The sequence below is a fragment of the Marmota flaviventris genome, unplaced genomic scaffold (genome assembly GCF_047511675.1).
Source record: "Marmota flaviventris isolate mMarFla1 unplaced genomic scaffold, mMarFla1.hap1 Scaffold_45, whole genome shotgun sequence".
Lineage (NCBI taxonomy): Eukaryota > Metazoa > Chordata > Mammalia > Rodentia > Sciuridae > Marmota > Marmota flaviventris.
The window spans coordinates 257500-329588 of NW_027288277.1; the positions used below are offsets into that span (position 1 = coordinate 257500).

Genomic DNA, 72089 nt, shown 5'->3' on the forward strand with positions numbered 1-72089 from the left:
TATATATATATATATATATATATATATATACAAAATATATTTAGCATTGAAAACAAATATATATAATATATAATAATAAATTCAAATATATATATATATATATATATATATATATATATATATATATATATATATTAGCATTGTTTTCAATTGTTTTTATATATAACATATTTAATATATTGCAAATAATGTAGAGGTAAGTATGGCCAAAACAATGCTGAAGAGACTATAAAAATGGGTACGTTATATTTAATGGATACTAAAATAATGTATATTTTATGAGATAGTTAATATAGGGGTGTGCTTAAGCAAGCAGGAAATCACTCAATAAAAGAGAGAAAAAAACCAAAAAGGAATATTTCTGAGTATTCCTTGAGTTTTAAAACATAAAAAAAGAAATGTAACATGGTATTATTTTATTTATATATTTATCTACTTATTTATTTCTTACATACATGACAATAGTGGAATTCATTGCATTCATATTTATCCATTCACAGAACAATTTTTCATAACTCTGTATATAAAGTATGTTCATGCCAAATTATGCCATTATACTTGAGCTCTCTTTTTTTGCATTACAATTCTGAATACACCTTTATAACACAAATTGTCATATCTCTGTTTATATATAAGATATATTGACACAAAATTCACATCTTCATACATGTATTTTGTATAATGATGTCTGTCTCCTTCCACCATGTTATTCCCCTTCTTGGCAGCTGGAATAAGAACCTTAATACCAATATTTGAGAATACAGAGGTTTCTTAGACCTGGAAAGGAAAAGAAGGCAAAGTGAGGCTTCCTTCTGACAGCCCAGGAAAGTAAAAGAAAAGCAGCATGGGGCAAGGGGAGCTCATCTTCCCCTCTACAGTCAAGTCTTTATAAGACAAAACAACAAGGAAGGCAAAGGCTTGGCTTCCTCTTCATAGCAAAGCTAAGGGCAAAGACAGGAACAATGAGACAAATTTAGCTTCCCAATGACAGCCATCTCAAGGCAATGCATGGCAAAATGCAGACAGGCCAGGCTTGTTTCCCCCTCAGTAGCCAAGCCATAGCAATGCAAGAAAAGAAAGGTAAGGTGAGGAAGAAAAACAAGCAAGGGTTGGCTTTCCTGATACAGAAGGCAAGGTCAGGCCAGGCAAAGCCTGGCCTCCCTCATGACCAAGCCATGAAAGTTTGGGCCAGACCAGGGAAAATTTGGCTTTTCTTAGATAGCTCAATCACAGCAAGGGATATCAAAGGAAAAAGAAATAATAAGGCAAGGCAAGTCTGGTTTTCCCCTTCATAGCTAAAGCATGGTCGGTCAAAGAAGCAAGCCATCAATTCAAGTTAGGGCAAGCTTTGGCTTCCCCTGATGAACAAGCCATGACAAGGCTGGAAGGACAAGTCAAGGTCATGCTAGGCAAGGCCAAGCAAGTCTTAACTTCTCAGCAGCCATGCCATGCAGAGGCAAGGCAAGGCCAGATAAGGCAAGGCCAGGCAAGAGTTAGCTTTCCTACAATAATCAAATCATGGTAAGAAAGTCAAGGGAAGACCAGACAATGCAAGTGTCAATTAAAAAAAAAAATCAGACTATATCTCACAACCGATTCCTCAGCTGGGTCTGTCAGTGAGATCACCTAATATGACTCATAGGTATGGTCTCAGCTACCTTCAGCATGTGGTATTTATGTAGCCAGACTTTTTTTTTTATATGATGGCTTGGGGTATCTCAGTATATAAGGCAGAGGTGTGTCTATTGTCTCATTTGATTTATTCTTGGAAGTCACGAAGCTTCTTTAACACTGATGCAATTGGTCATGGTCCTGCCCATATTCAATACAGAAACCACATTACCTAATTCTTAGTGGGCTGGTAAGAAGTGGTCAAACAGACTGCTCACTCTGCTTAAAGTTATTTTATCAGTCCAAAAAGCCCTGTGACTCCACTCTTCATTACATTTTGATGTCTTCAACTATCACTATAATGTGTAAGTCACTGTGTATTCTAAAAGAACCAAGTTATACATGATCCTCTAATGGCCTTAAAATATCTTGGAATAAGATGCAAAATTTGTACTTTATGTATCTGCCAGAATACTTAGTTGCAGGACTTAAACATTTATTGAACAGCATTAGGTAGCTTAAAGATTTTCTAAAGGGGTCTGAGAATCAGGGTTGGAACTATATGGTTGGGAGAAACCATAAAGTTATATTGCATAATGATTAGGGAAGTTCCTGATGCCACTGATACTGAGCAGACATTGCCTCTCACCCAGCACAATGTTCCAGAACCTCTGGCCATTGCAATCTCTGAAATCTCAGGTTCCATTTCCTAGCCAGGGTGGATCTGTGCAGAACCTTCCTCTGAACGTCATTTGCTTCCCAAGAGATGTCTTATGCATATGTACTCAAATGGCTGATGTTAGCACTTTTTCTTTGTGTGAGCTGCAGCCATGGGAAGTGGACTTCTACTGTCTGTTCTGTGGATACACGGATTAATAGTGTCAAAAATCCTCTTTCATATGAATGGTGATTACATGGTGTTGACAAGGCAAAGTATAAAAAAATACTAGGTGAATATGTGTGTATGTGTGATTTTTGTAAATAACATGTTTCCAAGTAGCATGTTTGTAGTTTTTTGTTTTTTTTTTTTGGATACCCAAAGAGCACCCTAATCACCATATATTAAGAATCATTGCCTACCCTAAAAATAATCTCTATCATGTGAACTCCCTGTATAAGCCCAAATGTGTGTGTTTACTAGCTTTGATTATATGAGTCAATTATAATTTTCCAGAATTTAGAATTGTTGAGAAGCAATGATCTTTAATAATGTAATCAATTATTTTTTAAAAACTTGATGAATTTTGAAGAAGCACTTTTTTGAAATGGTTCTTTCTTTCTTTCTTTTCTTTGCATTACTATATCTCTGTTTTGTGTTTCTTTTTGGGATAATGATGAAGTGCAGTGTTCAATAAATCTTTGATCCACAAGGGAGCTTATTTTAATAAATTTTGCATGTTTGAATTTTACAAACATACATACAGTGACAAAATCTAAAGAAAATGAAAGTCATAGAAAGTTCTCATTAAGGATTTAGTTTAAAATTACATCTTAAGGAATGGCTTAAGGTAAGAACACATCAGCTCAACTTTCTATAATTTGTAATACTTGGTCTATAATCAGATTCTTTGGAAAATCGGCAAATGTTAAATTTCCAAAATTAACCAATTTTTGTCACTATTTATTGGGAGGAATGGTAGAATAAAAAATTTGGGAGTCTCTACATAAAAGATTGAAACATGAACCTCAAATCTAAAGCACTGTGAAGGTGTTTTGTGCAAGATCAGCCAGCTCAAGACAGAATTGGAATTGAGGGCTGCTAAGTTTCAACCAAGTGTCTTTTCTTTTAAAACCCTCTCAGACATACCTGCAACCCAGATTTATATCAGTTAGTTACTACTATGTAATAAACCACCCAAAAATGTTAGTGGCTCAAGAAAAAAAAAAAAATATATATATATATATATATATATATATATATATAAATGTTTTTTGTATATATGTAAATGTTTTTTGTATATATGTAAATGTTTTTTGTATATATGTAAATGTTTTTTGTATATATGTAAATGTTTTTTGTATATATGTTAATGTTGAGGACAGTTTTGCTCACTCCTGTACCCATGGTTAGCTGCTTCTTGACTAGGTACCTAACTGAATCTTGGGTGAGCTCTACTAAACATCTGGCTCTGCAGCTGGGCAAATGTGGTCAATTCTTCTTCACAAGTTTTCTCACCCTCTATCAGGGCTTTCCTCATGTTGCTGTCAAGGCTGCAAGAGATAGAAGACAAAATTTAGGTACTTAAATAATCATTAAGACCAACACCTTAATGATGGGTGTTGGCCTTAGGCCAGCAGAGGGCGCCAACAGACAAGCCTACATGCACACAAGTCATGTAAGTGTTATAGCAGTTCTACAAGGTTACTGAGAACAAAAAAGGGAGAGAAATTGTGTCCCATCGTCCCAGATGTGCAACACCTATAGAAACCTAAATACAGTATATGACATTTAATTATGTGATATGTAATGGTTATAAGACTATAAGTACATTAAAATAAATATAATATTGATTAACAGCAACATGATAATATATAAGCTCTCAATGATAAGTTCAAACCTATTTCAATGTACCTGTATCAATTTCATTGAAATAGTCATAGAATTGAGTTCTTGGGAATTTAATGGGTTAAGTCTGAAAATCTACTCCAGGTCGGGAAGAGATGCATAAGGTTTTACTAGACAGAACAGAGCAGTAGGGCATTCATTTAAAAGTCATTACAGAGAGGTAGAAGGCCAAGAGAGGTCAAGAGCAAGTATTCCAGCATATAGTAAAGGCCTTTGCACTGAAATTATGCAGAATATGTGTATAGTGATGGTCAAGATATGCAGTTAGTATAGTTTTTTTTTCATTCACTAGTGTACTTTTCTCCCTTTACAAATCATATTTTCCTTTTAACTATTTGAAGGTAGTGTGTGCCATGACCAATAAACATGCATTACTGATTTTGTTACAAGAAACAATTCCAGGTACTCAAGAGTCACTAGCATAAAGGTTCAGATAAACAGGCCTTAGTTCTAAGTAAGTCTTTATAGATTTTTAGTTCCAGTTTTTGTTGCACGACCTGACCTTGGAACTACATGGAGGGATGCTTATCTTGCTCATTGTTCAGCAGGGAAGTCCTAACATAGAATACTATGTTTGGGGACAAATTTTTGTCAGAACACTGTCAAGTGCAACTTCCTTGTTCCTTTGACAAGGAGTTATTCCCCTTGTTGGTGCAAGGTCAGCCTACATATCAGTTTCTAGACTCTTGATGTCTGGACACCCATAAGATGCTATGTTGTGAATCACCTCTGGCATATCATGACTGTTATATGTAAATTGGCACATACTCACTCAATATAGATTTAAGAAGCTATATTCTCTGTGCAATAATGCATATGCTGTTCTCTGAAACAATCTCTGGAGAGGTTTCTCCATGCTCTCAAGCTCCCACAGTAGATGTTGGAAGGGCAGGCCCTTCAACATACTGGTTCTCAAACATTGGATAATCAGGTGATCTTGCTTGAGGGATCCCTGGCTATAAGGAAATGCAAAGCTCAAAACATAAGTGGTCAGGGCAAAGGGTAATTTACCTGGTTAACATAAACATGCTCATCTACTAATTACTCAACAGCATTTAAACGCCCAGGATATAAAAGTAAAGTATGAGGAATTAGATACTTTTTGGCAAGAATTTTTATCTACAAATTCATGGTTTCCTTTGGAAGGAATATTCAATACCAACATCTGGCAACCAACTGGCTCTGAAAAATGCTCCTCAACAGGAGTTGCAAACATATAAACAAGCCTCTAACTTCTTTTAAGTTATTTTGTTCGCTGTTATTGTCTCACTCCGGGTGGAGAAGAGATCGCAGCAGTGGCCCACTGTTGTTTGGGAGAAACAGCTATCGCAAGAGAAGATCAGAAAGAAAACAGGGAAAGCTAACAAGAACAAAAAATAGTGAGCAAGAGGAGGGTAACACAGATGTAGAAGAAAAGGGGTATCTGATGTGAGATGTTGAGATTTAAGTAGAAATGGAGAAAGAACAGGAGAAAGAATGTAGAAAGAGCAAGGAATCTCCTCTTTGGCTATAAGCTCTTATATCCTTCTATCTCACAGATGTTGCAACAGTGCCATCTAGAGGAGTCGACACCTTCTGCATATATTAAATCAAGCTGTATGATGTCAGAGATGGCAATTTTAGGCTTAAAATAAGGCATGAAAACCAGTTCTATTATTTGTCAAAATTATATATTCCAGGCATTGGAGCCTTTCTTCAAGGTACCAGGCCTCATGATTATACATTTTATGGATGACATTATTTTAGCTCACCCCTTTGCACAAGGTCTAGACTCCATCTTTCAACAAGTCCAATTAACACTTAAAGAAATTAATTTAAATAGAGCTCTAGGAAATGTTCAAAAATTAGCCCATTTTCACTTTTTGTGAATCATTTATTAACTCTTGCAGAGATCTTAGTACAGGCTCCCAAAATTTACATAAAATCTCCCATTACTTTAAATGATTTACAAAAGGTTTTAGGAAACAGAAATTTGCCTACATTTCAACAGGTTCTTTGAAGGGCTCTACCTCCTCTGTTCCAATGTTTGGGGAATGATCTATACTCTTTGTCTTTAAGAAGATTAACTCCTGAAGCTTATAAAGCCTTATAAAAGGTTAATAATCAGCTTGCTGATTTGCATCTTAGCCAATGGCCTGATTTGCATCTTAGCCATGACCTGACAAGGACATTATTTCTATAGTTTATACACTTCTGCTGCTTTTTTTTCTTTTCAAAATTACCACCAAATTAGTATGTTTTGTCTAATGGTATTACAACTACACACTAGGACTCTTCAATTCTTTGGGCTAAAACCTGATAAATTAGTCTTGCCATTAATTAAACTGAAAGTAAACCTCCATTTGAAAAATAATATCTTGTTTCAGGATTCAATTATGACTTTTCCATTGGTTTACCTCATTGCAAACCTATCCAAGATTTAATTGATAAAACAGTTTATTTTTTAAAGATAATTTGTGATAAATAAATTCCTGGAGCTGACCTTATGTTTACTGATGCCAGTTATTCTGGTGGCCTATTAATTCTTATTTGTAATCTTACCATGGATGAATACAAAACCTGAACTTACAAGGATCTACCTGCCTCAACCCAATTATTAGAGTTACAGGCAACGACTTGGGTCTTTGAAGCTAAGTCATTATATATATATATATATATATATATATATATATATATATATATATATATATATATATATATTTACTGATAGTGTTTATTGTGCCTAACTTATAGCCAGGTTTCCCTGTTCCATTATTAAAGGGAAAGCAAAATCAGCTTTGGATATACTCCTTTTTTCTTCTCAAAGAGTGCTCCAAAAATGTACTAACTCACTGTTCATCACTCATATCAGAGCTCATATGTTGAACCCAGAATGCAACGCAAAGACCACTGACTCTAATTCTAAACCAAATTAAAACAAGCTTATATTGTGTTCACAAAAGAGCTTATCAGAGAACTGCCTCACCCAAGAGTAGGACCAGAGGATAGTGCCTGGTCTAAGAGCAGGGAAGTTTTTATAACATAAAAAGTTACAAAGATAGATGTCTAGGCAGCTTACAGCTGACAGTGTCCTGGGAAGCATAATACAAAGGCAGATAGCAGGTTAATGATCCACATGTCTTAACATCTCAAGGTAGGGAGTAAACTCAGATTTCACCATCAGTATTAATGAGGAACAGCTGAGATTTTTAGGAAGGGTTGTTATCTGGTCAGGGAGAGCCAGGCATAAGTAAGTTCAAAGCTTGGGCAGGAGTTCAAGGAAGTTTAAAACACCAAAGTGTGACCAGGCCAAATAGAAAAATTAGTATTTTACATTAAAACAGAAATGATCTTTTCATGACCTTGTGACAGATGGCTCCCAGTCTTAAGATGGTATTAGGCTGGATTCATCACATACTGTTTTACTTGGATTTCTCTCAAAGTTTAATAATTTAACAGATCAAGCCATGTTAAGTGTATATGGCACTGATTGGGAATCTGCAAGAGTTACATGCTCTATTCCATCATTCAGTCCACTCCCTCAAACAGTTGTTTCCTACACTCAGTATCCTACACACTAAACAGATAGTGAAAACTTGTAAAAGTTATGCTTCTCTTTTGGGGTGAGGGGGCTGACAAACTCAAGGAGTCATTTCATGGGGTTTAAAGGCATTGTTTTTATGGAGATTGTTGTCATACACATACCCTTGTTTGGTAAATTCAACTATTTATATGTCACAATTGACACATCTTTTGGACTACTTACAGCTACTCCTACGGCTCGGGAAAAAACTAATCATGTCATTCAACATATGCTCAAATGCATTGTGCAAAATGTTTTCCACATAATGTCACAACACACAATGGTTCAGCTTATAATTTCAAAATATTTGCTGTATTCTGTGCACAATGGAACATTAAATATTTTCCTGGAATTCCTTATAACCCTCAAGGACAAGCCATTGTGGAGACAGCCCATCAAAATTTTATGGCTCAAATAACAAAAATTAGAGATGGAATCCCTTGCTAACTAATGCAATTCCTCATATGTTAACCAATATGGCTTTATTTACCTTATATTATTTTTTTGAAATTTGATGATGTTAATCATAACTCAATACAGAAATATTAGGAGCCATTAACAAGCCCCTCAAGTTACCATAAGTGGTCTGGAAATATCCTCAAAAACAACAATGGCAACCACTAGACCCTGTATTAACCCTAGTGAAAGCCTTTGCTTGTGTTTTTCCAGAATATGGAGACCAATCTGGATCCCAGCAAGACTTGTGCAACACTTGATGGCTGATTCCCTGGTTGTAGCAACTGACTCTCAAGATGAGAAAGCATCATCAATGACAATGAACCACAACATCTAAATACCTGTGGTGATGTCAAAGTGTTGGTCAAGCAATTTGAGCAGATGGGAAAAATTCACATCAAAATGTCTCCCAGCCTTCAATATTCTTAATTTATTCTTTAGCTACTTTAATCATTAATAGTATACAGACTATTTCTTTGTGGACCTTCATGGCTCATGCTCCTTTCCTTATAGGTGTAGAAAGGGATGGACCATTTTCTCAAATTTTTAGCAATAATTCTCAACTGTTTGCAGACATTTCTCATTGAATTGGTTTCTCCAAAGTACCCTGGAACTTCTCCATTCCCTTGCCAGACAGAGCTGTTGTTGTTGTTGTTATTGTTGTTTTGTTTGTTTGTTTGTTTGTTTAAATTTATTTAAAATAAAAGATGACAGCAGAATGCCTTAAAATTTTTATTACACATATATACCACAATTTTCATATCTCTGTTCTTACATAAAGTATTATGAAAACCAATTTGTGTCTTCATACTTGTATTTTGGATAATGATGTCTATCACATTCCATCATCCTTGCTAATTTTCTGTCTCCTCCCCTTCCCTCTCACCCCTCTGTTCTATTTAGAATTCATCTGTTCCTCCCAAGCTCCCCCTCCCTACCCTACTACGAGTCAGCCTCCTTATATCAGAGAAAACATTAACCATTTGTTTTTTGGGAATTGGCTAACTTCACTTAGCATTATCTTCTCCAATGCCATCCATATACCTGCCAATGCCATGATTTTATTGACTTTTATTGCTGAGTAAAATTCCATTGTGTATATATGCCACATTTTTTTTTTATCCATTCATCCACTGAAGGGCATCTAGGTTGGCTCCACAGTTTAGCTATTGTGAATTGTTCTGCTATAAACTTTGATGTGGCTGTGTCCCTGAAGTATGCGCTTTTTAAGTTCTTTGGGTATAGACCAAGGAGAAGGAGAGGTGGATCACATGGTGGTTTCATTCCCAACTTTTCAAGGAATCTCCATACTATTTGCCATATGGGCTGCACCAATTTGTAGTCCTACCAGGAATGGATGAGTACATTTTTCCCCACAGCCTCATCAACATTTATTGTTGTTTGTCTTCACAATACTTACCATATGACTAATGTGAAATAATATCTTAGAGTAGTTTTGATTTGCATTTCTCAAATTGCTAGAGATGATGAGCAATATATATATCTATATCTCTATATATCTATATATCTATATCTCTATATCTCTATATATCTATATATATATATATATATATATATATATATATATATATATATATATATATATATATATATTTGTTGATTGATTGTGTATCCTCTTCTTATATGTACCTGTTCCAGTTCTTAGTCCATGTGTTGATTGGATTATTTGGGTTTTTCTTGTTGCTTAGCATTTTGATTTCTTTATATGCACTAGAGATTAGTGCTGTATCTTATATGTGAGGGTTTAAATGGTGTAGGCTTTCTGTTCACATCATAGATTATTTCTTTTGCTGAGAAAGTTAAAGTCAACAATTAAATGACTTAACATTACATCTCAAAGCCCTAGAAAAACAAAATCAAACTTTTTCATTTGATTCCATCCCATTTATTGATTTGTGGTTTTAATTCTTGGGCTGTAAGAGTCTTATTAAGAAAGTTGGGGCCTAATCCCACATGAAGAAGATCAAGACCTAATTTTTCTTTTATTAGACACAGAGTCTCTGGTTTAATTCCTAGGTACTTGTTCCATTTTGAGATAAGTTTGGTGCATGGTGAGAGATAGCTCTTTATTTTTATTTAGTTTTTGCTCATAACAACATAATACAACAAATAAGCTCTGCTTTTGAGATTCAAAAAAATCAATAAAAAATTACATGTGGCCATCTCCTGCAACAAAATAACCTTAAAGAAGAAAAAATCAACACTGGCCTGGTGGTCCCAGGCTCACAGCAGTTTTATTCCACCCTACCCTCGTGGGGAAGACACCCACCAGAGCCTATCCTCTGGAGCAGAACCACCCCTTCTGACCAACAGAGTATTGTGGGAGCCAGATTTCAGCCCAGACCACCTACAGCCACCTGACTTCCAAGAGAAGTCAAGCCCAGTGGCCCATATTTACCTGTCATGTTTCTCATAATAAAAAACACTAAGGGTAACTCCAGGGCAACTGGGAAGCATGAAATAACCACACAAGAGACAGAGATACCTTTTTGGGGGAGTCCTGTGATGCCTCCTCTGACATTAAGTGTCTGGAGAGATAGTGAGTGCATACTGAACCCTTTTGTTGAGGAGAATCCATTCAAATGAGGCAAAGGATCTGGTTTCAGGGATTGAGTCTATCTTTCTGAAGTCTGCTGTCAGCAGGTTGGCTGACATCTAAGAAGGCTATACCCAAAACCAGAGCAAGAGAAATGGACACACAAGGGCATTTCCATGGAACATTCTACCCCAAACAGAGAAAAGGGGTAATATCACAAAAGAACAGGTGAGCATAGCTCAATCCATGGGGTGACATGTCTATCTCTGAAGATGCATCCTCAACCTCCAGGACTGGGACAATGTCCAGGTCACTTCATAATGTAGTGATGGTGAGAGCCTCTCAGCTCCAGGGAGGAGAATGTGAAACATTCAAACTGGCTGCCCACATTTACCCACACCAACTTATGCAGGACCCAGATTTAGTATGCAGAAGCACTCATTGAGGGACACCAGTAGAGTCTGGAAGCCCAACATCGAGGCAAGGTACAGACAATCTGCATAGGTACTACAAGAATATTGGAAAAAATGTAATATCTCAGATCCACACTGCAATAAAGGAAGACACAACACAACTTGAAAAAATAATGGAGGAAAGTGCCCCAAACAAGGACACTATAATAACAGAACCCATGTACAGTGAAGTTGATGAGATGTCAGAGAAGGAGTTCAAAATGTTATAATTAAAATGATCTGTGAATTTATAAATTACCTAAAGGAGCAAATACAGGCAGAAATTGATCACTTCAACAATAATATAAGAGCGAAAATACAGGTAGCACAAGATTACTTTAAGAGAGAGATAGAGACTCTGGAAAACAATAGTCAGAAATCCTTGAAATGAAGGATAAAATCTAATAAAAATTTTAACAGAGAGCATAACCAATAGACTATATCACTTGGAAGAAAGAATGTCAGATAATGAAGACAAAGTATACAATCTAGAAAATAAATTTGATCACACAGCGAAGATAGTTAGATGTTGAGAGCCATAGCCAAGTAGGAATGATGCATGGCATTTTTGGTTGAAAGGTGACGCCAGCAAGCGATTGAGATGATAATGATTATGTTAAGATGTGCATTCAATTGGAGATTAGACCACTGCTGAGTTCCCATTGGTTGGGGAAGTGCGGTAAGAGGGAATTATGGAGGAGGGATTTCCTGTTGGTGTAGTGTGTCCTGGGAGAAGGCCGTGTGCTTGGCATTCGTGGGAGTTTTGGAAATAAAGTTTGTTCCTGCTTGAGTGGCTCGTGATTTTGTGCCCAGCCAGACTGCGGCAGTTAGACATCATGAACAGAACAGAAAAGAATAATGGGACAGCATCAAAAGACCAAATTTAAGAGTTATTGGGTTAGAGGAAGGCACAGAGTTTCAAACCACAGGAATGCACAATCTCTTCAATGAGATAATATCAGATAATTTTTCAAGCATGAAGAATGAATTGGAAAACCGAATACAAGAGGCTTCCAGGACACCAAATGTACAAAATTACAACAGATCTACACCAAGGCACACTATAATGAAAATGTCCAGAATATCAAATAAAAATATAATTTTTAAAGTCACAAAAGAGAGAAATCAGATCAAATATAGGGGGAGACCAATTCAAATCTCTGCAGATTTTTCAACCCAAGCCCTCAAAGCCAGGAGACTGTGGAACAACATATACCAAGCTGTGAAAGAAAATGAATGCCAATGAGGAATCTTATATCCCGCAAAACTAAGCTTTAGATTTGATGATGAAATAAAAAACTTTCATGAAAAACAAAAGTTAAAACATTTACAGTTAGAAAGCCTGAACTACAGAAATCCTCAGCAAAATAATTCCAAGAAGAAGAAATGAAAAACAATGATGAAAATCAGCAGAGGGACGGATTACACCAAAGTAAAATCTAACAAGAAGAAAAACCAAGTCACATTGTCGCGACCCCTTGCCCGCAAGGAAGACGCAACTCAGGAATCTTCTTTCAGCAGTTTATTCAGGTCCCTGATATTTCTTCTTCTCACCCTCGGATGCCCCTCCCAGCCTTAATAAAGCATCCCAAGACCCAATGCAAAGCTGCCGCATGGAGCTTTCTCACAGGGTGGTGAAAAATCATGTGCCAACTCTCCTAGATAAGGAGTTGTTTGTCACAGACCACAGTGGAAGCCAGCGCCATCTACTAATGGCGACCATAGTCTGCAGAAACAGCAGAAGCGGCTCACCACAGTTCCCCCTTTTCTGTTTTCTTAAAACAATACAGGCGAGAGTAGAGGTCCTATCCCACTGTGCAGAAGTGGCTGCATAGTATGACTCAGTCCTAAGGAGGGCCCTTCCCCAGACCCGAGGCCATATCAGCTGACACCTTTTTTCGTGGGGCGGGGCGTGGACGCATCTAACCCGCATGCAATAGGACATGCTCTCCTTGAGGTCCACGTCAAGGATCACCCAAGTGCAGTGCCTTGCCTCGCATCCTGTATCGTGACGATGGTGGACGAAGGGGGATAGCTGAGGCTGAACTGTGGCTGTTTATAATGACAAACAAGTTGACAGCACCCTGAAAGAAAGGCACGGACTTTAAGACGATAGAAAAGCACTAGTGTGGAAACCCATCTGCGTGCAATGGCAGTAAGACCGGCAGAGTGCAAGGGCTTTCCAACACTAAGAGAATGACAAGGAAAGTCATGTCGATCCCAGTGCAATGTTATAATAACTTGGGGTGTAACGACCATGTCAAAGGTTTACTGCTTAAAATGCGCAAGCCAGACTTGAGGTGAGTTGCCATTTTCTAAGGCCGCAAGAGCCTGTACAATCATAGCCTTTTCTTGTGCATGGCGAGTTTTAAAGCGACAGAGAAGCCACAAACAAAGTACAACACCGAAGCAACACATTGCACCAAAAATGCCTACCCCCACCCACTCTTTGAAGAAGGAAAAAGCAGAAAATATCCAATCGGTGAATTGACCCAAAGTCACGGGATCGACACGGGTACTGTTCAAGACAGCTATCTGGGTTAGTTGAGACTGGATCATGTCTTCCGCTGCCATGGACCAATTTCCGGCCAAATATTCGCCAATGATGCGGGAGGCATTCCTGGAATCATTAAATCTGACAGAGGTTATGCATAAATGTGCACGTTGGTCAACACAACCCAAAAGCACCAAGTCGGCCAATTCTTCTACCTGAGCTTGGAGTAAATCTATTCTTTGGTTGGCAGCTAAAATCCCTGACAAAATATGTTGATTAATTGTATTTTGGGATTCAAGTATAGTGGAAGTTTGTTGAACAACTTGATTAATGGTGGCAGCAGTTTGTACTTGACTGGCCATGGCCACTCCGGCCGTAACCGCTGCAGCAGCAGACACTGCCACAGCTGTCACTATAGCTGCCGTAATTCCAAAATCCCTGCGGACTCTAAGTAGCTCAACAATGGGGAATTTATCTGGGTCCGCAGTGACTGGGATTGGGACAAAGGTTGGAATTTTCATAATCACTGCCATAGTCCAGGAGCCATTCCAACACTCAGACAAGTAGCAAGTAACATTAGAACAATTAAGCATCCCCTGTAATGTAACATTAGCCAAAAGAAACAGGAACGGAGATTGGAGACAGACTGCTGCGGAGGGTAATGTAGCATTAGATAATTGTGAATTATTTGCAAAAATTTTAAGCCTCCTACCTCGCTCCGAGTCTTGGGTAATGCCAGAAACATTAAACAGCCAACTTTGGACTCCTAATATTTCCCTGGGGAAACACAAGCGCGGACTAGACTAGCCCAATCTGAGGGAGTCATACAAAATCTAGTAAGTCCCTCCACCTGAGTGAGAGTGAAAGCGGCATCTATGCCATAAGTGCTGACAGATTCTGCCAAGGTTTTAACTATCTTAAAGTCTAAAGGCTCATGATATCTTCCCCTGTTATTGTCCTGAAATACAGGGTATGCAAGTCCCATATCTGTATTAACTGTCCTCCAAACTTGCGCATGAAAAGACCTCCCGGAACCTTGGCTCCCCCCCACATACGGGGGTGGGGCAACAGGCATCATATCTTCTTCTAAATTTTCAACCTCCTCCTCCTCAGAATTCTGTTGACCAATATTAGATCCCTCCCCCTTCTTACAGTAGGCATGCGCGCCTTGTGTCTCCTTTTTCTTCTTTTTCATTTTTATCTTATGTAGTTGTTGCAACAATATATCAAGGTCCTCAGAACACTCTGAGCCGCTTGTGTCCTCAGATGTTTTGAATTCGGTCAAGTCTGGATAGAGCCTTCTCCTATTTTTATCTTCAGGCTCTTTTGCCTTCTCACTACTGTTATTTTTGATACTCTCTGCCATTTCACTATGTGATCCTTCAGATTTTTCCTCATGTAGTTGTTCAAGAACGGCCTGACCCTCACTCACAGCTTCTTGGCATTTACCATCTGTAAGGCAACTACGGACCATTTTCCAAAGGGGTATCACCCCACCCTCTAATATGCCCTGCTCAGAAGCAAAGTCAAGATCTTTGCCTAATTTATCCCAACTAGGTACAGTAAGGCTGCCCGAAAATGCAAACCACAGTGCAGCGATATCTATCTTCTGTAAAAATCTCTGTAAAGTACTATGTTTCACTTCCAGGCCCTTGGAACGTAACAGGCCATCTAGGGCCAGGAGAAGCAGACTTGAAGATGCAGCACCCATGACACAACAACAAAAGAAGCACAAAAAACAAAAGCGAAATGACACAACAAAAGAAACACAGAAAACAAAAGCGAAAGTACACAGTGCAGCTGCAATAAAATGTAATGCTCTCTCTTTCTTTACAGAGGAGCTGCCCCGCTTTGGTTGCGGATCCCACTTACTTGGGACTAACCCCGCTTTGGTCGCGGATCCCACTTACTTGGGACTAACCGGTGCACCACCCCTGACTGCTGAAAGTTCTGGTTCCCGGGTCTTGGCACCACTTGTCGCGACCCCTTGCCCGCAAGGAAGATGCAACTCAGGAATCTTCTTTCAGCAGTTTATTCAGGTCCCTGATATTTCTTCTTCTCACCCTCGGATGCCCCTCCCAGCCTTAATAAAGCATCCCAAGCCCCAATGCAAAGCTGCCGCGTGGAGCTTTCTCACAGGGTGGTGAAAAATCATGTGCCAACTCTCCTAGATAAGGAGTTGTTTGTCACAGACCACAGTGGAAGCCAGCGCCATCTACTAATGGCGGCCACGGTCTATAGGAATGGCTCACCACATCACATTAAATATCAAAAATAAACAAAAATGTCTGGGAACACAAGTCATGCCTCAATAATCATGCTGAATGTTAATGGCCTAAACTCACCAATCAAAAGACATAGACTAGCAGATTGGATTAAAAAAAGACCAACAATATGCAGCCTACAAGAGACTCAGCTCATAGAAAAAGATATCCACAAACTGAAGGTGAAGAGTGGGGGAAAATTGTACCACCCACATGGACTGTGGAAGCAAGCAGAAGTTTCCATCTTCATATCAAATAAAGTAGATTTCAAACTAAAGTCAATCAAAAAGGATAAAGAAGGACACTACCTTCTACTCAAGGGAACCATACACCAACATGACTTAACAATTATAAATATATATACCTGAAACAATGAAGCATCTACATTCATCAAACAAACTCTTCTCAAATTCAAGAGTCAAATAGACCACAACACAATAATTTTGGGTGACTTTGACACTTCTTTTTCTTCACTAGACAGACCTTCAAAACAGATGCTGAGCAAAAAAAAAAAAAAAAAAAAAAAAAAAAAAAAAAAAAACTATAGAACTCAATAATATAATAAATAACATAGACTTAACTGAAACATATAGACTAATTTATCCTCCAATGAGAGAATATACTTTCTTCTTAGCAGCACATGGATCCTTCTCTAAAATAGACCATATACTATGCCACAAAGCAACCCTTAGCAAATATAAAAATGTAGAGATACTACCCTGCATTATATCAAAAAATAATGGAATGAAATAAGAAATCAATGATAAAATAAAAAAATCCATTCCAACACCTGAAGACTAAATAATATTCTAATGAATGGACAATGGGTTGCCAAAGACATCAAGGAGAAAATTTTTTTAAAAAAAATTAGAGGTAAATGAGAATACAGACACAATATACCTAAATTTCTGGGGCACTATGAAAGCAATTCTAAGAGGAAAGTTCATTGCATGGAGTTTATTCCTTAAAAGAAAAAAAAAGTCAACAATTAAATGGCTTAACATTACATCTCAAAGCCCTATAAAAACAAGAGCAAATCAACTGCAAAAACAGCAGAAGGAAGAAAATAATTAAAATCAAAGCTGAAATCAATGAAATTGAAACAAAAGAAATAATTGAAAAAATTGACAAAACAAAAAGTTGGTTCTTTGAAAAAAATAATTAAATTGGCAGACCCTTAGTCATGCTAATGAAGAGAAGAAGAGAGAATACCCAAATCACTAACATATGTGATGAAAGGAGAAATATCATAACAGACACTATGGAAATATAGAAGATAATTAGAAACTATTTTGAAAACATGTACTGCAATAAAATAGAAAATATTGAAAGCTTCAAAAAAATTTCTAGAGTCATATAATTTGCCCAAACTGAATCAGGATGATATAAACATTTTAAACTGATCAGTTTCAAGTGAAAAAAAAAAAATAGCAGATGCCCTCAAAAGTCCACCAACCAAGAAAAGCCCATGACCAAATGGATACATAGCCAAGTTTTAAAAGACTTTAAAGAAAAACTAGTACCAATATTCTTCGATTTATTTCAGGAAATAGAAAAAGAGGCAGAACTTTCAAATTTATTCTATGAGGCCAATATCATCTTTATTTCAAAACTAGGCCAAGACACATTTAAAAAAAAGATAAAAAGAAAAAAAAAACTTCAGACCAATATCTCTAATAAACATAGATGCAAAAATTCTCAATAAAATTCTGGTAAATCAAATTAAAAAAAAAACATATCACAAAGATTGTGCACCATGATCAAGTGGGAGTTATCCCAGATATGCAAAGTTGGTTCAACATATACAAATCAATAAATATAATTCATTACAATAGGCTTAAAGATAAAAATCATATGAACATCTCAATAGATGCAGAAAGGGCATTTGACAAAATACAGTACCTCTTTACATTCAAAACATTAGAACAACTAGGGATAACAGAAATATATCTCAAAATCATAAATACTATCTATGCTAAGCCCCAGGTCCATATCATTCTAAATGGAAAAAAAAAAATGAAGGCATTCACTCTAGAAACTGGAACAAGTCAGGGGTGACACTTTTCACCACTTCTATTTAACATAGTTCTTAAAACACTGGCCAGAGCAATCAGACAGATGAAAGAAATTGAAGGAATACACATAGGAAAAGAAGAAATCCAATTGGCACTATTTGCTGATGAATTGATTCTATAATTAGAAGACCCTAAAAGTTCCACCAGAAAATTTCTAGAACTAGCAAATAAATTCAGCAAAGTAGCATGATATAAAATCAACACCCACATATCAAAGGCATTTCTGTATACCACTGATAAATCCTCAGAAATATGAAACAAGGAAAACTACCCCATTTACAATAGGCTCAAAAATATAAAATACTTGGGAATAAACTTAAAAGAAGGTGAGAGATCTATGTAATGAAAATTACAGAACCCTACAGAAGGAAGACAAAGACGACCTTAGAAAATTGAGAGTTCTATCTTGCTCTTGGATGGGCAGAATTAATATTATCAAAATGACCATACTTCCAAAAGCAATATACATATTTAATGCAATTCCAGTCGAAATTCCAATGGTATTTCTCATAGAAATTAAAAGCAACCATTAAATTCATCTGGAAAAATACGAGACCCAAAATAACTAAATCAATCCTTAGCAGAAAGAGTGATCTATACCAGACCCTTAACTACACTACAGAGAAATAATTACAAAAACAGCATGGCATTGACACCGAAGCAGACTGGTAGACCAATGGTACAGAATAGAGGACACAGAGTCTAATCCACAAAATTACAATTATCTTATATTGGAAAAAGGTGCCAAAAACATGCATTGGAGAAAAGATAGCCTTTTTAACAAATGATGCTGGGAAAACTGGGAATCCATATGCAACAAAATAAAATTAAACCCCTATCTCTCACCATGCACAAAAATCAACTCAAAATGAATCAAGAACTTAAGAATAAAACCAGAGATCCTGCAACTAATAGAATAAAAAGTAGGCCCTAATCTTCATATGTGGGATTAGGCCTCAACTTCCTTAAAAAGACTCCTGTGGCACAAGAATTAAAATCAAGAATCAATAAATGGGAAGAACTCAAATTAATTGTTTTTTTCTCAAAAAAAAAAAAAAAAAAAAAAAAAAGAAAGTATCTGTGAAGTGAATAGAGAGTCCACATCTTGAAAGCAAGTCTTTACCCCTCTCATATCAGATATAGCACTCTCCACTAGGGTAAATAAAGAACTCAAAAAGCTAAACACACACACACACACACACACACACACAAGAAAATACATAATAAATAAATGGGTGAAGGACCGGGAGAGACATTTCTCAGAAGATTATTACAATCAATCAATCAATACATAAAAAAATGTTCATCATTACTAGGAATTAGAGAAATGCAAATCAAAACTACACTAATATTTCATCTCACCTCAGTCAGAATTGCAGCTATTTTAAAGACAAACAACAAGTGTTGGGGTGAATTTTGGGGAAAAGGCACACTCATATACTGCTGGTGGGACTTAAAATTGGTGTAGCCAATCTGGAAGTCAGTATGGGAAGCAGTATGGAGATTTCTTGAAAAATTGGGAAGGGATCCACCATTTGACCCAGCTATATTCTCCTCAATCTATACCCACAGGACTTAAACACAGCATAATACAGGGACACAGCCACATCAATGTTTATAGCAGCAAAATTCACAATAGCTAAATTGTGGAACCAACCTAGATGCCCTTCAATAGATGAATGGATTAAAAAAATGGCATAGATACACAATGGAATTTTACTCAGCAATAAAAGAGAATAAAATCAGCATTTGCAGGTAAATGGATGTAGTGAAAGAAGATAATGCTAAGTGAAGTTGGTTAATCCAAAATAACCAAATTCTGAAGGTTTTCTTTGATATAAGGAAGCTGATTCATAGTGGGGTAGGGATAGGGTGCATGAGAGGAATAGTTGGACTCTAGATAGGGCAGAGGGGTTGGAGGATAATGGAGGGGTCATGAGACTATAAATGATGGTGGAATGTGATGATCATTATTATCCAAAGCACATGTATGAAGACACATATTGGTGTGAATATACTTTGTATACAACCAGAGATAAGAAAAATTGTGCTATATATGTGTAGTAAGAATTATAATGCTTTCTGCTGTCATATATAAATAAAAAATCAAAGCTTTACATCAAACTTAAAGACTGCTTTGTGATGTGTATTTTATGCCCATTTATTGAACTCATTTTTCCTAAAATGATTCTCTATAAAATTATACTATTGTGTCAAATTATATTCATGGACCTTGGGACAATCAATTTCAACAAAATCTCTTTAATCTGACTGCCCAAATTGTAAAAAATAATTCTATTCAAATTAAGATGCCTATGGTTTCCATTTTCTTTTAAAGGTGGGCTACACACTTACTTGACCAATGACAAAAGTTAATTTCATGGTTTAATCCTTAAAAGTCTGTTAACATATGGCATTATTAGGTATACTTCTCTTGTTAACCTTGTTTGTTATCAAAAGTCTTATTAACTGTATGCCTGAAGCTGAACAAAAAATTGTCTTAATAACTCAGGTTGTTGAAGACTTAGAGTTGGGAACTGTTTCAGGCCCTGATCTTGGACCTACCAGGGTGTCTTGCTCATTGTGCATCAGGGAAATCCTAATATAGAATGCTATGTTTTGGGACAAAATGCTGTCACAATATTGGCAAGTCCAATTTCTCTTTGACAAGTATTTTCTCTGTAGGTGCAAGTTCAGCCTACATGTCAATTTCTAGACTCTTGGTGTCTGGATTCCCATAAGATGGTATGTTATTCTATGTTATGTATCACCTCTGGTCTATCATGACTGTTATATGTAAATTGGCACATATCTACTATAAAAGCTATTTTTACTGTACAATAAAGCAGATGTTCTTCTCTGAAACCATCTGTGAAGGGGTTTCTCCATGCCCTCAAGCTTCAACAGTCGATGCTGGACAATGGCAGGTCCCTCAGCAATTTTTCTTTTGAATTTTTTATGTTTGTTTTTACTCTATCAGACTCGCTGTATAGATCTCTGTTTTCAAAGACTGCCTAATCTTTAGGAAGACTACTAAGAGTTTAGCAAGATAGCTTCAAGTATAAGTAGCTCTTTCTCTTTTGATGACAGACCAAGAAGCAAGTTTTATCCTATCCATGTACTAGTATGTTATTTTGAAAATAATGTTTAACTCTCTTTGTTATGTGTGGCCTCGTCCAGCAAGGAGGTCCACAGAACAGGGATGAGGAGAGTGTGGCTTCAGAGTCACTAATAAAGACCTCCAGAGACCAAACAGAAAACAGGTCTGATTTTATTGCACAGTTACCATGTATTTATTCTCAGGCAGTAGCTAAGCAGATGACAGGCAGCCACCAATGCAATGTCTACTAACTTTCCTTGCAGCAACCAATCAATAAGTGGGCCATGGAGCAAGCACACAAACTGCAACGTATGGTCCAGGGCTGTGCCTCTCACAAGCCAAGCCAAGCACGAGGGGAGTGGCCTGTCACTCACACGCTTAGCACAAGGGGAGTGGACTGCAAATCAGATGCTGTTAACACATGCCACGTATGCAGTAATCCATGCACTTTTTCCCACATCTCCCCACTCTGACTCTTCTGCAAAGATTTCAGCCAGCATTGCTGTTTTTCATTGGGTAGTCTTCATACGGTTACCATAACCATCTCACAACAAGGGAAAATATTATCACTATTATGAACAGTAGGGCCAGGGTAATAGCTTTATAAGCATTAGTTAATTCAGCTATCAGGTTTTTGCAATGTTCAGTCAATTCATGGAAGCAAAAAAAAAAATGATTTTCAAGATAGACACCTTTGTCTCATTGATTTTGACAATTGCCTGGGTAAGGATATGCATAGTCATAAAATAGTTAGCATCCCAAGCACCGTTAATATACTAAGAAAAATTGGAGAAGTGTAAGGTTACATTTTCAGATACAGCATATTGGGTGACACAAATACTCTAAAATTTAGGGTCACAAGTGAGCCTTTGCAACATAAACAAAATATCTAGTTTTTCCTGGTAGAGGTCTAGTTCGTGCTGAAAGACTAAGATAGTGGCTTGGAACAATTTATTTAGTCATTTTGAATGGCATAGGATTCTGCCATGGTAGTAGACAAATTGTTTATATTCTGAGAAGTCTAGATGCTCTGAGTGAGTAAAGCAGCAGCACTGGTTATGGCGGCAAAGGTGGCTACCAGGGCAATAATCCCAGTGATGATAAGGCTAATTGCATAAGATTCTTCATCTCCATGTCCCATGGACTCCTTTACTCTCCAGACAGGTTCACTGGAAGCCAGACTGCTGGGGACACTCTGAGAATAAATATACATTTAGCTTTCATAGCATGGGTTAGCCAATTTGTTAGCCAGCAGGATATATTGACTGCATAAGGGATCTCTGTCTTAGTGATATTTATGCCATCAGTATCATTGATTGTTAGCATGGCAAAGGGTGGTGTAATGCAAGCTTGTGCTTAGTGGGGTATAATCATAATTTGACACAAAGACAAATCCATGCATATATAATATATAGTATGTTAAATGTGGTTGGGATGCTAACTATTTTATGACTATGCATAACCTTACCAAGACAATTGTCAAAATCCATGGTCAGGGTATGGACTCAATATAGACCCATTTATCCAGCTGGCTGCTGCCCGTTTGATGGGTCTAGCAGCTAAAAATATTGGTGTGATATCCATCATGCAATACTGATTTCCAGAACACCCATTGGTAATGACTTGTTCTGTATAGCAGTTACTGCAGTAGCCCATGTGGTTTTGGGGCACATTAGTTACATTCCAGGGGGCTGCGCCTGCCTAGGCACATAGATGTTGTTCTTCCCCAGAAAAGGTATGGCAGTAACACATTGATTCCATGGGATGTTATCATTATCAGAGGGGGACGTTCCAAAAAACATTGTTGGGTACGTTGGTAGCAAGGGTTTTTTTGTGTTTCCCATGGGGCATTCTCTGGTTATAGGTAGAATTAACTGTAACTCTAAGGTCAGTGAGAGATAACCCAGCATATGACTTATTATAGTTATCTACAAGAGTTTTATTTGCAAGAGCAAAACAGAGAGGAGTGCCTGGATTGTTTTAGTAACAGATGAAGCAAGGCCCTGAAAATATCAGAAAACAGTTTTATTTGGCTGCAGCCAGGTTCAGAGGGCACAGCTTTTCTGTAATCAATCTATCCCCTGAACCCTGAGTTCAGGTAGTTTCAAAGTTTTATACCCAGCATGTAAGGGGAGAGGCTTAGAATTTTGCAGTCTACAGAAGTTCAGATAAAAGCAACTTTTTCTCTCAGTGTTTTGGGCAAGTTAACCCTTCAAGGACAACACCTGAAAAGTGGAGTGATTCTTCTTCTCCCCTTTCTTTTCTCCCCTGCCAGCTGTTATTATAAAGCCCAATTGGTAATTTCTCTTACCTTAAAAATGTAGACATCTCTGTGAAGCCCAGCTCAAGGCCAGAGGCTTTGTTTGCACATTTCAACAAACTAGTATATTTTATATGTTTGTGAAAAACTAGTAAGGGGGTATCTAGCACTTGAAGTGCTGGTATCTTCTTGGCCAGTGGCCAAGTAAACAGGGTGACACAAAAATAGGAAGTTTGTCTACATTGAACTCTTTTACTGGCAGTCCTAAAATCATCCATGGTAAAGATTTCTAAACCATATGTGATTGGATTTGAAATGGATTTGTAATGCAGGGGAGGGGGCTCTTCAAGCTTACTGTCTGCTGTCCCTGGAAAAGAAATATACAGACTAAAAATAAGAGGCTTAGTGCTCCATGTCAAAAATAAGGGAAGAGATTTACCTCCCTTAACTCTCAAAGCATTTATGCTAGAAAACTAGGGGATTTAAAGTACTTCCTCCTGACTCTAAAATGCACATACAACCTTCTGAAGACTCAATGGGCTCCTCGTCATCTTTATGATTTGGGAATATCTTTCTTAAAGTCCTGGGAGCCACCTCTTTGGAAAGTAGACTTGGGAGGATAATGCTAGGCCTCCTCATTTCTGTAGGACAGACAGCTGAGCCCCCCCCCCCCCATTGCTTCTCTTTAAAATGCAGAGTCATCCTCTGTGACAAAGATATCAATCAGTAAACTGCTTCTGTAGATAAAGCCAAGTCTGCAATAGAGATGTCACCTGTCCCCCAACATCAGTGAACTCAGGAAGAGCTATGGACATGATTTGGCACCTTTGTGCTCTCTCACTTGGGGTCCAGGTTTCTAGTCCACATATGCAGAGCAATTAGTCTCCCCCACTATGCCGAGATCTGTCTTTGCAGTGCCTTCATGGGTTGTGTGCATGGAACATCCTCAGTGGCTGAGCACATATTAAATGATACAAATGCTTTCTACAACCTTTGTGGTGAGGTTATAGGCTTTAAAAGACTTGGTTTTTAAATCTACTCCAATGGTCCCCTCAAAACTGAAAAAACTCTGGGTGGCTTACTAGTTAAATGTCACCATAAGGGAACAAGAATGAGGAAGGAGTATAAGTCAAGAATTACTTGAAAATGACAAATTCTTAAAAACATTCAACTTGTTATCTGCAATTCCCTCTCCAAGTTTGCAGCCCAACTAGGATGCACAGTGGCAGTGGCCTTCTGTCAGTGAAGATGGGAACAGTTCACTCTCAAAGGGAAATTTTCAAAGAAGGGTCAAATATCTTAATGACCCTTTCTGGACTCTTCCAAAGAGCACTTGGTCCCGCTACCCCACAGTCCAGCCCTGCTTACCAGGTGGCCTGTCAACCTGCACCTGTCCCACTACCGGACCTGCGCAGGGGGCCCAGCAGTCCCTACCCCGCCCATGGTGCCCTCCCATTGTAAGCTCAGCCTCTGAAATGAGCTGGGGAGGCGTCAGCTGGGTGGTTTACTTGTTTTCCTGGCCACAGACACCATGCCCAAGCAGCTCTGGGCTCTCAGGTGACCCAGCATGACTCCAGGGAGACAGTGGCAGGACGTCTTCACTTCCAGGCCTGAACCCCCTTGGAGTGGGGTATGTGGAGACCAAAGAACATGCATGGATGGACGTGGGCCACTTACTCCTAGGGACCGTGTGGACCCATGTGGACCCACATGTGGTGTTGTGGGCCAGACTGGGCCAAGCGTGAGTGGTGTGACCACCGGGAACCTGGAAGCCCACTGTGAGCATCGGGGGTTCCTTGTTGGGACCAGGCCTATGGCCACAGCGCTCCACACTCCCGGGGCCGGGGCCACTAGGTGCACACAGGTTCAGGTGCATTGACCTCAGACACTATGCATCTCTCCCCGAGGGCTCTAATGTCAAGGCCACATCCTGGGCTGCTGCAGGAGCCTGGATCACACTCTGATCAGAACCCAGCTACAGAGCCTGAGAGTCCCCAAGTAGCGGCTGTGTGTGAGCATCCCTGGCGAGAGGAGGTCAACACAGTTTGCCCCCCATGCAGTGGGAACACTGAGGCAGCTTGGCTTTCCACCAGCTAGATTCATAGGGTTCCCAATGTAAGGATGATCTCCAGGTCCTCGTCTTCATTGGCTCTGAGACGTTCCAAGTGCAAAACAGAGAAACAACTGAGCCACAAACTGGAGAGCACACTGTGGGACCACGCAGCACTGCCCAAGAGTTTCAATAAAAATGGTGATGAGTTCTAAACCTTTCTTCCTGCTCTCAGTCCTGACTGACTCTTGTGCACTTACTTGTTAGGTCTCAATCTCCCCAGCTCCATCAGCACAGCACTTAGTGTGTTCTCCCTCATGCGCTGGAAAAAACTGGATGATGGAAAGATGGGGGACCCAAAAATATTGAATTTTTATTTTAAAATCTCTGTTTCTCTGCTCCCCACATGACAGGCAGGCTTGAGTACAGGACAGACCCCTACACAACTCACTTCATGCTGAGTGTGGACAGACCCAAACATGGTATAGCCAGGAGCCTCACAATCAAATACAGGGTGCCTTCACCAACCAGAACCATGAATCTACTTTGAGAAGAGGCATATCAAGGCACACAGGATGACAAGGTGACTTGGAGAGAAGGTGACATGGGGAACAGAGAGGTCAGAACATGGCAATTTCACCTCTGCTCTCCTTCATCCCTCTGGCAGTCTGTGAGGTGTGAAGTAGAGCCGTAACCACAATAATCACTAAAACTAGTTTCTGTTCTAGTTTTTGCACTAAGGCAGAGTGCAAATTGTGATAAATTGCCTTTTACAATAAATGGGCTCGTCTAACTTCAACTTTGCTTTATTAAAAACTAATATTTTAAGATTTTTATGCCTAGTTAATTTTCAGTTCACTAAAAATGCTGTTCTCTGAGCATTTCAGTTGGTTAAAGTTAACTGAAATGTTCACATAATAGTCTCTTCCATTTTTATAATTATTAAAAAATAAAGCTGGTAGCCTTCCAACTCAAGCATGTGGTGAAGCAGATTCAACATTCACTAAGAGACTGAATAATAGAACTTGAAGTCCGCTGGTATCTACCATCAATAACCATGAGCAGTGTTTTCATTTCTCTGAACTTCCATATCTACAATTATAAAATGAGGTTAGACCCCCACCTATGGCTAAAATCATCATAATAAAATGTTTTACACTACAGTGAATTAATGTACATGAGATTCCTTGGCACTGGTTATTTAAATTTGCCACTTGTTAGTTTTGTGTGTTTAATGTGACAACAATTATACTCAATAATTATGGGGTTATGAAGTACCATATGCCAAACAGTTCTTAGCCTGCTTTAAACATAGAAACTCATTTAACTTCAAATGGATGACAAAAAAGTGCTATGAGATGGATGTTGTCCAATTTTACAGATCAAGAAACTGAGACATCAGGTAAGTGAGTGGCCTTTGCCAAGGACATGTAATTTAAATAATGGTGGACATGGAAACCAAGCTGAGCAATCTTATTGCAGCATGTATAAAGCAAGGTATATAAAATAATGAAGTGTGCTACCATTAAATGAATGCCAAGTGTAGATAAAACACTATGGATATGGCATTTAATCCTATGTGAATTTTTAGACAATTAACCCAATTATGAAGCAGACTGTGTTTTGGTCAACATATGCCCTGTTTTATATACAGCTCTCTCATCAGTGTGCAAGAGAGAGCTCACCCGATGATAAGATCAACATTTTAACTGAAGTGCCCTGTCATGAGCAGTCAACTTAACAGAAAGCATTCACTCCCTATGGATTGAGGATCTCTGGCAACAGGATTCCATAGATCCAGATTTCAAAGCAGATGGACAACACCTTTGGAAGGAACCCACAGGATGTACTGAGGGGGGAGACTCATGCTGAAGAGGGTAACTGGGAATATCATCACTTGGTGACCTGTTTGTTGGTGATGAACAAACTTTGCTTGGCCTTCTGAGGCAAGTAGGGGACTCACTTGGAATACACAAGAGTGGACCACACATTCTAAAACTTAAAGGGCACCTCAATGTCACATAGTCTGGGTTTAGAAAGTGGTGCTCACAGTGATCAGGACAGCTCCTCACTCCCTGTTTCTGTGGGATTCTAGTCTCTGTGCTCTGCTTTACTCTGGCTCCAGTCCCTGTTTTTTTTTTCCTCTTTGTGCAGATGTGCTGTCTATGAGCTGGTGTCTCTGACCCAATCATGGCCATCTCCAACCCTGACTTTGTCATACTTTTATTTGTGACTATCCAACAGAGGCTGGACAAAAAAAATCTGAGTCCTCAGTCATATTCCAGGAAAGAGATTGGGCCTGGCCCAACTCTAGCCCAAAAGTTCACTTTGATATAATCACCTTAACACCAGGCCATGATCACTGCACAGCAGCAATCAGCAAAGCAGGACATGGGAGACTGTGCACAGGCCACCAGGCCTTAGAGGCAAATAGCTAAAGCTAGAGTGGCACAGCTAGGCACAGTGGCCCATGCCGATAGCCTGTATCCTCAGCAATTGGGGGCTGAGGCAGAAGGATTGCAAGTTTGAGGCCAGCCTCAGCAATTTAGCAAGACCCTGTCTCAAAATAAAACGTTAAAAAGGACTTGAGGCATGGTTCAAAGGCAACACATTCCTGTGTTCACTTCCCAGTATCCTCCCACCCCCAAAAAAGAGCAGGGCAAATACACAGCACCTGTCCCCCAATGTTTATACCTGTAGAGGGGTGTCATGAAACCCCTGATGAGCATGAGTCATGATCAGGGCCAATGAAGGTCTACACCAATCCATGGGGTATGCAGTCACTTGAACCCCCAGCCAGACACCTGAAAGGATGTTTTATCCCCAGTCTGGCTGCCAGCCAGTCATCTAGAGATTGTGTCATGCACAGAAGGGAAGGAGCAAGTTGTAGCTTTTAGAAATGTGTGCTTATTTTTTACATATACTTCATGGAAGTGGGCAACAGGAGATTTGCTGGGTTGATAGTTATTATTCTTCTCTTGCACTCAGAAATTGAAATAAATTGATGTGTATTATATACCCATTTTTGGTGACTTTAACACAAGATGACAAGCATTTATTATTTTCCTGCCATATATAGTCACAGTATCTCCTGAACAAAAGATGTTAATTCAAAAATGCCTGGGGATAAAATTCAGTGAAATGGCACCCTTGATTTAAATCTCAATCACAAAAAAGATGTTATTTCTTCTCAAAAAGTTACACAAAATATGTTAAAAATTCATAAACTTGGCAACATTAAAATAAAAATTTTACTCATAAATAATACATTGTAAGGTACAAAGAGAAGAGACAATAGAACAAGAACTCACATATAACTAAGCATTTTTAATAAAAAAAGAAAATGAAAGACACAAAGAGAACAGCACATAAGAGACTTAAATAACTATATAAGAGAATTGTTCAAAAATTGAAAAAAATAACAAATTAGAGAAATAGAAAGTAGCATCAGATACAAAAACTACATAATATTGATGAGGACTGAAATAAATTCTCATGAACTAAAGGTGGAGATGTAAATAACTGTTATTCATTTCTGTAAACTGTTTACCTTTTTAATATATATGATGCTCCTCAATAAGTATCATAGTGAGCCAGCCATGTTAGTATACAGTTACATGATAGCATAAGGCTACTGCTATATTATTTCATACTTGGATAAAGAGAATGTATATTCAAGAAGAAAGAAATACTGAAGTCTGAGAAAAATTGGCTTTTAGAGCCCAAAAACATTTTCTTTCATTACATCCTATTTAACTAACTGAACAAAATATCACAGAAATATTATATAAAATTGATATCTTTGTAACATATCACATGTATAGAGGCTTTCAAGGAAATTATGCAAAACTTATTACAAAATATAAGTTTTCAGAAACCCATAAAATACTTAATTAGAAATACCATGTGTGTAAATAAACCTCATAATTGCAAAACCAATCACTTTTCCTAAATTTAAAGTATAATTTTTCCATAAAAAATTTAGCATGATGTTGTTTTAATAAGAGACAAACCCATTTTTAAAATTTATATGGGAAATAAAATATGTAAAATATACTCCCACACCTTTAATTTAGAAGAACAACTACAATAGTGATTGTTATGTGCCATATAATATATGCATATTATAATCTATATTGCAATAATACAGACAAAAGAATTATAATGTGAACAAATCGGTATCCATACCTATGTCCACTTTTAATATTGTTAAGAGCAACATAAAGGTCTACCTAAATTCAATCATGTGAAAAATAACATTAGACATGAAGGCATAAAACTGATCCATCTAAAGTTAGAATTTGAAGATGGCGGCGAGGGGAGTGCATTGCCCCCGTGTGCTGCTTCACTGTGTGGGAGTATGACAAGTCAGGACGGCTAAAGGATATCTTGTTAGGAATTTCCAGCAATAGTGGGGTGCTCCGGAACCTGGAGGAAGGATTTCCATTGCACGAGGATCGGCTACGGGGACTCAAATGCGAGAGGTTTGTCGCACGGAGGGTAACACTGCTTATTCAGCAAATCGCCCGGCGGCTAGAGTCTGCAGCGCGCGCTGGGATAGAGACGCAGGGTTACAGCGCTGCAGTTTCTGCCAGCCACGCAAGCACCGTACTCAGGGCTGAATTCTGGGTTCGAGACAGGGGAAGGAAGCGGTCCATCTCGGTTCTCCACACCGGTCAGACCACAGAGGAGGCCAGCAGCCACCATGTTGGTAAACTGATGTCACTACCCCTGTTTTCGACTGACCGCAGCTCATTCAGCCATAGAACAGGTAATTTCAGGCTACAATTCGCCTGCGGCTTGCAGACAGATTGCTAGGGTTCAGCGCCTGGGTGCTTCTTAGAACCTGATCTTATCGGAGCGAACACCGAGCGCAGGGTGGCCGAGTTCCGGCTCCCGGAACCGTCCCGGAACCGCTCTGGCCCAGGGCTGCGGAGCCTGCGGAGGCTGCTTCTTGGTCCCTGCTCCTATCAGAGCATACACCAAGCACTAAGCAGCCGAATTCCGGCTCCCGGAACTGAGCCCGCGGGGATTGCTTCTTGGAGCTTACACTTATAGGAGCTTACACCGAGCACGGAGCGGCCGAGTTCCGGCTCCCGGAACTTCCCTGGCCCGGGGCTAGGAGCCCGCGGAAACTGCTTCTCGGTCCGGGTCCTGCTGAGGGCAGGTCAGGTCTCACCCGTTGCCTTGGTTGCCCGGCAAGGGGAACGAAATGCTGCCATTCGCATAGGATACCAACATGGCAGAGATCTGATGTCTGCAGAAAGCGGCGGAGGAGAGAACTTCATCAATACCAGCGGTGACATAAGCAGTTGGTCTCCTGGTAGGGGGGGTGAGGCACAGTCACCCGAGTCTCCTCAATTTGTCATCGAGCCAGAGGGGAGGAGCCGGGCCACCGCCAGCGCCCGGAGAAGGCCCAGCGGCTCGCCAGCGTGGTGACCGCGTGACCCCAATTGGAGAGGGGGCAGAGCGGAGCCGCCACCCGCACCCGCAAGGTGGGCAGACCCGCGACCCAGTGGTACATGGGCGTGGTAGGAGGGGCAGGGCAGAGCCGCCGTTCGCGCTTGCAAGGTAAACAGACCTGTGACAGCCTGGCGGGTCAGGCCCAGTGGCCTGCCAGTGTGGTACACACATCACCCCAACTGGAGTAGGGGCAGAGCAGATCCTTCTCCCACGCCCGGATCAGGCCCTGCCGGTGTGGTGGTCACGTGACCCCAATTGGAGTGGGGGCGGAGCGGAACCGCCACCCGTGCCCGCAGGGTGAGCAGACCAGTGATCAACCTGCAGATCAGGCCCAGGGGTCCGCAGGTGTGGTAGGAGGGGCAGGGCAGATCCGCCGCCCGCGCCTCCAAGGTAGGCAGACCTACAACAGACCGGCGGATCAGGCCCAGGAGCCTGCCGGCGGGGTACAAACACCACCCTAATTGGAGTAGTGGCAGAGCAGAGTCGCCGCCCGTGCCAGGAACAGGCCCAGCGTCCTGCAGGCGGGGTAGTCATGACACCCCAATTGGAGTAGGGGAAGAGCAGAGCCTCCACCCGTGCCCGAAAGGTGGGCAGATCTGCGACCGAGCAGCGGGACAGGCCCAGTGGCCTGCCGGAACGACAGACACGTCACCCCATTTGGAGTAGGGGCAGAGTAGAGCCGCCGCCTGCGCCTGCAGGGTAGGCAAACCTGCAACTGACCAGCGGATCAGGCCCGGTGGCCTGCCGGCGTGGTACACTCATCACCCCAATTGGAGTAGGGGCAGAACAGAGCCGCCGCCAGCTCCCAGAACAGGCCCAGTGACCTGCCGGCGTGGCAGCCACGACACCCCAATTGGAATAAGGAGAGAGCAGAGCCGCAGCCCGAACCTGCAGGAAAGATACGCAAGCAGTATGAAAAGACAAGGAAAGAAAGGACCACAAGCAATGAAGGTCAATGCAACTTTAGAAGAGGTAACAGCTGCAGCAGATGGAATGTCAGATAAAGAATTCAGGATATACATGCTTCAGATGATCTGGAGTATCAAGGAAGACATTAAACAGCAAAATCAGACAATGAAAGATCACTTCGACAATGAATTACGCAAACAAATCCAGGAAGCAAAGGATCAACTATACAGGGAGATAGAGGTTATAAAAAACAAACAATCAGAAATCCTAGAAATGCAGGAAGCAATAAACCAACTTAAAAACTCAATGGAGAATACTACCAGCAGAGTAGAACACTTAGAAGATAGAACATCAGACAATGAAGACAAAGTATTTCAACTGGAAAAGAACATAGACAGCTCAGCAAGACTGTTAAGAAACCATGAGCAGAACATCCAAGAAATATGGGATAACATTAAGAGACCAAACTTAAGAGTCATTGGGATACAGGAAGGTACAGAGCTCCAAACCAAAGGAATGAGCAGTCTATTCAATGAAATAATACAAGAAAACTTCCCAGACTTGAAGAATGAGACAGAATCCCAAATCCTAGAAGCCTACAGGACGCCGAATGTGCAAAATCATAAGAGATCCACACCTAGACACATTATAATGAAGATGCCCAACATACAGAATAAGGAGAGAATTTTAAAAGCTACAAGATAAAGGAAGCAGATTACATTTAGGGGTAAGCCAATCAGGATAACAGCTGATCTTTCAACACAGACTCTGAAAGCTAGAAGATCCTGGAATAACATATTTCAAACACTGAAAGAAAATGGGTTCCAACCAAGAATTGTGTATCCAGCGAAATTAAGCTTCAGGATGGAGGATGAAATTAAAACCTTTCACGATAAACAAAAGTTTAAAGAATTTGCAGCTAGAAAACCATCTCTTCAAAACATCCTCGCCAAAGCATTACAGGAAGAGGAAATGGAAAAGAAGAATGAAAACCAACAGTGGGAGGTAGGACAGTAAAGGGGGGGGCGGAAATAATCAAAGAGGAAAACAAACCATGTTTAGTAACAAAAATAAACAAATATGGCTGGAAGAACAACCCATATCTCAATAATAACCCTAAATGTTAATGGCTTAAACTCATCAATTAAGAGACACAGGCTAGTAGAATGGATCACAAAACAAGACCCAACAATATGCTGCCTACAGGAGACGCATTTGATAGGAAAAGACATACGTAGGCTGAAGGTGAAAGGTTGGGAAAAATCATATCACTCATATGGACTTCGGAAACAAGTTGGTTCTTTGAAAAAATAAACAAAATCGACAGACCCTTAGCCATGCTAGCAAAGAGAAGAAGAGAGAGAACTCAAATTACCAGCATACGGGATGAAAAATGCAATATCACAACAGACACTTCAGAAATACAGAAGATAATCAAAAACTATTTTGAATCCTTATACTCCAATAAATTAGAAGATAGTGAAGGCATAGATAAATTTCTTAAGTCATATGATCTGCCCAGATTGAGTCAGGAGGATATAGAAAACCTAAACAGACCAATATCAATTGAGGAAATAGAAGAATCCATCAAAAGACTACCAACTAAGAAAAGCCCAGGTCCGGATGGGTTTACAGCAGAATTTTACAAAACCTTTAAAGAAGAACTAATACCAATACTTTTCAAGCTACTTCGGGAAATAGAAAAGGAGGGAGAACTTCCAAATTCATTCTATGAGGCCAACATCACCCTGATACCTAAACCAGACAAAGACACTTTAAAGAAAGAAAACTACAGACCAATATCTCTAATGAACCTAGATGCAAAAATCCTCAATAAAATTCTGGCGAATCGGATACAAAAACATATCAAAAAAATTGTACACCATGATCAAGTAGGTTTCATCCCTGGGATGCAAGGCTGGTTCAATATACGGAAATCAATAAATGTTATTCACCACATCAATAGACTTAAAAATAAGAACCATATGATCATCTCGACAGATGCGGAAAAAGCATTCGACAAAGTACAGCATCCCTTTATGTTCAAAACTCTAGAAAAACTAGGGATAATAGGAACATACCTCAATATTGTAAAAGCAATCTATGCTAAGCCTCAGGCTAGCATCATTCTGAATGGAGAAAAACTGAAGGCATTCCCTCTAAAATCTGGAACAAGACAGGGATGCCCTCTCTCTCCACTTCTGTTCAACATAGTTCTCAAAACACTGGCCAGAGCAATTAGACAGACAAAAGAAATTAAAGGCATAAAAATAGGAAAAGAAGAACTTAAATTATCACTATTTGCAGATGAAATGATTCTATACCTAGTAGACCCAAAAGGGTCTACAAAGAAACTATTAGAGCTAATAAATGAATTCAGCAAAGTGGCAGGATATAAAGTCAACACGCATAAATCAAAGGCATTCCTGTATATCAGCGACAAATCCTCTGAAATGGAAATGAGGACAACCACTCCATTCACAATATCTTCAAAAAAAAAAAAATAAAATACTTGGGATTCAACCTAACAAAAGAGGTGAAAGACTTATACAATGAAAACTACAGAACCCTAAAGAGAGAAATAGAAGAAGATCTTAGAAGATGGAAAAATATACCCTGTTCATGGATAGGCAGAACTAACATCATCAAAATGGCGATATTACCAAAAGTTCTCTATAGGTTTAATGCAATGCCAATCAAAATCCCAACGGCATTTCTTGTAGAAATAGAGAAAGCAATCATGAAATTCATATGGAAAAATAAAAGACCCAGAATAGCAAAAACAATGCTAAGCAGGAAGTGTGAATCAGGCGGTATAGCGATACCAGACTTCAAACTATACTACAGAGCAATAGTAACAAAAACAGCATGGTACTGGTACCAAAACAGGTGGGTGGACCAATGGTACAGAATAGAGGACACAGAAACCAATCCACAAAACTACAACTATCTTATATTTGATAAAGGGGCTAAAAGCATGCAATGGAGGAAGGATAGCATCTTCAACAAATGGTGCTGGGAAAACTGGAAATCCATATGCAACAAAATGAAACTGAAACCCTTTCTCTCGCCATGCACAAAAGTGAATTCAAAATGGATCAAGGAGCTTGATATCAAATCAGAGATGCGCCGTCTGATAGAAGAAAAAGTTGGCTACGATCTACAGTCGGTGGGGTCGGGCTCCAAATTCCTCAATAGGACACCCATAGCACAAAAGTTAATAACTAGAATCAACAAATGGGACTTACTCACCTAAAAAGTTTTTTTTTTTTTTTTCAGCAAAAGAAACAATAAGAGAGGTAAACAGGGAGCCTACACCCTTGGAACAAATCTTTACTCCTCACACTTCAGATAGAGCCCTAATATCCAGAGTATACAAAGAACTCAAAAAATTAGACAATAAGAGAACAAACAACCCAATCAACAAATGGGCCAAGGACCTGAACAGACACTTCTCAGAGGAGGACATACAGTCAATCAACAAGTACATGAAAAAATGCTCAACATCTCTAGCAGTCAGAGAAATGCAAATCAAAACCACCCTAAGTTACCGTCTCACTCCAGTAAGATTGGCAGCCATTATGAAGTCAAACAACAACAAGTGCTGGCGAGGATGTGGGGAAAAGGGTACACTTGTTCATTGCTGGTGGGACTGCAGATTGGTGCAGCCAATTTGGAAAGCAGTATGGAGATTTCTTGGAAAGCTGGGAATGGAGCCACCATTTGACCCAGCTATTCCCCTTCTTGGTCTATTCCCTAAAGACCTAAAAAGAGCATGCTACAGGGACACTGCTACATCGATGTTCATAGCAGCACAGTTCACAATAGCAAGACTGTGGAACCAACCTAGATGCCCTTCAATAGACGAATGGATAAAAAAAATGTGGCATTTATATACAATGGAGTATTACTCTGCATTAAAAAATGACAAAATCATAGAATTTACAGGGAAATGGATGGCATTAGAGCAGATTATGCTAAGTGAAGCTAGCCAATCCCTAAAAAAACAAATGCCAAATGTCTTCTCTGATATAAGGAGAGTAACTAAGAACAGAGTAGGGACGAAGAGCAGGAGAAGAATATTAACATTTAACAGGGATGAGAGGTGGGAGGGAAAGGGAGAGAGAAGGGAAATTGCATGGTAATGGAAGGAGACCCTCAGGGTTATACAGTGGAGGGGGTAGAGAGAGAGGAGGGGAGGGGAGGGGAGAGGTGGGGAGGGGGGAGGGTGGAGGATGGGAAAGGCAGCGGAGCACAACAGACACTAGTATGGCAATTTGTAAATCAATGGATGTGTAACTGATGTGATTCTGCAATCTGTGTATGGGGTGAAGGTGGGAGTTCATAACCCACTTGAATCAAAGTGTGGAATATGATATGTCAAGAAATTTGTAATGTTTTGAACAACCCACAATAAAAAATTAAAAAAAAATAAATAAAGTTAGAATTTTGTACTGGTGGCACAATTTAGTGGTTAAGAATGTGGGCATAATGTGCAGGGTACTGGATTACAACCTTAGCAACACACAAGAAAATGTCAGATGTTAAGGGGGGAGTGATGTTAAAAATAAAGCAGAATATTAAAATTATGGATCATTCCTCTACCTACATACACACTTAAAAAAAAGCTACTCATATTATAAGTTTCTCTTTTTAAAGTAAAAAATGAGTAGATAGATTAGATACATTGGAAAATTTTGAAAATATATACCTTCAGTCAGCAGGAAAAGCTGGAATACACTGAGCATCAGCTCTGTCTGGAGCAAAGTACTTCATCTTGGACCAAGTCCCCAATTGCCAGAATTACCTTCAGTAAAGAGAAATGTGGAAGAAGTGATACACATGTATCTAAGGCACAGATAATATGGTGATTTTCTAGGTATCATTAATGTATTTCCAACTTTCCCATGAGCTGGGATCAATGAAGAGAAATGGCCAAATATCAAAGGTGTCCATTTATTTCAAGACATTTATCAGCATGTTTTTCCAATGGCTTTGGCTGGCAGTATTGTATTGTGGGTGTAAATAGTGTAAAATACAGTAAATTGCCAATACCTTGAGTGAGATTTTAACACTTCCAGAGCCTTGCCCCAACACAGCTAACCACAGAAATAACTCAGCAACTACCAGTTGCTCCTAAAATAAATGTGTTTGTGCACTGAGTTTTTAAACTTTAAAATATTTTGTTCAAGGTATTATTTTCTGAAGTTCCACGCTTTAGATGCAAAGGTGACTAAACATGTACAAATATTCATAACTTGCAAACAAATTAATTTACATGTGTTTCTAGGATTATTATGGACTATAGATTCCAACAATAATTCACAAAAGGGGTTAAGAAAATCCCTGTTTATTCCCAAGAAATCTTTACTTTTGGTTTTATTTTTTAAATACATGACAGTGACCCACTTGAATCAAAGTGTGAAATATGATATGTCAAGAACAATGTAATGTTTTGAACAACCAACAATAAAAAATTTAAAAAAAAATGTTAAAAAAATAAAAAATAAATAAATACATGACAGTGGAATGCATCACAATTTTTATTACACATATAGAACAATTTTTCATACCTCTGTTTGTATATAAAGTATTTCACATCAATTCCTGTCTTCATACATCTACTTTAGATAATAATGTCTATCACATTTCACCATCCTTGCTAATCTTTATACAATATTCCTAAACTGGCTACTTCAAATAAACTTACCTCAGGGATTTAATGCATTAATCAAATAGATTTTATGCATTTTATGTAGTGCTGTTGGAATGGCTATTTTAAAATCTAAAATTGTCATACATGGTGGCTTATGCCTGATATTCTAGAAGCTATGGAAAATGATGCAGGAGAATTGTTAGTTAAAAGACAGCCTCATTAACATAACAAGGCTCCAATCAACTTAGTGAGAGACTGTCTCAAAATATAACATAAAAAGGAATGTGGATGTGCCTCAGTGGTATGCACTCCTTGGTTCACTACTCAGCACCAAACCAAACAAAACCAAGCAAATATCTCATAATTAATAGGGATTCCAGAGTACATAAATGTGTAAAAATTTTGGTTACAATATAATTTTTTTAAACAGAGAAAGAAGAGAGAGAGAGAGAGAGAGAGAGAGAGAGAGAGAGAGAGAGAGAGAGAGAGAGAATTTTTCAATATTCATTTTTTTAGTTTTTTTCCAGTGGACACAACATCTTTATTTTATTTTCATATGGTGCTGAGGATCAAACCCAGCACCCCGTGCATGCCAGGTGAGTGCGCTACCGCTTGAGCCACATTCCCAGCCCCAACAATATAAATTTAATGAAGATATTTATAAGTGTTAAGGTTCTTCAAAAGCCCAAAATATAAATTTCACATAATCCACTAGTAATAATTTGAGGTAGCAGTCCAAGGTTGTACACTACTATACTCCCAGTGGCTTAGGAGGATGAGAGGTAGAAAACTAGAGGTTTATTCTTATGTTAAATACCAGCCTTAAGAACTTGAGAAGGTCCTAAGAAACTCAGTAAAACCCTCTCTCAAAAATAAATTAATTAATAAAAGTGTTGGAGACTGGGTATGTAGCACACTGGTAAAGTTACTAAGGGTTAATTTCCAGCATCCAAATGAATATAAAGATATAAATAATAATTCTTGGTAAAAAAAAAATGCCATACAATCCAGTAATAATAATTCTGGGTATATATATAAAGAAATTGGATTATTTTGCTAAAGATATTGCCACACATCTATTTTATTGTACCTTTATTCACAGTATCTAGTAAAAGGAAACAAAAAAAGTGCCTTTTAAATAGAAAGAGTATCAGAAAATGCCTGTAAGTGTCCCGCGAAACGTCGGAGAAAGAGACCACCAAGTGACCACTCATGCAATTGGCAGAAGGGGGGATTTATTGAACCAGCATGCTGGGGCTCCGTGCCCACTCAAGAAGGGAACGCAGCCCAGAGCCCCAAGCAGGGGCTGAGCACTGCTTAAGTACGCTTTTTGGGGAGGACGGAGGGCCTTGTATACATCAGAACAAATCATCATGAGGCGCGGGAAAACTGAATAACAACTCCTAAACATGATTGGTTCATTCATTGGCGGGAACAGGTCAGGCTGGAGTGATAGGTCTTTCCTAAGGAGGGGGTTACATTTAAACTGATTGGTCCAGGCTCTGCAATGCCTACGTGCGACCACACAGAGCCCTTATTAAACAACCAATAGTCAGGGGAAATATTTACTGGGCAGTTCCAAGCATTGTCTCAACAGCTACAGAAATTTCAGGTTTTGCAGGTAGCATAGAAACCTAAAAATACCTAATTCTTTACATTTTAACTCAGACCTTGCAGCTTAGAAACTTTACAACACCCGGTCTTTTACCCTTTAACTTTTACGCTTTAACTTCAATTTCTTTTACCCTTACAAGTTAGCCAAAGGACTTAAAATCAGAGTGCTACAGGGACACATCCACATCAATATTTATAGCAGCACAATTCACAATAGCTAATCTGTGGAACCAACCTAGGTGCCCTTCAGTAGAAGAATGGATAAAAAATGTGGCCTATATACACAATGGAATATTACTCAGCAATAAAAGAGAACAAAATCATGGCATTTTTAGGTAAATGGATGGAATAAGCTAATCCCAAGAAACCAAAAGCCAAATGTTTTCTCTAATATGTGGATGCTGATCTATAATGGAGGACAGGAAAATGGGAGGAATGGAGGAACTTTGGATAGGAAAAAGGGGAGAGAGAAGAAGGGAGGGGCATAGGGGTAGGAAAGAGGGTGGAATGAGATGGACAATCATTACCCTAAGTACATGTATATAAAACGCAAATGGTGTGACTCTACTTTGCGTACAACCAGAGAAATGAAAAATTGTGCTCCATATGTGTACTGTGAGCTGAAATGCATTTTGCAGTCATATATGACAACTTAGAATAAATAAATAATTTTAAATTTAAAAAAAAAATAAAGGCATCTACATTCAAGACCAGGCTGAGTTGCCTCCAAAATTGGTGTCCATCTCCATGAAATGAACCACAAGGAAAACTCTGACAAAGGTAGGTGACAAAGTTGTTTCAGTAAGGGCCTCCAATTCTCCCAGGACCTCTGGGACAAGCAGGTGGGTGGTAAAGACTGCTTTAAGTGGGTCTCATCAGTGCTGCCTCCTTCAATCAGGGTTCAGCCAAAATCAAGGCTGCAATCATGCTAGGGTATTCTCTATAGGAGAAACAACTGGAAAAGCTTAAGAAATACAGTCCTTCCATGCACATTCGTCTGCCTATCAATAGGCTTCTGGAAACTGTGTGTATGTTCTCGTTGCTAAGCCAATAAACAGAGACTTCTATTCTAGAGAGAATGACCTGCAATACTGCAGAGTAATTTCCAAGTCAAGAGAATTCTCAAGCAGAGCAAGGCTGTAATTCCTAGATCTAGCTCTATATTGAGGCATCTTGAGAACTTGGAAAAATAAGTTTCAGGAACCCAGCCTAGATGTACTAGGTCAGAAGAGGGGAGGGATGATAAAGGAGTTTGTCTTAAAAAAATCCTGTGATTATCATGATAGATTAGATTTGGGACACTCCATCTGCCAATGCAGAATAGGACAAAATCCTCAACTTGTATATCATTTGTAAAAATAGAACTTACTTTGAATGGGCATGGAGGCTGTAGGAAGGTTTCTGATGAGAGTTTGCGGTACTTTTTAACCCCCTGGGAATTTGCCAGCTTCCACAACAGAGAAGATACTAACAGTGGAGAAGAAGATACTAACAGAAACCCATTGGTGGTGGGTCATTTAACCACACTGGTGTACCTTAATGCAGATGTGCTCCAGAAACAGGAGTGACTAATCAAATATTTCAAATGGATTTTTTTTTTTTTAATTTTACGGGAGAACTAGAGATTTAAAGGAATTTTATATGGCATTTTTCAATTTTTTTTTTTTTTTTTTGGCAGGGATTGAACTCAGGGATACTCGACCACTGAGTCACATCCCCAACATTATTTTATATTTTATTTAGAGACAGGGTCTCACTGAGTTGCTTAGGGCCTCACTTTTGCTGAGGCTGGCTTTGAACTCACAATCCTGGGGCCTCCCAAGTCGCTGGGATTACAGTCATGCACCTGCCAGTATTTTATTTTAAATGTTAAAATTTACAGAAGTAGAGGAAGAAAATAATATGAGAGGTTAAACTCACTTTTGCCCCTTCTCATTCCTTCAAAATAATCAGTTTTAACCCTTTCTTATTTCCTAGCCATTTTTAAAAATGTTTTTTAATTTTCAATAAAACTTTTTATTTTATGAGGTGTTAAGAATTGAACCCAGTGCTTCGCACATGCTAGGCAAGCGCTCTTCCACTGAGTTACAATCCCAGCCCTTCCCAGCCATTTTAAGTGCCTGTCCCTTCATGATTTTATCTTTTCTTTTCCCCACCTATTAATAAATGATGAGCACCATTCCATGTTAGGAGATATAGCCCGCCTTTCTTGCAGTGACAGAATGAATGCATCATAGTATCTATGGTCTGTGTAACTTGGATCTCTCTCTCTCTCTCTCTCTCTCTCTCTCTCTCTCTCTCTCTCTCTGTCTCTCTCTCTCTCTCTCTCTCTCTCTCTCTCTCTCTCTCTCTCACACACACACACACACACACACACACACACACACTAATGTTCCAATGAACATCTTGGTAAATAACATCCTGTGAATATATCTTTATACATATATTAAAACATATTAGTCTATTTTCTGATGCTAAAAACACAATACCACAGACTGTTAAGTCATAAAGAAAAGAGGTTTATTTTGACCCAAGCTGATGGTTCAAGGTCATATCTGTGGACGGTCTTCTTGCTTGGCAGAGTCTTGAGGTGGCCTAGAGCATCACATGGTTAGAGAAAGAGCACACACCCACTATGTATTTGTCCTGATCTCCCTGTGTCTTCTTATTAGGACACCAGAATTTAATCATGGGGATGTTATCCTGATGATCTCCTTTAATCTAAATATCTCTCAAAGGGCCCCATAGATGGATTAAGTTTCCACCCTTTCTTATTGGGGATTACATTTCAATATAGTTTCAGAGGGGGCAAACCATACTCACACCATAGCAAGAGATATGCATATATCTATAGGATGATACATAGTATACTCACCAGATAATTTTCCAAAAGTAAAATTACTAGGTGGACAATGTGCACATCAAATGCAGCAGACATTTTCAAAATCCTATTCTCCCCAAAAGTGCACCCACTTCCACTCCCGACAGGATGGGTGACAGTGGCCTCCTGCCCACTTTCTCACCACCTGTCTGTCCTATCACACTATTTCCTCTTGGTCAATCTTATCAGCAAAATGGCCTCTCATTCTTCCTCAAAGTCATGCTTACTTTACATGGAGGCCAAGTGTATTTTTCTTTGTGTACCAGCCACTTTGATTCTATGGAGAATTCTCTCGTGAAGGAGAGTCATTTTTCAAAGTGATTCTTCAGCTGCCATGATTTATCCCTTTCCAAGTTTGGGCTGTCATAAATCAGCCAGAACAAGTCATTTCCAGGGGGTAACCATGCACAGGTCACCCTTATTTTGAAAAAGCCATCGCTGGATCTGCTACTGTCCCAGTTCTGCCTTGCCTCAGTGCCAAGAGGTTGATGCTCATTTCCTCCTGCCCACACCTTCCTTAGTGACCAAGCCCTGGCATCTGTCACCACCACTCTCATGAAAGGGCCTTCTGGAAGGTCACCAAGTGCCTCCTTATTGCTAGATCCCTTGACCTCTGCTCTGTAATGATTCTCCTCCGTCTGTGGGAAGCACTTAAGGGTCTCAGCCATTCCCTAACCTCTCCTGGGATAACTCCAGAGACACTAATAAGAATACCCTTCTTGTCTTGGGTTTGATGGGAGTTTTAAAAGAAAGAATATTTGTGGTGAGCCACTTCTGCCGTTTCTGCAGACTATGGTCGCCATTACGAGATGGCGCTGGCTCCGCTGTGGTATGTGACAAACAACTCCTTATCTGAGAGAGTTGGCACATGATTTTTCACCACCCTGTGAGAAAGCTCCACGCGGCAGCTTTGCATTGGGGCTTGGGATGCTTTATTAAGGCTGGGAGGGCATCCGGGAAGAAGAGAAGAAGAAAGAATAAGAAATATCAAGGGACCTGAATAAACTGCTGAGAGAAGATTCCTGAGTTGCTTCTTCCTTGCGGGCAAGGGGTCGCGACAAGTGGTGCCGAGACCCGGGAGTCAGAACTCTCAGCAGTCAGGGGTGGTGCACGGGTTAGTCCCCAGGTAAGTGGGATCCGCGATCAAAGCTGGGTTAGTCCCCAGGTAAGGGGGATCCGCGATCAAAGCGGGGTTAGTCCCTAGGTAAGTGGGATCCGCGATCAAAGCGGGGTTAGTCCCTAGGTAAGTGGGATCCGCGACTAAAGCGGGGCAGTTCCTCTGTAATGAAAGAGGAAGCCTTGCATTTTATTGCAGCTGCGCCGTGTACTTTTTCTTCTACTTTCGCTTTTGTTTTCTGTGTTTTTTCCGCTGCGTCAGTGTGTTTCTGCTGTCTGTATTTTTTTTGTCGTTGTGTCATGGGTGCCGCATCTTCAAGTCCGCTTCTTCTGGCCCTAGATGGCCTGTTACGTTCCAAGGGACTGGAAGTGAAGCATAGTACTTTACAGAGATTTTTACAGAAGGTAGATATCGCTGCACCGTGGTTTGCATTTTCGGGCAGCCTTACTGTGCCTAGTTGGGATAAATTAGGCAAAGATCTTGATTTTGCATCTGAGCAGGGCATGTTAGAGGGTGGGGTGATACCCCTTTGGAAAATGGTCCGTGGTTGCCTTACGGATGGCAGATGCCAGGAAGCACTTGCTAAAGGACAGGAGGTTTTAGAGCGATTACATGAGGAAAAGTCGGAGACGGCAGAAAGCGAAGTGACTCGGGAAGAGGGGAGTGTGCGGAGCATGACACGGGGGAGGAGACGGTTGTATCCAGATCTCAGTACGCTGCGTACACCCCCATGCGAAAGTGGGTCAGAGGAGGAGGAGGATGAGGAGGAAGAGCTCGGGAGGCTGTCTTGTCAGCTAGGGAGTTTAGCTATAGGAGAAGGGAACAAAAAGAAACAAGGGCTCAGGAAGAACGATCCCCCGGATCCACCACCGTATGGTGGGGGCACTACGGGGAGGGCTTTCCATGCCCAAACATGGAGGGCTGTTCACGCTGAGATGGGTCTTGCTTATCCAGTTTTTCAGGATGACAACAGGGGAAGAGTCCATGAACCCTTAGATTTTAAAATTGTAAAGACCCTGGCGGAGTCTGTGCGTACTTATGGGGTGGATGCCGCCTTCACACTGACTCAGGTGGAGAATCTATCTAGATACTGTATGACTCCTTCTGATTGGGCTAGCCTTGTTCGGGCTTGCGTTTCCCCGGGTAAATATCTGGACTGGAGAGCATTCGTGCTAGAGGGCGCAATAGAGCAGGCCGCCCAAAACCATGCGGCGGGACATCCCCATTGGGACAAGGATATGCTCTTAGGGCAGGGTAGATTTGCAAATCAACAGACAGGATTTACTCTTGAGGCATATGATCAAATTAACAACATTTGCATTCGGGCATGGAAGTCGCTTCCAAATAGAGGAGAGGTGTCTGGTAATTTGACCAAGATTCTACAAGGCCCTACAGAACCCTTTTCAGATTTTGTAGCAAGGATGGTGGATGCCGCTGGAAAGATTTTTGGGGATCCTGATAGAGCCATGCCCCTTATCAAGCAATTGGTCTTTGAGCAGTGCACCAAGGAATGTAAAGCAGCAATCACTCCTTATAAAAATAAGGGCATAGAAGCATGGATGAAAGTGTGTAGAGAGATTGGAGGACCTTTAACTAATACAGGTCTTGCAGCTGCTGTCCTTCGGATGGCAAAAGGGGGCAGTCCTGGTGCCGGAACATGCTTCCATTGTGGTCAACCTGGTCATTTCAGACGTGAATGTCCTAAAAAAGATAATTTTACTGGACCCCCTCGCGGTGGCCCTTCCAATGGCCTTCGTCAACCGGGGCTGTGTCCAAAATGTAAAAAGGGGAAGCATTGGGCAAAAGAGTGTAGATCAGTGAGGGACATCTATGGACAGCCTGTTTCAGCTGGGCCAAAAAATGGCCGAAGGGGCCCCCGACCCCAGGGCCCACAAATATATGGGGCAATGGAGAATGTCACACCCAAACCCGAGACATGGCCATCTCTACGCCATCCCATGAGACGCGGAGAGCCACTACAGGTGCCGCGGGATTGGACCTCTGTTCCACCTCCAGACTCGTACTAACACCTAAGATGGGAGTCCAATTGGTGGAAACTGAATTCAAAGGGCCTTTACCACCTGGCACTGTAGGTTTGCTAATTGGACGTGCATCCTCTATATTACAAGGTCTTCATGTCTTTCCTGGAGTCATTAGTCCTGATACTGTAGGATCAGTAAAGGTTATGGTGGAAGCTCCAAGGGGTATTGTGTCCATTTCCCCAGGAGACCGGATTGCTCAATTGCTAATTCTACCCAGTCTGCATACCCGCTTTCCTGCTGATTCCTTTTCAAGGACAAGTGATGAGATTGGAGTCACTGGAGGGAATTCTGTTTATTTGTCCTTAGATATGAATGACCGTCCTACTTTAAACTTAACCATAGAAGGCAAATCAATTTTGGGATTGCTAGATACTGGAGCAGATCGTAGTATAATAGCACAAAAGGACTGGTCAAAGGGGTGGCCGGTGCAGCTCTCAGATCAATCACTAAGAGGTTTGGGATATGCCCAGGCCCCTCAAATCAGCTGTAGACATCTATCTTGGAAGGACCCAGAAGGACACAATGGCACCTTTCAGCCTTATGTACTTGATTTACCTATCTCTTTATGGGGTCGTGATCTGATGAAAGACATGGGGTTTACTCTTAGTAATGACTATTCTCCAGTGTCTCAACAGATTATGCAAAATATGGGGTATAGGCCAGGTCTAGGACTAGGAAAACACCTACAGGGGTGTAGGCATCCTGTGCAAGGTCATCAAAAGCTTAACAGATTTGGTTTGGGTTTTTCCTAGGGGCCACTGGGGCTCAAATACCCATAACATGGCTCACCGAGGAGCCTGTTTGGATGCCTCAGTGGCCTCTTCCCTCGGTTAAATTGGCAGCGGCCCATAATTTAATCAAAGAACAACTAAACTTGGGTCACATCCAACCTTCTACTTCTCCATGGAATACTTCCATATTTGTTATTAGGAAAAAATCAGGAAAGTGGCGCCTACTACATGATTTACGAGCAGTTAATGCTCAAATGCAACTTATGGGGCCCATTCAAAGAGGGCTACCTCTGCTCTCCTCTATTCCTCAGGGCTGGCATATTATTGCTATTGACATTAAAGACTGTTTCTTTTCTATTCCTTTGCATCCTAAAGACTCACAACGTTTTGCTTTCACCCTTCCCTCGTGTAACCACGAGGAGCCAGATCTTAGGTTTGAGTGGGTAGTATTGCCACAGGGAATGGCTAATAGTCCCATGATGTGCCAGATGTATGTGGGAAAGGCACTTGCACCTCTCAGACATAAGTATTCCTCCATCAAGATTATTCATTATATGGATGATGTGTTATTGGCCGCTAAGTTAGAGCAGATAGTTAATGAGGCCTATAGAGACTTAGTAAAGCTGTTAGCTCAATATGGGCTACATATTACACCTGAAAAAGTTCAAACGGGAAATTCTATTGAGTATTTGGGAGCAATAATTGGGTATGATAAACTAAAACCACAAAAAATCACCATAAGAACTCAAGATCTCCAAACTCTAAATGATTTTCAAAAACTGCTGGGAGATATTAATTGGATAAGGGGATATTTACATATTCCTAATGGTGTGCTCCAGCCTTTGTATGCTACCCTTAAGGGTGATCCAGATCTTGCTTCTCCTCGTAGCCTCACCAAAGAGGCTAGAGCGGCCCTTATAACAGTAGAAGAAGCTATACAACATGCTACTCTATGCAGGCTCCAAAGTGATAAATCTTTCCAGTTATGTGTGCTTGCCACTATGCGGCAGCCTACTGGAGTACTGTGGCAAGATGGGCCTTTACTATGGATCCATCCACATATATCCCCAGGAAAATCTTTAGAATACTATCCTGATGCTGTTGCAGCGTTAGCACTTAAAGGGATTCACCAAAGCATTCAATTTTTCGGACAATCACCTTCTTCTCTTATTATACCCTATACTAAGGCTCAACTTAATGTTTTGTGTGCTACTCTAGACAACTGGGCTATTCTGTGTTGCTCGTTTCAAGGGGATATTGATAATCATTACCCTTCCCATCCATTACTCCATTTTGTTAAAGAACATCCCATCATTTTCCCTAAGGTAACTTCACCCAATCCAATTCCGGGGGCTGTTAATATTTTCACTGATGGTTCCAAGTCTGGAATGGGAGCTTATGTAATTAACGATTCTCCCCCTGTTCAGCATCAATTTGCTCCTGGTAATCCACAAAGGGTTGAACTGCAAATTGTTATTGAGGTTTTTAAACAGTGTTCTTTTCCTTTTAATTTTATCTCGGACTCCATTTATGTGGTACAAGCACTCAAAGTCCTGGAGGCCGTGGGAGCTATTAGTAATGCCCATAATGTATCTGCTTACTTTAATCAGCTTCAACAACTTATTTGTAGCCGCACTGCTCCTTTTTATCCAATGCACATACGGGCTCATACTTCTCTTCCTGGTCCGTTATCACAGGGTAATGCCTGAGCGGACTCAGCCACTAGAGGCCAGTTGATATGCTTGGCTTCCTCCTTAGAGGGGGCTAAATTATTTCACCAAAATTTCCATGTTAATGCTTTAACGTTGCGCAGGCGTTTTTCCATTTCAAGAGCGGATGCTCGTCAGATAGTATTACAATGTCCCCATTGTGTCACATTTCTTCATCCCCCTACTTATGGAGTGAACCCACGGGGATTAAAACCATTGGTTGTCTGGCAAATGGATGTGACGCACATACCTGACTTTGGTAACCTCAAGTATGTACATGTTTCTGTTGATACATGCTCTGGAGTTATTCATGCCTCTGCTTTGTCGGGAGAGAAGGCACGTAATGTTATCACTCATTGCCTAGAAGCATGGGCAGCATGGGGTGCTCCTGCATCCCTTAAGACTGATAATGGACCTGCTTATACTGGCAGACAATTTACATCCTTTTGTTCTACCATGGGAGTGCAACTTACTCATGGTCTGCCTTACAATCCTCAAGGACAAGGCATTGTTGAGCGTGCTCATCGCACCTTAAAGGAAACTTTACAAAAACAAAAAGGGGGAATAGGAGCTGAACACACTCCTAAAGAACGCCTGTCCTTAGCTCTCTTTACCATTAATTTTTTAAATTTGGATATTCATGGTCGCTCTGTGGCTGATAGACATGTGTCCCCTCAGCCCTCTGTGATTGGTTATGTTAAGTGGAAGGATGTTCTTACAGGCCAATGGAACGGCCCTGACCCCGTGCTGACATGGGCACGAGGATCTGTATGTGTTTTTCCCCAGGATCGCACGGAGCCGTTGTGGGTCCCTGAACGCCTGACAAGAAGAGTCTTGACATCAACCGACCAGCAACAAGAGATACCACAGCAACCCTGTGATGAGGATCTTCACTCTGCTACGTGCTCTGGTTCTGGTGCTGGTGCCGATGGCACAGACGACACCAATGCAGTGGTGGGCAGTGGCACGGGCTTGGCCAATGCCGATGCCGGTTCATGGTAGTTCTAGTGTCCTCCCCACTCTTTTCTCTACCTCATGTGAGATGTCTGCTCCCTGTGCCTCTCCTAGAGGGGACGTGGAAAGCACTTTTAATCGATCTCAGGTTAATCTCACAGGAGTTTTTTGTTTCAGCCTTGGAAACGCTAATTGCATTAGCCTTAAGACCAAAAATTTGACTAACTGGGAGGACCCATTGCGGTCCAATCAGGTCTCAGGGAGTATTATTAATGCTGTACTGAGCCAAGTAGTTTCGGGGAAGCAATCAGGTTCAGGGACCCCTGTAAATAGCTCTGCTTTAAACATAACTACCTTGGCTATGATCTCCAAGGTATTAATCCCAGTACCTCCTTCTTTTAATAGTACTTACAATGCCACTCATTTCAAGGCCTCTCCTTACTGTACCCCTAATCTTGGTTTCCCCCCAACATTTACGCCTTGTCAGGATCATTCTTGGGAGAAACTTCAAGTTGCTAAGGGTTTCTCCTTTTCCCCCTCTCTTAAGAGGTATGTTTATAATTTTAACCATAGTGCCAACTCCTCTACAGGAGTAGGTTGGTCCTGGTTTCAATGGCTGATTTCCAATGAGAAGGGGGCTTCAGCTGATATTTCTGCATTGGCTCAATTGCTGGGAACCAAAAGCTGGCTGGCTAATGTTTCTGGCACTGTTAGGAAAAGTGAACGAGGTAATAGGCTCACATCTGTTTCGCTCAACTCTTTGCTATATAATGCCACATTGCCTCCTGCAATGTTCTGCGTCCAATCCCCGTTCTTGCTCCTTTTGGCTAATAATACCTCGTCGGGGATGCTGGATTGTTCTAGTGTTACCTGTCTCTTATCTGAGTGTTGGAATGGTTCTTGGACTGTAGCAGTGGTTATGAAAATTCCAACCTTTGTCCCAATCCCAGTCACTGCGGACCCAGATAAATTCCCCATTGTTGAACTACTTAGAGTCCGCAGAGATTTTGGAATTACGGCAGCTATAGTGACAGCTGTGGCGGTGTCTGCTGCTGCAGCAGTTACAGCTGGAGTAGCCATGGCCAGTCAAGTACAAACTGCTGCCACCATTAATCAAGTTGTTCAACAAACTTCCACCATACTTGAATCCCAAAATACAATTAATCAACATATTTTGTCAGGGATTTTAGCTGCCAACCAAAGAATAGATTTACTCCAAGCTCAGGTAGAAGAATTGGCCGACTTGGTGCTTTTGGGTTGTGTTGACCAACGTGCACATTTATGCATAACCTCTGTCAGATTTAATGATTCCAGGAATGCCTCCCGCATCATTGGCGAATATTTGGCCGGAAATTGGTCCATGGCAGCGGAAGACATGATCCAGTCTCAACTAACCCAGATAGCTGTCTTGAACAGTACCCGTGTCGATCCCGTGACTTTGGGTCAATTCACCGATTGGATATCTTCTGCCTTTTCCTTTTTTAAGGAATGGGTGGGAGTGGGCATTTTTGGGGCAATGTGTTGCTTTGGTGTTGTACTTTGTTTGTGGCTTCTCTGTCGCCTTAAAGCTCGCCATGCGCAAGAGAAAGCTATGATTGTACAGGCTCTTGCGGCCTTAGAAAATGGCATCTCTCCACAAATCTGGCTTGCACATCTTAAACAGTGATTTTCTGGGCATGGCCATTGCACCCCAAGTTAGTTTCACATTGCACTGGGATTGGCATGTCCTCTTCTTTATGCTCTCCCGGTACTGAATAGCCCTTGCACTCTGCAGGTCTTGTTACCATTGCACGCAGATGGGTTTCAGGACTGGTCTTTCTTCTCGGCTACAGACTCTTTACCTTCCTCTGGGGCTTAGGGATTGTGTTGCCAACTTAAATTTTGTCATCATTACCAGGCTACCTGTGTTATCCTACTTCTCATCGTCGTCACGATGCAGGATACGAGGCAAAGCACTGCACTTGAGTGATCCCTCAACGGACCTCAAGGAAAGCATGTCCTATTGCATGCGGGTTTGACGTCCACGCCCCGCCCTACGAAAAAAGGCGTCGGCTGATATGGGATCAGGTCTGGGGAAGGCGCCTCCTTAGGACTGAACCATACATTGCAGCCACTTCTGCACAGTGGGATAGGACCTCTACTCTCGCCTGTATTGTTTTAATAAAACAGAAAGGGGGAACTGTGGTGAGCCGCTTCTGCCGTTTCTGCAGACTATGGTCGCCATTACGAGATGGCGCTGGCTCCGCTGTGGTATGTGACAAACAACTCCTTATCTGAGAGAGTTGGCACATGATTTTTCACCACCCTGTGAGAAAGCTCCACGCGGCAGCTTTGCATTGGGGCTTGGGATGCTTTATTAAGGCTGGGAGGGCATCCGGGAAGAAGAGAAGAAGAAAGAATAAGAAATATCAAGGGACCTGAATAAACTGCTGAGAGAAGATTCCTGAGTTGCGTCTTCCTTGCTGGCAAGGGGTCGCGACAAATATTAGTGTACTTTGTAAGTTATAAAACACTACATAAACACAAATTTTCACCATTGTTCACCTGGACCCCCACAGTTCCCAGGACAGGGTTTTGCTTCAAGGAGACAGTTCATTCTTATTGATCAACTGATGAACTGCCACTCTTTTGTGTACTCTCTGAAGAAGTTTTTATTGAGTACCTACTACATGCCAGGTAGCATACCGGGGGAATGGCAGTAACCACTTTCAGGAATATAAACAGTATGCTGAAAAACCAGCTCTACCTCAGAGCAAAGCCTGTCCAAGGAAGGGACATGACCTTTGTCCTTGGAAAGACCCACAGAGCACTCCTAGGCACATTCCCACCCTGCTAATTTGTTTATCTACAAATAACTGGAGAGATCTGCTGTGCCAGGTGTCTCTGACTCAGTCAGGCTAGGTGGGGATCCATAGTAACCCCCTAGCAGCCACCAATCAGCATGAGACAGGGAAATACCTGGGATGCCATATGACCCTCCCAGTAGTTTATGGTGGTTGATAACATGTTGGGAAACCATGTAGTTCAGCATGAACACCCCTCTTGGCTTAAACCAATCAGTTCAAATGAATACCCCTTTTGTACTAACCAATCACCCCTACCCAACCTGTTCCCACTAGTGAATTTGCTAATCATGTTTTAGAGTTGTTATTTGATTTTCCCTCGGTGTGTGATGATTTGCTAAGAGATGCTATGATGTATGTGGGGGTCCCTGCCTTCTCCAAAGAATGTATAAAACTGCTGCAAACCCTGGGCTCAGGGCCTCTCAGCATCACCAGTTGCTGTGTGTGTGCACGGAGGACTGAGCTACCTCACAATAAACACCTCTTTCCTGTTTACATCGATCTTGGTTTCTGGTGGTGTTTTGGGGGTCCTGAATTTGAGCATAACAATGCCCCAGTGAGTCTAGCAAGCCCCCGGGATGAAGATGTTTAAGCCCCATATGAATTCTCAGAGGCAAGTGTTTTTACCCATGTTTTAAAGATAGGAATCTGAAGCCAGCCATGGTGGTAGACACCCATAATCCCAGCTAATCGTGAGGCCAATACAGAAGGATTGCATGTTTGAGGCCAATGGGGGCCACTGGCCAAGACCCCATCTCAAAATAAAAAAATAAAAAATCAGTGTGGATGTAGCTCAGTGGTAGAGCAACTCAGATGATGGTTACTTTGATGAGTCCTTGTTTCCGCAACATCAGAGAAGAACACCCAGGCAAGTGGAGAGTAGAAACCGATTTCTCCCCAGAGGAAGAAGGGGACCCTTCTCCATGGTATGAGGAAGTCCTTCCCATTTATATTTAAGGTTTTCTTTGTCCTTCTGCATTCCTGTCTTTATCTTACTTGGGATGGGGGATGCCGGAGGGAAGGCCAAAGGTGGGAAACAGGTGGGCCCATGCAGCTGGGGGAGGAGTGATGGGGCAGGAAGAGCCTGGGGTGAACTGATTAGCACTTCTCTATCTGCTGGGAGCTGCTTCATTAACAGTTCTTTAGGATGGGGCACGGGGCCTTGGGGACATTAACATTTCAATCTTCCACTTGCAGTTTCTGATTTCTTGGACTCACACCAGACTCCATTTTCGTTATTAGACTGACTCCTTTTTTCTCTATTACACTGGATAGCAGACCTGATTTACCTAGCTACACTAACTACCTCTCTTTAAATCTGGCTTCACAGGGTTCAATCCCCAGTACTGCCAAAAATACAATAAAAAACTGAAACTCAGAAAGGTTATGTCATTTATCCAAAGTCACACAGCTAGTAAGCAGAGAAGCTGAAATTTGAACACAGGTCTTGATACCTGCTTCTTCACAAAATGCTTATGACATGGTACATACACCTGCCTTATAAGGCTCGTAGGAGAGTTTAGTGAGACAAGGTAGGTGCTGAATGAGATGATGTAGCCAAACAGGTGCTTAATAAAGTTCAAGCCCCAGGACCAAGAATGTCAACATGGATAACTCAGGCACACTCAGGTCCTAGACAGGATGGACATGAGCCAGCGCACAGGACAAGGGCCACTTTGGTCTTCCAGGTGAGTACAATAATGGATCTGCATGGTGATCAGCCTGTTCCACATCCAATTACCCAAGCCCTCCTCCTGCCACAGGAGCCCAGGACCACTTCTGCTTTCTCTCTATATGGCCTGTTCTTGGAGAGAGCAACGTGGGCTCAGGTTTCATGCTGTCTGGTAAAGCCTGGAGAAGAGTCTTAGACTCAGGTCCCTGCAGGCAGTGAGAGCAGTCGGCTTCCAATGGAGAGGAACCAAAGCACTCCTTAAGGATGAGGATAATATTCTCTTGAGTAGGGCACCCTGAATTAGTGATCATTCTGGGTGGACATTCTGCCACCTGCCAAAAGAAGACATAGGGACAACAGGCTGCAGGAGGCGAGTCTGGCTCCCTGAATGGTTTCAGCAAGATCATCTAACATCAAAGAACAGGAGAAAAGTTCAAGGCAAGTTCTGGAATGGAGTGTACCACCATGCCATCATTTATCTCCTGTAGCAAGCTGACCTAGGGAGGGTGACGGGAAGCACAGTGGAAGGGACTCCTCCAACCCGCTTCCCTTCACCACATGTGGTTTCATTCTGGAAAGTTGCCTGTGCCCAGACAAGGCTGGCTGGCCCAATAAGAAACAGAACAGCCCCTTTTAGGCATTGTCTCTGAGAAACCTCTAATGAACATTCAAGAAACACTAGTTATAGTCATATGCTCTTTGATTATTAAATGCCTATTATCAGCCACAGCTGCTTAACCTCCTCACACCCCTGCCCAAGGCCAGCTTATCCCCATCTTCAACAACTGAGCATGAGCAAACACAAGGTCAGACAGGTAGAGGTCAAGGTCAAATAAAAAAGCTACCCCCCACCCCGCTCATTCCCATTCAAACCAGTTTGCCTCAGCCAGCTTTTTGTAGCTGTGACCAAAATACCTTGACAAAAACAACTGACAAGAGAGAAAGTTTATTTTGGCTCAAGATTTCAGGGGTTCAGTCCATGGTCAGCTGACTTCCCATGGCTCTGGGCCCAAGGTGAGGCAGAAGATCATGACACAAGGGCGTGGAACAGGGAAGCTGCTCTGCTCAAGGCAGCTAGAAAGCAGAGATAGGGAAGGGGGATGAGCTATGGGTGAGATGCACCTTCCAGGACACGCCCCCAGGGACCTCCTTCTCCAGCCAGGCCCCACCTGCCTCCAGTTACCATCCTGTCCTTCCATTCAAACTAGGAGGGAAGGATTAGGTTACAGCTCTCATATTCTAATCATTTCACCTCTGAATATTCCTGCATTGACACAGGAGGTTTGGGGAAACACCTCGGCTCCAAACCATAACACAAAGGAAATCAATTTTTGTAACTATAAGGGACAGCAATGTCCTCCAGCGACATTCTCAACAGATAAGGCTTTCCTGAGGACTCTCATTAAAACACGGATGCCTGCCTCTTTTCCCACACCTACTAAATCAGATGAGGATCTATATTTGTATTCTAGATCTAGAATTGTGTGGGGGTTTTTGTTGTTGTTGTTTGTTTGTTTGTTTGTTTGTTTTAAACACTCTTGGTGAGTCTTCTGAGCAGGGAAGTTTGGAAAATTCTGCCCCCAGGTACTTCTTGTTTCAGTGGCTAAAAAGCCACAGAAACAGGTGGCACTTGGGTTAGCAAGTTGCTGTAATGCAAATTCACTTTTTGAGACAAGCCTGTAATTGGAAGATTCCTGGTTCTTATTATTGTCTTTAAGAAAAAAAGTTCTCCCAGCTCTTTCCTGACATTGATGGAGATGAGTTGTGCTCTTAGTGGCTACAGCACAAGATGTAAAATCAAGAATTGCAGATCAGGGACCATAATTTTCGTGGCTACTGTTAAACTTCTTGAAAGCAAGAATAGGTGTGCACTGTTACTTTTCCCATTTCACAATATGAAGATTCCAAAGCACAAAGAGTTTAGCAGCCTGCACAAGGAATCAAATAGTAGGAGAGCTAATGGGAGCTGAAGAGATAGGAAGGAATCTTAGCTTAAAACTGTCATTTAGGTAAATCTCTCAATCTAGAAATGTCACTTTAGGCCTTTTAAAAATCATTAGATTTTAAGATACGGAATCAAGCTGGGCACGTGGGCTCATGCCTGTAATCTGTGACTCAGGAGGCAGAGGATGGAGGATGGCAAGTTCAAAGCCAGCCTCAGCAATTTAGGGAGATTTTCTGCAACTTGGTGAGATCTTGTCGCAAAATAAATAATAAAAAGGGCTGGGAATGTAGCTCCATTGTAAAGCACCCTGAGTTCAATCCCCAGTAAACACACACACAAATAATAATAATAATAATAATAATAATAATAATAATAATAATAATAATAATAATAAATAGAATGGGAAGGGGAGGAGTGGGAAACAAGTTGGTTAATGGGTACAAAATTACAGTTGGATGGGAGGAATAAACTCTAGTATTCTATGGCACAATCAGGTGATGATAGCTAACTTATTCTTTTTTTTTTTTTTTGGTACCATGGATTTAACCCAGGGGAACTTTACTGCTGAGCCACATCCCCAGAGCTTTTTATAATTTTGTATTTTTGAGACAGGGTCTCATTAAATTTCTTAGAGCCTTGTTAAGTTGCTGAGGCTGGACTCAAACTTGTGACCTTCCTGCCACAGCCTCCCAAGTTGCTGGGATCACAGGCCTGTGCCACCACCCCTGGAGAAACCCATTTTTAAAAATAATGATGGGGAAATATTTGTTGCACTTCAGTTGCACCCATTCATGGTTCTAATGGTGAAAGGTCAAATTTACAAAAATGAGCTTTAATTTTGTACAAATGCAAACAAAACTTCTCTCTCTTTGTGCTATTAAAATAATTCCTTAGCTCTGTGATGGAATGTCAGTGTGCAGAACACATTTTGCAGCTTGTTTGCAGGGCAGAATCAATTCAACAGACTAGGTCTAGGGTGAAACTGAGACATGTGCATACTCATAAACAGCCCATTTGAATCCCACAATGAGGATCCACCTATAAGACTCTACATTAGCAACTTCTTGGTAACTGCTTTTAATTCTTACTGTCTTCTTTTGCTCCAAGAGAAACAGTCCTTCCTTCCTTCCTTCCTTCCTTCCTTCCTTCCTTCCTTCCTTCCTTCCTTCCTTCCTTCGTTTTATTCATTCAATACAGAATTCTCAGAGGTGGCTGAGTTTCAAGAAAAACAGGTGAATTACCAGCAGTGATTCACGAAATGAAATGGCTCACTCATTTAGGTAAATCGGCTCCCCCTGGTGGAACGTCTTCTATGGCAGGTATTGGCCTCCGTTAAGGAACCATAGTTCTTGATACTGAGCTGCCCGACAGAACTCCACCAAGAATATTCTTGTGGTTGTAGAAGCTGGAATTCTGGAAAGTCCATTTGGTTTCCTGCCTCCTCCCTCGCTTGACTTCTTGCATCTCATCTGATGGTCACAGTTCCTGTCGCACTGATGGTATGAATAGAAATCAATGGACTTACCCTGGGTCCAATTTTTCATTTGCACAAACCAACTTAGAATTTAATTCTACCACATCTGCTTTGATCCAAGCCCTCTCTTTCAGAGGTAAAATCCCTAGAAAAAACAAACCACCAACAAAAAATTTTTCCCCTTGGCTATTTCCAAAGATAGATAAGCTAAATGAATTTTACATAGTAGCTTCCATCATCATTTCTAAAACAAACATTTTTTTCAAACTCTCTTAATTCTATAATAATCTCTTGTAATGTGTGTTTGCCATATTATTTAAGATTATTCAATTCTGCAGTAGAAAATAAGAGACACAAATAAAAAGAAGAGATGAAGTTAAACATAAAAGCAAGTAGCTTATGAGACTCATTAGATATAAACAAAGTAGAGCAAAACACAGATTTAGCATACATAGGAGGGGCCAGAAAGATCAACAAATACCGAGTATCAAGTACTCCTTCGGAGTATCAAGTACTCCTTCGACAGTAGAAGTTAGAGACAAGTTTTCACTGTTATTGTTTTGGTTTGCTTTTTTTGGGGGGTGTGTCTACTGATTTAAATCAGTGGTGCTCTACCATTAGCTACATTGAACTCTTTTGCAGAGACTTTTTGGCTGACAGTCCCCAAATCAGCCATGGTGAAGAGGATTTTTCTGTGGAGAAAGGAGGTACCACTTCATTGGGTCCCCCTCTTCCTCCAGGGAGAATTCTTTTCTGCTGTCCTTTAATAAAGCTTCAACTTTCCATTCTAAACTTGCCTTGATGTGCTTCCCTGGTGTTATACTTCAGCATTGGGAAAGCAAGACCTCATTACCAGTAAACAGCAGTAACAATAACAGTTAAGGGACAGAGATAATGCCAAAAATAAAGTCAATATTTAGAATTGAAGATAAAAATAATCTTTAGTGATAAGAATTCTTTAATTTGATAATTTAAAAATAATAACAACATGTTTCCAGGGAGCAAATTTGTGACATATGCAGTCAAGGGGAGAAATAAAGAATGTCCACGTGTTTCTGCCCCTTTCAATTCTTTATTCACTTAAATTCTTAATACAACTTTACTCTATAGGTTCCTAATGAAGAAAACAACAATCCTTAGTGATAGACACTGCAATGGAGATAATCAAATAACAGCAAGCAATTCTAGATTAATTAATTCCCAGAAAACAATTTTAGATTAATTCTGAACATTGCAAAACAGATTTAATCATGACAGGCTAGTGACAGACATTTCCTCTGAATGCTAAGTTCAAAACTCTCAAGCCTTAGGCTTTATGTCCTGCAGATGCACACTCACTCAGACAGCAGTGATCAGGTCCCAAACCAAAACAGGCTTTTTCTGGTGGGGGGTGGATGACCAGTTGAGGAGAGGGTCACAGGGAGAAGTTGCAGCTCTCACAAAGGTCCAAACAAGGCGGTAGAGTTTGAGAGCAGTGAGGATCACACAGAGAATAGGAAAATGATGGCAAGTGATGGGATGGCAGTGTAGGTCCTCATCAGGCTCTCCAGCTGGAGTACATACTTGTTTAGGCTGGCTGAATCCCTGTTTATTCACTCTAGTTTTATACTATTTTTTTTTTTTTTACCACACCTTGTAATTATCAGGTGCCACCAGATTTCTCATTTACCCTGAGGTCAGAAATATCTGGTCTGGTGGTCTCCATCCTGCTATTCTCACCTTTCACTCTTATCAGGAGAGGAGAGCCTGCCAGAGGCTTTATTCAGTTTATCAGGGTGAGGGGAAGTAATTTGTCTGAGGCCATATTAGAGGGCTCTGTGGGTGTGCCTGGTGATAAATGACCTCTAATAATGACCTCAGGTTTCAAAATTGAGTTTTTTAAATGGAGTGAGAAACTGATGTGACTCCATTTTTGAGAAACCAGCCTCTACGTCAGAGCAAAGCCTGTCCAAAGTGGGGAGTTACCCTTGTCCATGGAAAAACTCAGAGTGCTCCTAGGCATATACCCACCCTGCCGAGTTGTTTGTCTGTGAATAACTGGAGAGATCTTCCATGCCAAGTGATCCTGACTCAGTTACACTAGGTTAGGACCCATAGCAACCCCCTAGCTACCACAAAATGCATGAGACACAGAAAATACCTGAAACACCAGGTGACCTTCCCAGTAGTTTTGTTGATTGGTAAAATGATTAGGCAAGTTTATCATATACACTCTTGCAACCTCTCATGGCCTAAACCAATCAGTTCAAATGTATCCACAACTTGAACTAACCAATCACCCTTACACAACTTGTTCCTGCCAATGAATGTGCTAATCAATGTTAAGAGTTGTTGTTTGACTTTTCTGTGATGTGAAATGATTGGCTGTGTGATGTCGTGATGCATACAGTGTCCCCCAAAATCTATTAATCCTCACTGAATTAAGGGTCAAGACTCACTCTTTGGGACCACTGTATCTGAAATGGTTGTGAGTCCAGGCTTGAGCTTACAATAAACACTCTTGTGTGATTGCATCAGATTCAGCTCCTGGAGGTCTATTGGGGTCCCATGAATCTGGCATTACAGGAGTTGCTTAGGCTCAGGCCTAAGGCCATGCTCACACAACCCCTTTCACCTTGACAGCTCTTCTGCAGATAAACAGAAGCCATAACACATAACTCCTGTCTTCATAAACTTGATCTCTTGAGTCCAGTGTCATTTCAAGTTCTGGGTTTAAAAAGATATATTCATTTTCCTTGATGTTTTCAATAAATCACACAGACTTCTTAGAAATAGCTTGAAAGGATAACAATGTTATATTGCAAAACTTCATGAACTTTCAAATTGCTTGCTGTGTGTGACTGACCAGTATGTGAAAGGCCTTGGGGATATGTGAATATATTATGAATATAATAGAGAGAACTCTTGAGACTTTTTTTCTTACTGTACACACATCCTGAGGCCAAATGAGGCTGTTTACTAGAGGTCATTTCTCAAAAAAGAGATAATGATCATAAAGGAATAAATTAACCTATATATTATAAATAAATCTAATATATATTTGATTAAAATTGAGGACATATATAGTCATGCCAAATAGTTTGCTGAATCATTTCAATTACAGTTATTTTAATGTTTTGCTTACTAACTGCATTAGAGACATCATTGACCTGCAATTCAGGAAAACTGTTAATTCTAGCACTGAATTTATCAGGTTTTGACACTTTGGTATATTACTTATTGCCATAGGATCTCTTGTTTCTCAATGTGTATATTTATAAATTTACACATTCTAGAAGGTTTTAGAAAGATAAAAGAAAATATGTATTAAAAGAGTAGCTTAAAAATCTCTTTAATATACCATTGCTATGGTTATTAAATAGCATTTTCTTTTTAAGAATGTATTAACCTGGGGCTGTGGATGTGGCTCAAGCAGTAGCGCACTTGCCTGGCATGTGTGCGGCCTGGGTTCAATCCTCAGTACCACATACAAAGATGTTGTGTCCACCGAAAACTAAAAAATAAATATTAAAATTCTCTCTCTCTTTTAAAAAAAAGAATGTGTTAACCAGAAATATGTATAGAACAATAACATAATAAATAAATATGGTATAAATAAATAAACATAAAGTAATAAATGTTATGATTTATTTTATAATAATATTGGTAAAATATACCCAGAGGTGAAAATAAATATTTAAATAATGATAAATGTACATGTCCATTTTTATTAAGGTATAGTGAAATACATCTATTTTTGTAATATACTTTTGTTCATGAAAGCATCATAAATATTATTATCAAATATTATTGTTGCTGCACAAAATTAAAAATCCAAATTGTACATATATCAGTAAATAAATGGCTTTTAGTGACTGAAATTTCTGAGTCTGTTATTGTGAAACACAAATATTCAGTAAAATATGCTCTGAAGAAAACCTCAATTTGAAAATGTAAAAACATAGAAAGGAGTATTTAGAGTTGTTTTACCATGAGATTAATTTAAAATTCTTTTGATACCCGAAAAAATACTCTGAAGTTTTTACTCTTAAGAAATACATATGAAAGAGTACAGCAATTCTGTCTCTGAGTAATGCAAGCAGAAGAGAAAGATGATAAGAATATTAAGTAAGCCTCAAAAATCTGAGGATCATGAAATAAATAAATTATTGGCAAGAAAATATCAGAATCAATTTTGATGTAAAGTCAAAACTAATAAGCATTCTAATTTACCAAATCTTAATGATTTAATATATTAGAGAAAAAAAGTCAGAATTCTAAGCAAATACTTGAGAAATGGGTGTGCACAACAAGGTTTAACCTCAGAAAATATTATACATCCCCTGTGCCTGTCCATGTGTCTCTCTCACGTCTTTCCACTGTGACATCAAAAAAAAAAAAAAAAAAAAAAGAAGAACAAGTTTTTAAGCAATTATATTTAGGTCTCAAAACAGTTAAAGAAAATAATTAGCTCTCTTTATCTATTTTTAGAAGTAAATTTTCTTAGTATTTCTTCAATAATTAATGATTACCCTGTGCATGTTGCTCATAATACAGAATGTGTAGAACCACCCAGAATGAGAGCACTATTTAAATAATGTCAGAACAAAAAGTGCTACAGAACAGTAGGAACTGAAAAACAAGGCCAAAGCCAGTGCAGGACCACACAGCATTTAGGGCTATATCAAAGAGGAATGGAGTTGGTCTTAAGAGGTCTGACTTCCCTTAGCCAAGACAAAGGACTAGTACATACTGTCTTAAAACATATTTTTCTTCAAATCTTATATTTTTATGGATACATGGTAAGAATCCAGAAGTTAAATGTAAACTAGGAAATTTACATTCATTTCTGGGACACTTTTACTTCTAGTTCTCTAGATTAATTAATTTTAATGCCTTTCACCATGTCCTAATTGATATTCTAGCTATGGTAGATAACTTTTTCTTATTCAACATTTATCAGGTAATTTACAAAGGACTCCATTACAGAATATAGTCATTTTTTAAAATTCATAAAGCAACGGATGAAATTATTTAAAACACAGACACAGTCATATCACAGGATATAAAGTCTGTGTAGACACCATGGTCTTTATGTTTAGCTCCTAGTTTAAAGAAAGGTTGAGTGGCTTGGATGTTTAGTTTTAAACCTTATCTCAAAAAACTTGAAAGAACTTCTCCTGTGTCTTTAGACAGGGAGACTGGTGGTAACTCAGGGACAACTGTGGGTTTGGCACCTTTATTCATGATCACTTTTTACTTTGTGGAAAGACTTTAAACTCTTTGAAGATTCACATTCCCACTCAGCAGTAGGGAATTTTATTTTTTCATGTTCTATCTCCCCTTTTCCATATCTCATTTCTCTCATTTTAGAATCATGTTAGGAAAATTTATTCTCCTTGTCCAATCTTCTGTTTTCATTCTGAAGAATCTTTTCAACATTATCTTCCAGGTTTTATAATAGCCATCTATTTTTTTTAAAATTTTTTAATCTTGTTCTTAATATACAAATTCTCTGCCTTCATTTTTGAGTTTTGCACCTGGTGAGGTGTGATTCATTGAGTTCAGGTTTGAAAAAATAATCTTTAAGTTATAAAGTTTCAATCATATATATTAAGATAAAGAAACAATTTTAAAATTACCGTATTTGCTATATTTTAAGTACAATAATTTTAAAATACAAATATTTAAAATACATTAATTTTCTTTCTCATTTGGCAATCTTAATGAAGGCATAATGGCTCATTCTATTTTTACTTATAATTTTATCCTATTAAATATGCCTTTTCATTTATTATTCATGTAAAATTATTAATAGAAATTCATTACTGGTTAAGAGACATGAGTCAGCCAAGAGGCAAGTTAAATAAAAATTCAAGTTTTTCTCCATACACAAAATAACTGTCTAAGCATACTTTATGCTGGAAAAATACTTCAAGATGGCAAGTAGCACAAACAAGTGTGCTGAAAGCTGAAACTGATTCTGAAAGCTAATGCCTCTCCCACAGCACACCATCACAAAGTGAAGATTTCTAAAGTCTGGGAGACTAAGGTGGATGTTTTTGATGGAAACACCTACTCTTGTGATACTAACAAATTGTAGAGGAAAATGATTCATAAAACCCATGAAATGCAGGAACCCCAGAGTTCTGAAAACTATCTCAGATGTAAGCCACCCAGTAGACCTGCCTGACCATTAGATTTTGTTCACTTTAGACCTTTTAGAGTGGGAAATAAACATTGATTAAATAAATCACTGAGATGTGGTGTTCTAAACAACATTTATTTTCTCAACTATACAGTCTAAAACATTACTCCTAATGGATTAAAGCACAAGCATCTGGAACATATTTTTCAAGGCTTTTTAATTTTTTAGAATATACATTTAATGTGCCACATTCTTTTCCAAATTTCTTATGGAACAATATCAAAGATTTGACATTATGCTTGACAATACTTGGGGAGTCACTTCAAGAACTGTAGAGTCATTCCACTCACGCCAAGATGATATCATATTTACATAAAGAGTGAGTTTTTAGGTTATTTGTGGTATAAGGTACAGATTCTATTCAAAACATTAGCAAAAGAAAATACAATCATTGTCAGATGAAGTCCTGATATATAAAAATAAAATAACTTAAAAAAAAGTCCAAGCTGGGCATGGTGGCGAATGCCTGTAATCTTGGTTGGCTCTAGAGACTAAGGCATGAGAATTGCAAGCTCAAAGCCAGTCTCAGAAATTCTGCAAGATTAAGTCTCAAAAAAAAAAAAAAAAAAAAAAAAGAAAAAAAAAAGAAAGAAAGAAAAAAGAAAAGAAAGAGCTGGGGTTTGGGTCAGTAGTTAAGCACCTGTGGGTTCAATTCCTGATATAAATAATAATACTAATAATAATTCTAAATGGCATCATGATAAACACAATAAAAATTTGTAACTGAACTTTTTTTTTGGTGGTACTGGGGATTAAACCCATGGGCTTGTGAATGTGAGGCCAGCACTCTACCAACTGAGTTATATCCCCAACCCTATAACTGAACATCTTACTAGACTCTAGCTTCCTTCTGTGACTTTTGTGCTTTTGCTATTCCTTCTCTTATCCTATAATTTCTGCAAAAATTTTCTTCAGAAACGAAAAACTCACTCCTTCCACAAATTACCTTCATAAAGGAAAATTTCTGGACATATTCACCCCTTTGGTAAGGATTGTCAAGTCTTCTATTATGAGTTAAAAACTCTATCCTGTTCTTTAATTCGGTACTTCTGCCTGTTTTTCTGTCCTTTTGTTTAAAATTGTGATTTATAAGTGTATAGTTACAATTATGGTTTACATTGCTTCCTTGCCTTAGAAAAAATAAGCCTTTTGCACACTTATCTCTAAACCCCAATACTCATGCTTTGATTTTTCTTTGTGTTCAGCTACATCACCAAGGTGGTTACAGGTCTTAATGCAAGCAGTTTCTGTTTGATCTGGTCCTGGCTTCCTCCCTCCCATGTATGGTGTCCAAATTTTTTTGTGCTTGATGAGACTTTTAGTGAGGTTACATCTCATATACCAGTTTTGATGTAATGAGCTGTCTTTTTGCAAATGTGGTGGATGTGATAAGTGGATGTGATATTGGGACTTCATGGAGATAAGTGACTGCAGTGTGTACCTGTCCTGCTATGAGGTCTTCTTCATGGTATAAAAACATTGTCTTGTCCCTTGTTTACAAAATTTGAATTGATGGAGTATACAAACCAAGCTTCATGTAGTTCTGATCTCAAAAGTTATGACCACTGCATGTCTACAGTGTATAGAGCACTTGCTTTTTTCCAGGGCTACTTTACTTTAGAGAACTCTGAAAAATTCTTTTATAACATATAAGTAAAGAAAACAGGGCTGGGGATGTGGATCAAGAGGTAGCGCGCTCGCCTGGAGTGTGTGCAGCCGGGGTTCGATCCTCAGCACCACGTACAAACAAAGATGTTGTGTCCGCCAAAGACTAAAAAAAAAAAAAAAAAAAAAAAAAAAAAAAAAAAAAAAAAAATTAAGATTAAAATTCTCTCTCTCTCTCTCTAAAAAATAAATAAATAAATATTTTTAAAAAAGAAAAAACAATGTTGGGCATGTTCAAATTTTCCAGAAAAATCTGAGAGCAATTATTAATGATTGACAGATAAGCAAACTGAGAATCCCAGAGTTAAGTGATATATCATAGTTTATAAAGTTACTAAGTGAGAAAAGCTAAGATTCAAATGAAATCTAGCTAAGGTTTTACACCTAAAAAATACTATAATATTCACAAAGTCTTACACCTAATACATTATGAGGCAAGGCTATTACTTTATTGGCTTCTCCATTTAATATTTTCATTTTAGAAACATTTTATTAGTAGAAATAATAGTATGTCTGATGATAAATATATAAGAAAATATTCAACACCTTCAACATCCACAATGTTCAATAGAAACCATGTAGCATTTTTATACCTTTATATCAGATTTTTAGAAAAAGCATTTATAATCTGATAGTTAAAATCATTTTTTTAAATTGTGCTACTATAAATATTGTTGTAGCTGCATTTTTGTAGTATGCTGTGATGCCCTTCAGTATATGAATTAATAAAGAAAATGTTCTTTTTATACAAAATAGGATAATGCTCATCATTAAAGAGAATGAAATCATGGCATATGCAAGTAAATGGATGGAGCTGAAGAATATTATGCTAAGTGGAGTAAGCCAATCCCCCCAAACCAAATGCAGAATGTTTTCTCTCACATAAAATTTCTGATATGTAATGGAAAGGAGGGAGAAGCATGGGAGGAATAGAAAAAAAAAAACTATAGATAAGGCAGTGGGGAGGAAGGGAAAGAAAGGGAGCATGGGGATAGGAAAGTGATGGAATGAGATGGATGTCATTATCCTAAGTACATGTATGAAGACATGAATGGTGTGCCTCTGTTGTGTACAAGAGATATGAAATATTGTACTCTATTTGGGTAATATGAATTACAATGCATTCTACTGTATTTTATAACAAATTAGAATAAAATCTAAAAATTATGTTATAAAAGATTGTGAGAAAATTCAGAGGAAATAAAATATTTAAATACAAAAATAAAAAAAAAACATGTTTATATATGTTGAAATGTTTTATATATTCAATTGTGGAGTTTGTAATACTCAAGAATAAGTGTAACATATTATGAAAAAAAGCAAATACTTTTGAAGCAACTAAAATATATTCATTTATTAAAAAATAATATATTGTCTCATTTAAATTTATTCTTTGAGTGAGATACAGAAAGACAGAATACAAAGAGTGATTAAGAAAGTAAAACAAAATAGGTAGAAGTGGAAAACTAAATATACAAATGAAGAAAGAAGTCTTAATGTACTAGAGAATCCATGCTAAAAATAAGAAAAGTAGTGAATGCATGATAAGACTGTGAGGAATGACAGATTATTTATCCTCTGATAAATCTCTGAAAACCTATTTTCTTGGGATATAGATAACATATGAAACTATTACTCACAAGTTTAGACACGATTTTGTAATTACTTATTCATGAAAGTTTATTAAATAATATCAATACTAGATACTTCCTGGAATTTTCCTCCAAGTCGATGAAATCTTCTATATATTTTAGAATATGTATGTGCATGTGCACTCTAGAACACTATGTATAAATGTATATATGTTTTATCTAAGGTTAACTTTTCTATGTATGTGAAATAATTTGATTCTTTTATATTTTTCTAAATATAATGGTAAATGAAATATTTTTGTAGAAAATATAATATGAGTGATCTGTTTACTTTATTTTAAAGTGTCTGAATTTTTTTTTACATAACTGGCTTTGTAAGCCAGTCATTTCTATATTTTAAATAAAAGGTGTGTTTGAGGGGGCTGGGGATGTGGCTCAAGCAGTAGCATGCTCGCCTGGCATGCGCATGGTGCTGGGTTCGATCCTCAGCACCACATACAAATAAAGATGTTGTGTCCGCCAAAAACTAAAAAAAAAAAAATTAAAAAATCTCTCTCTCTCTCTCTCTCTCTCTAAAAAAAGGTGTGTTTGAATAAAAGCATTTTAAGAAAACCTCCACTCAATGATGAATAAAATTCCCTATTAAAGAGTATTTATTTATTTTTTTAGTACAAAATGTTTCCCATGAAAAGAAGGAATGGATGTTAGCCCACCACAGTACGCTAAATCACCTTTCATATAAACCTATGGCAGGGATGCTAAGAAGATTATATTTCAAAGCACAATGGATCTCAAACATCAAATAAAACTCTAGGCTTCATGAAACCAAAAGAAAAGATTTTACCAGCATTTTCTATTTACCACAAAGCCTCTCTCAAAGAAGTAGGCAGTCCTATGCTAAGTATTTGATAGCATACCCTTGGTGTCAACATTTCCTATTCTTCTATAACAATCACTGAAGGTCCAGATTTCCCCTCACAGTCAGAATTCTATTTTCTTCTATAGGGTATGCTCACAAAGCAAAACAAATAGAAGTTCATGGAAAAGGACTTTTTCACTCATTTTCCTTACTGTCTTTTTTCTGGAAACAAACAGAAGGCATCTGTCTTCAAAATTGCTTTCACCATAGTTTACTACAATTTTCTAATCCCAATATTGGACTGCAGGATCCTCTTTTGTGGGAGCCAGTGTTGAGGGTCTTCTGCTGCCAAACAGAGGCCTCACAAGCCATGTGGAATGTGGATGATCCATGTCATGTCTTGTGAGCTGCATAGCTTACACAGTTGCTTTCCAAAGGAGTCAACCTGATGTGATCTAAAAGGTCCTGTATTATATAAATTCTGATTTTCTTTGAAATTGGCCATCTTTATTCAGCTCAGCTAGTGTGCTGCTCCTAATGGTCTCTGCATTAATACTAGTGAAACACAAAAGAGCAGTGGGCCTCAACCATTTTTTTTTTCACCTGTTTCAATCCAAATATTCTTCAGGACTACTTCAGGATTTTTTGTATAAAAAGCCCAACCATCTTAAATAGGTTAATATGCCAGTGGATTAAAAGGCCCTATTCTTATAGCTTTATGACTCTAATTAGCTTGAATGCTTAAAATTGATTTAAGTTATAAACCATGCTGTTTTTTTGCAGTAAATGGTATTGTGTATGTGCATCAAATCACTGTATCAGAGTGAAGTAAATGTGGATACTTAGATCAAGACAGCAGAGGCATGGGTGAGAAATTCTACACATCAAGAAAGACCTGAAAGACCTGTGTTTGTGCCTGGAGCTGGGATTGTGACTCAATGGTATAACACTTGCTTAGCATGTTTGAGGCACAGGGTTTCATCTAAGCAGTGCATATAAACAAAATAAACAAAATAAGACCCATCAACATCCAAAAATGTATATAAATAAATAAAGTGCTTAAATACTTTCTCAGAATTAGTCTATGCCGTTTTAAGAAAATAAGAACAAAATTAAATGTTTCACCCCTTGTAGAAAAGCTATTACCTTCAATAAAGTGCTGCTTATAAATTTATTTCTTCTTTGTTATCCTGTGAGGAAATTACAACATGTTAAAAATTCAGTTGTATGTTATCAGCCAAAAGAATGATTGAATATCAGAGTTTTTCTTCCTATGCAAAAATCACCACCCTTACTGTTATTGTAGGAGAAATTAATAAACACAGAAAGCTTGGCTATTCTCACAAAGTTTATGTAAACATGTTACTCTAAATTAAATTTATATAATCAATTATGATTTGCTACCAATGCAGATGTCTTGTTACCATTTGGAACACATGAAGAGGTCATGAATTGATCGCTATTTCAGTTTCAAGAGAAACATTTCCTATAAGGGTGTCTGTATTTTGTCAAGAAGATAAAACAAGAACAGTAAGGACTTATTGATTCCTGATCCATGCAAAAATAACTGAGAAAGAAGGGTGATATCACTTAGAAAATGTACACAAGTCTATAAACCACTTTTAAAAAATCATATTAAAAATACATACAAAGAACTACAGATCCAGTTAAGAAAAAATCAGCTACTCCAGGCAATAAAACTACAGGAGATATCACAATATCAATACTTGAGAAATAGTGCCACTTGTTATCTGATCCTATCACTCACTGAAACATTACCCAGGAGAGTCAGAGCCAGTATAAACACTCCAAGAACCATTTAGAGCACACTATTCTTTAAGACCTCAGAAGTAAATGTAGCTAGAACTGACATACTAAAATTGCTTATTATCACAAAGGTGAACCAATATATTCTGCTTTACAACTCTGTTGGCAGGCCAGAGAACAGGGTAAATTTATTATCTACAGCAACATAATGCTCACAAAGATCTCTGTATTATTCATAAGACTGCATATAAATTATAAAAAAAAAACATATTTTTTTCCAGTTTATAACATTGTTTTATACATATCAATACATTATGTTGTGTCCAGCAAAGTACATATTATTACTGACAGCTGTTGACATGATTCAATAAAGCCCCAAGGGGTTTCACTGATAATCCTAAATCACAACTACTTTTCCAAATAAAAAGCCACTTCTATCTCTCACAATATTTAGAGGAGGTTTGCAGAAATGTCAGTGGTTCATAAGGAAGAAACTTGGGCAGAAGCCCCAAGAAACCAGTGTAATTTTCTAAGTTTAGTGGGGAGGAGAGGGGGTCTTGTATATTAAAAAATAAGCCCTTGTATATTAAAAAATAAGAAAATGGAGTCTCTCATGTGAAGATTAATAAGTCTAATTTTGGAAGAGAGTTTCTGTCAGACTTTGCAGTATTTTATTTGGTTTCTTATCTTTCTCTTCCTGTGTCAGATGGTGAAGTGCCTAATTTTAAACCACATTTTGAGATGAATGTCCTTAAAAAAGTTTAGAGATTTTTCTATTGACTTTGAATTCCTCTGCAGTTTTCAATTTTGCAAGTCATATTAAAATAGGCAGACTGCATAACCAAATGTTATTCGGATGTCTTCAAATAAATTTAATAATTTCTTTTTTTATTCCATGTACAAAGGAATAATTTAATTACAATAAATAAAAGCTGAGAGTAGTTGGTTCTTTTCATAAAGCAAAATTTTTTAGACATCAAGAACTCCATGAATACAATTTTGAGCTGAAATATGGGTGGACTCCTCCTGCCCCGGCTGGCCCCAGTGCACCTCTGGCACACATGTCCACCCAGAAATTTAAGTCATGGGGGAGCGAGACTGTCGCCTCTGAGGCCCTGGCTCCGGATCCCCGCCCCAGGCTCCCGCCCCCACCGCTGCTGGCCTGGCTCCCATCCACGGACTGGCCTGCTCTGCCAGAGCCTCCGCCGCCCTGCCCGCTGCAGCTCCTTCCTGTCAGGCCCTGTAGTGCGGCGCCCCTGTCTCTGCCCCCGGCGCGGACAAGGGCGGCCGCCTGCGGGGCGGGGCTCCCCTCCTCCTCCTTCTCCTCCTAGAGGCTCAGCCGGGGGTTGCCTCTGACACTCCGCTTCACCTTCACACACCCCAGCACTTCCCGAGTCCTGCCTCCCCTGGCTGCCCTGGGGAGAGCTGGAGCCTAGGCTGTCTCCAACACCGCACCAGTCTGGGCGGCAGGCGCTCGCTTCTCCAGTGGGGGCCGCGCCTGCGCCCCCCCCCGCCCCGCCTCAGCACTTACCTCTGGCCTGCACCGGGGGCTGCAGCCTCCCCCCGCCTCGCGCTCCGGGACTCGTCTCCGGAGTTCTCCCGAGGCGCTGGAGGCCTCCTTTCTCTCCCGCGACTCCGCTTCTTCCTCGTGCTCCCCGCCCTCCCCACCCCAAACCCCAACTCCATGGCGCCTCTGGGATGCAGCTCCCCTTTTCCGCACATTCGGGCAGCGGTCCCCACACCCAGAAACAGCCCTCTTGGGGGCGGTCGTCTCCTCGGGGCTCCGTGTGGGCACTCACAGCCCGGGGTGGGGACCCGGAGCCCCCGCCTACCTCCCACCCGCCTTCGCAGCCCCTGAGGAAGGCGCGGTGACTGGCTCCTGTCATAGGTCCTTCAGGTGCTGGCTGCCCAGGGCGCTGACCTTCGCTGCCAAAGCTGTATGTAGCTGAGGCTGCCGCCGCCAAGTTCCCTTGTTATAACTCCTCCTGTTAGCAACTCCTCCTGCTCCACCCCTCCCCCTCCTCCTCCTCCACTCTTCTTCCTCCTTCTCCTCCTCCTCCCACTCCTCCTCCTCCCCTCCTCCTCTTCCTCCTCTCCCTGCTCCACCCTCCCCCTCCTCCTCCTCATCTCAGCATGAGAGAGTTGGACCGAACCAGCTCTGGAGCAGAGGAGGGGGGCTCAGGAGCAAGGCCGTCCCTCCCTCCTCCTCCCCAACAGTGACCGCTGCCAAGTCCTGTCACTGGGGAAAGGACAGGGCGGAGGAGGGGACAAAGGTGGATTGAGAAAAAAAAAAAAAAAGAAATATGGGTGGAGGGCATAGGAGGTGGAGAGGTGGGGCAATTCTCCCTGGGCCATGGAAGTTTTTCAGTATCTCTCCACCAAATTAAAAGTAATAAAAATTAAGAAAAAAACTTATAAGGAGAAAAAGAACTTCTGAAGCCATCAACATTTTTCTTTTTCTTTAGTCTCCACCTTAGAACCTAAAATATTTTATGCTGCTATCATCATCCAATGATGGTTCTGCAGGCTTATGGGGGAAAGGCATTTTCAAATTTTTAAAAATCTTTCTGGATGATTTGCACTTATTCTTTTATTAATTATGATTTCTTTGTATTCTATCCTAAATATGATTTTAATATTGTCAATTTTCCTTATGTGACTCAACAAATCATTTTTTCCTCCACTAAAATCATTAGTATTCATTCAACGAATTCTTTTTTGTTATTTAAAAAAATTATATTTTCCATAATGTCTAGAGGCAGGACTGAGATATTTGGCTTTCATAATTGTGCTAATATTCACACCAAATTTATAAGGTAGTGGGAGAATATTTTCACAATTAAAGGCATATATGTCTATAAATATTTTTCTATAGTTCAATACAGTTTACTAAGAGAGTCAACAAAATTTTAATGAAGAAAAAATAAATCACTGTCTATAAGATGACTGCTGTTTTTCATACAACCTCTGCACATCATGTGATTGAAACCTGGCATCCAGCCTATAGTGAATAAATTAACTAATTATCTGTCACTAATTAACTCATTCTAAAACTTATTAGCTCATGTTTGGGATGGTCGTCAATTTAGGCTCAGTTCACCTGGAATCTTTGCTGCATATGATTAGGTGATGGTTGGTAAATACAATGAACTTTAGAGTATAATCTGGCTGCCAATAAAACACCCTGATGTTTTTTCCCCAAATAACTCATGATTAAAAAAGTATTGTGTGCTTGTTTTCATGGAGGTACCAGTGTTCTGAAAGCAAAAACGAAAACATTCAAATGTTTCTTGACCAGATACCTGACTAATACTCTTTCATAGCAAACAGCATTACATAATTCATAAGAATGAACAACTGGATAGTGGCTTTGCAGGTTTTTTAGGAAGGCAGGTGAGTGCCCAATGCCTGGGATCCATGTGACTTACCTGGAAACCTGACAAGCACCAAGTTGATCTTTCTTTGTGCAAGGCTGCCAATCATGAGGCCACTGCAGATATTTGTGACCAGTCAACTACTGAGCCGAGTGCCCAGCTGGGTTTGACACATTTCTGAGCTGACT

General features: G+C 39.8%; 2 long non-coding RNA genes across 3 annotated transcripts; both read right to left on the bottom strand.

Moving 5' to 3' along the window:
• Positions 1 to 438: 438 nt before the first annotated feature.
• On the bottom strand, positions 439 to 36620 carry LOC139704212 (uncharacterized). The gene is made up of 3 exons (XR_011706228.1): positions 36531 to 36620; positions 3788 to 3822; positions 439 to 777 (listed from the first exon to the last, which is right to left on the bottom strand). It is a non-coding gene; the product is annotated as an uncharacterized lncRNA (long non-coding RNA).
• Positions 36621 to 62730: 26110 nt separating this feature from the next.
• LOC139704211 (uncharacterized) lies at positions 62731 to 70524 on the bottom strand. Of its 2 annotated transcripts, none has more exons than XR_011706227.1 (3): positions 70360 to 70524; positions 67907 to 67950; positions 62731 to 64415 (listed from the first exon to the last, which is right to left on the bottom strand). It is a non-coding gene; the product is annotated as an uncharacterized lncRNA (long non-coding RNA). The 2 variants fall into 2 exon arrangements; XR_011706226.1 differs by lacking the exon at positions 70360 to 70524 and adding an exon at positions 70059 to 70170.
• Between the last annotated feature and the right edge of the window lie 1565 nt (positions 70525 to 72089).